We start from the raw sequence: 72,089 nt of genomic DNA, 5'->3' as shown, positions 1-72,089 counted from the left end.
ATGGCTGGGGAGACTGTAATACATCGCTCTTTACTAGAAAGTCTATATCGGACTACAAGTTCAAATCTCTACTAACATGGCCACATTTGAGGAGTCACCTGGACTATCTTCGCCCAGTTCTGATGTAATAAGACCATGGACCCTAAGACATCAGAGCAGATTTAGGCCAGGTCTGCTCTGCCATTCTATCATAGCTGAGTTTTTTTATTTCTCTCAACCCATTAGAGTCAGAGTAAAGTACAGCAGAGAAACGGGATCTTTGGCTCATCTAGTCCATGTCAAACCATTTAGACTGCCTACTCCCAATGACCGGCACCGGGGTCCCTACCCCTACCATCCATGTACCTATCCAAACTTCTCTGAAGTATTGAAATCAAGCTCGCGTGCACCACTTGTGCTGGCAGCTCATTCCACTCTCTCATGACCCCCTGAGTGAAGAAGTTTCCCCGCACGTTCCGCTTAAACTTTTCATCTTAACCCATGACTTTTGGTTGTGTCCCCCCCAACCTCAGTGGAAAAAGCCTGCTGGCATTTACTCTATCTATACCCCTCATTATTTTGTATACCTTCTATCAAATCTCCTCTCAATCTTCTACATTCCAAGGAATAAAGTCCTAACCTATTCAATAGTTCCATATAAATCAGGTCCTCCTGGCCCGACAACATCCTTGTAAATTTTCTCTGTACTCTTTCAACTTTATTTACATCTTTCCTATTAGAGGTGGCCAAAACTGCACACAATACCCCAAATTAGGCCTCACCAATGTCTTATACAACTTCAACATAACATCCCATCTCCTGTGCTCAATACATTGAGTTATGAAGTCCAATGTGCCAAAAAAGCTTTCTTTACAACCATATCAAACTGTGACGCCACTTTCAATGAATTATGGACCTGCCTCCCAGATCCCTTTGTTCTACTGCACTCCTCAGTGCCCTACCATTCTCTGTGTAAGACCTACCCTGGTTGGTCCTACCAAAATGCAACACCTCTCATTTGTCTACATTAAATTCCATCTGCCGCTTTTCAGTCTATTCTTCCATTTGGTCCAGATCCCATTGCAAGCCATGATAACCTTCCCTGCTGTCCACTACATCCCCAATCTTGGTGCCATCCACAAAATTCTGATCCAGTTAATCACATTATCATCCACAACGTTGATGCAGGTGACAAACAACAAAGCGCCCGGCACCAATCCCTGCAGGTCTGCAGTCAGAGAGGCCAACCATCTACTATCACTCTCTGACTTCTCCCAAAAAGCCAATATGTAATCCATTCTACTACCTCATCTTGAATGCCCGGCAACTGAACCTTCTTGACCAACCTTCCATGTGGGATCTCGTCAAATGCCTTGCTAAAGTCCATGTAGACAACATCCACTGCCTTGCCTTCATTAACTCTCCTGGTAACTTCCTCAAAAAATTCTATAAGTTGGTTAGACATGACCTAGCACACACAAAGCCATGCTGGCTATCCTTAATCAGTCCATGTCTATCCAAATACTTACATATCCGGTCCCATTCTTCTGCTTTCTGCTTTCTCCACATCAGCTTTTACGCCCTGATAAAGCTATCAATCTTCACCTTAAGTATACCCAATGACTTGGCCTGTACAGCTGTCTGTGGCAATGAACTCCACCCTCTGACCGAAGGGATCCCTGTTCGAAAGCAATGTCAATTCTGAAGCTGTACCCTTTGGTCCTAGAATCCTCTACTATAGGAAATATTCTCTCCACATTCACTCTATCTAGTTGATACATTTCAACGAAATCTCCCTTTGTTCTTCTAAACTCCAGCACGTACAAGATCAGAACTATCAAACACACTGTAGGTTAACTCTTTCATTCGTAGGAATGTTCTCGTGAACTTCCTCTTGATCCTCTCCAATGCCAGCATATCCTTTCTTAGTTAAGGGCCAAAACTGCTCACAATACTCCAAGTGTGGTCTGACCAATGCCTTATAAAGCTTCAGCATTACATCCTTGCTTTTGTATTCTAGTCCTCTCAAAATGAATGCTAAGATTGCTTTTGCCTTCCCTACCACTAACTCAAGCTGCAAATTAACTTTTAGGGAACCCTGCACAAGATCTCCCAAGTCCTTTTGCACCTTTGATTTTTGAATTTTACTCCCTGTTTAGAAAATAGTCTATGCCTTTATTCCTTCTACCAATGTGCATGATCATACACTTCCCTACACAATATTCCATCTGCCACTTCTTTGCCCATTCCAGTCTGTTCAAGTCCTTTTACAGACATCATGCTTCCTCAGCACCACCTGTTCCTCCACCTACCTTCATATCGTCAGCAAACTTGGCCACAAAGCCATCAGTTCCACTATGTATCAATTCCTTCATCCAAATAATAGATATACAGTATAACATGAAAGGAAGCGATCCCAACACCAACTCCTGCAGCACACCACTAGTCACCGGCAGCCTACCAGAAAAGACCTCCTTTATTCTCAGTTTTTGCTCCCTGCCAGTCAGCCAATCTTCTATCCATGCCCTACACCATTCCCGTAATAGTTATACTGTAACAAGTTTCTCATCCAGGGCTTGCTTTCCAGCTTTCTGACTGCCTCCCTATTCCGGATCCCTTTCCCAACCTATGTCACTGGCACCAATATGGATCATGACCTCCTGCTGTTTATCCTCCCTCTTCAGATTGCTGTGGACCAGATTCAAGACCCTGGCAGCTGGGAGGCAGCTTACCATCCAGGTGTCTCTTTCATATCCACAGAATCTGCTTTCTTCTGTAATTATGAAATCTCCTGTCACCACTGCAGTCCTCTCTACTTCCATCCTGAGCCACAGAGCCAGGATCAGTGCCAGAGACCCGATCGTTGCAGTCTTTGATCAACAGTGAAGTACTTCTCCCCCTTTTACCACTTCCTGCCACAGCTGAAAATTCTATACCCCAGGGCAGTCCTGTTTAAATTGCAACCCTGTCCTAGTGATGGCAACAATATGCAGTCATAGAGGTACAGCACAGAAACAGGCCATTCAGCCCCTTTCATCCATGCAGAAACCATTTAAGCTGCCTATTCCCAATTACCTGCACCGGGACCCTAGCCCTCCATACCCCTATCAACCATGTACCTCCAAACTTCTCTTAAGTGTTGAAATCAAACTCGCATGGACTTGTGCTGGCAGCTCATTTCACACTCTCACAACCCTCAGAGTGAAGAAGTTTCCCCTCATACTCCCCTTAAACTTTTCACCTTTCACCCTTAAACCATGACCTCTGGTTGCAGTCCCACCCAACCTCAATGGAAAAGCCAGCTCACATTTACCCTGTCTATACCTCTCATCATTATACCTCTATCGAATCTCCCGTCAATTTTCTACGTTCTAAAGAATACAGTCCTAACCCATTCAATCGTTCCTTATAGCTCAGGTCCTCCAGGCCCGGCAACATTCTTGTTTAATATCACGGACCATCAGTGCATATCCATGCCCCTCCCCTCGTAATAAGCAACACAAAATTGATCACCAATGTCATAGAGCATAACAACACAGTACAGGCCCTTCAGCCTACAATGCTGATCTTTTAACCTACTTTAAGATCAAACTAACCTTCCCTCCAGTTTTCTTTCATTCATGTGCCCACCCAAGAGTTTCTCAATGTCTCCTTACCAGCACTCCTGGTAGGGCGTTCCACACACTCACCATTCTGTGTAAAAAAACTTAACTCTAACATTCGCCGTGTAATTTTTTCCAAAAGCCTTAAAATGATGCCCTCCTGTATTTCGTTAAAAGGTTGGCACAACGTTGTGAACCGGAAGGCCTGTACTCTGCTGTAGTGTTCAATGTTCTTTTCCAGCATCTGCAGGCTCTTCCATCTCCGAGTTAGACCAAGCCTCTCTCAGCTGGATGAAAAAACTCGGGGTACGATTAGAAAGCAGGAGACAGATTCCCAGAGAGTCGGTCAATATTTTCCCTCATTTATCTTTATTGCATTGGTGTTTCTCAAAGGGCACAAACTGACGGCTACAAGTCCCACATTGTAACAATTGTTAAAACAGTCAAGCAGGGCACCGCCAAAAGCAGTGAGTTCTTTCTCCTTGAGTGGGTTTTTTCTTAAAGACAGTAGCCAGTGTGAAGGCGCGGGAAGCATCAGTGGCAGTGGAAGGCAGGCAGGGCACCACCAAACATGGTGATTTCTTTCCCCCTGCGTGGGGGTTTTTCTTATTTTTTGAACCATAAAAGAGAGAAATGGTCTAGCGGAGCAGCTGTCGTTGGAGTGGGGGCTAGAGTCAGAGTGGGAACTTACAGGCTTTGACTCAAGAGGCTTCGATGAGAAGAGTTTGAGGCCAAAGAAACAGGTAAGAAGGGTAGGTTTTTCCTTTCGTTATTGCTGATTTGGTCCTGGTTGCCCATAGTACAATGCAAGCAAGATGGTAGAATATGGCAATGGAATGCTCCTCCTGTAGAATGTGGGAATTCATAGAACCAAATTTCTTGGTGTTCACCTGGCAGAGAATCTCACCTGGTCCCTCAAAACCAGCTCCATAGCAAAGAAAGCCCAGTAGCATCTCTACTTTCTGCGAAGGCTGAGGAAAGTCCATCTCCCACCCTCCATCCTCATCACATTCTACAAGGGTTGTATTGAGAGCATCCTGAGCAGCTGCATCACTGCCTGGTTCGGAAATTGCACCATCTCAGATCACAAGACCCTACAGCGGATAGTGAGGTCAGCTGAGAAGATCATCGGGGTCTCTCTTCCCGCCATCATGGACATTTACACTACACGCTGCATCCGCAAAGCAAACAGCATTTTGAAGGACCCCACGCACCCCTCATACAAACTCTTCTCCCTCCTGCTGTCTGGGAAAAGGCACCAAAGCATTCAGGCTCTCATGACCAGACTATGTAACAGTTTCTTCCCCCAAGCTATCAGACTCCTCAATACCCAGCGCCTGGCCTGACCTTACTGCCCTATTGTCCTGTTTATTATTTATTGTAATGTCTGCACTGTTTTGTGCACTTTATGCAGTCCTGGCTAGGTCTGTAGTCTAGTGTAGTTTTTTTCTGTGTTGTTTCTTACATAGTTCAGTCTAGTTTTTGTACTGTGTCATGTAACACCATGATCCTGAAAAACGTTGTCTCATTTTTACTATGTACTGTACCAGCAGTTATGGTCAAAATGACAATAAAAGTGACTTGACTTAACTGGATGGTCTCACTGATGAGTACACCTGCGGGAAGTGCAGCCAACTCTGTTGAACTGAATTGAATTGAATTGAATTGACTTTATTTCTTACATCCTTCACATACACGAAAAGTAAAAATCTTTACGTTATGTCTCCATCTGAATGTTCAATGTGCAAATTATAGTAATTTGTAATAAACAGTATGTACAACAGGACAGTCAATGGAGCATAGAAATACAATTATATCAGCGTGAATTAATCAGTCTGATAGTCTGGTGGAAGAAGCTGTCCCAGAGCCTGTTGGTCCTGGCTTTTATGCTGTGGTACCATTTCCCGGATGGTAGCAGCTGGAATAAATTGTAGTTAGGGTGACTCGGGTCCCCAATGATCCTTCGGGCCCTTTTTACACACCTGTCTTTGTAAATGTCCTGAATAGTGGGAAGTTCATATTCACAGGTTTGCTGGGCTGTCCGCACCACTCGCTGCAGAGTCCTGCGACTGAGGGAGGTACAGTTCCCATACCAGGCAGTGATACAGCCAGTCAGGATGCTCTCAATTGTGCCCCTGTAGGAAGTCCTTAGGATATCGGGACTAATGCCGAACTTCTTCAACTATCTGAGGTGGAAGAGGTACTGTTGTGCTTTTTCACCGCACAGCCGGTATGTACAGATCAAGTGAGGTCCTCGGTGATGTGTATGCTGAGGAACTTAAAGCTGTTCACCCTCTCAACCCCAGATCCATTGCTGTCAATAGGGGTTAGCCTGTCTCCATTCCTCCTGTAGTCCACAGCCAGCTCCTTTGTTTTTGCGATATTGAGGGAGAGGTTGTTTTCTTGACACCACTGTGTCTGTAGGCTGCCTCATTATTACTTGAGATTAGGCCAATCAGTGTAGTATTGTCAGCAAATTCAATTAGCAGATTGGAGCTGTGGGTGGCGTCACAGTCATGGGTATACAGAGAGTAAAGGAAGGGGCTTAGGACACAGCCCTGAGGGGCACCTGTGTTGAGGGTCAGAGGGGTAGAGGTGAGGGAGCCCACTCTTAGCACCTGCCAGCAATCTGACAGGAAGTCCAGGATCCAGCTGCCCAAGGCAGGGTGAAGGCTGAGGTCTCTGAGCTTCTTGTCAAGCCTGGAGGGAATTATGGTGTTGAATGCTGAACTGTAATTCAAGAACAGCATTTTCACATAAGCATCCTTTTCTCCAGATGTGTAAGGACAGTGTGAAGAGCTGTACCTATTGTGTCATCTGTTGATCGGTTGTGTCAATAGGCGAATTGTAGGAGGTCCAATGTGGGTGGTAGCATACTGCAGATGTATTCCTTGACCAGCCTCTCAAAGCATTTGCTTATTATTGAGGTGAGTGCGACAGGACGCCAGTCATTCAGACACGTTACCTTGGTCTTTTTAGGTACAGGGACAATGTTTCGAAGCAGGAGGGCACTCTACACTGGGAGGGGGAGAGGTTAGAAATGTCAGTAAACACACCAGCCAGTTGTGCCGCACACATCCTGAGCAGCTGCCCTGGGATGCCGTCCAATCTCACAGCCTTGTGGCTGTCCACTCATTCCACCCCCTCTCTCCCCCACCCTCTCTCTCTTCCTCCTCTCTCTTCCCCCCCTTAATGGTAAGACTCTTGGCAGTGTGGAGGATCAGAGAGATCTTGGGGTCTGAGTCCATAGGACACTCAAAGCAGCTGCGCAGGTTAACAGTTTTGTTCAGAAGGTGTATTTTGTGTTGGACTTCATCAGGCACGGGATTGAGTTCAAGAGCCGAGAGGTAATGTTACAGCTATTTTAGACCTTGGTCAGACCTCACTTGGAGTATTGTGTTCAGTTCTGGTCACATCACTACAGGAAGGTTGTGGATACTATAGAGAGAGAACAGAGGAGATTTACAAGGATTGGAGAGCGTGCTTCATGAGAATAGGCTGAGTGAATTCGGCCTTTTCTCCTTGATGCGACAGAGGATGAGAGGTGACCTGATAGAGGTGTATAAGATGATGAGAGGCATGGATCGTGTGGATAGTCAGAGGCTTTTTCCCAGGGCTGAAATGGCTAACACGAGAGGGCACAGTTTTAAGGTGCTTGGAAATAGATATGGGGGGATGTCAGGGGTAAGTATTTCACACAGAGAGTGGTGGGTGTGTGGAATGGGCTGCCGGCGATGGTGGTGGAAGCAGATACGATAGGGTCTTTTAAGAGACTCTTAGATAGGTACATGGAGCTTAGAAAAATGGTGGACTACGTGGTAGGGTAAATCTAGGCAATTTCTAGAGTAGGTTACATGGTCAGCACAACATTGTGGGCCAAAGGGCCTGTAATGTGCCGTAGCTTTCTTTGTTCTATGATCTACGTTCTAAAATCTAGCGAGATTTTATTAGCTGGAAAGTCTTTTGGGACCTCCTGTGGTCATGGAGGATACTACATACTCCATTGGAAAGGATGTAAGTCATTGCATTAGCCAACTGTACAAAGGTTTTCCTGTTATAAATGATATAAATTTCCTGATATAAATCTACCCCCGTACTCCCGTGCTCTGCCATATTAATCCCCACTGTTACAGAACTTGTCCAACAATGAGCTGCAGACTCAAGGAGCGAAGGTGCTGTGCAGAAAACTTCCACTCAACATCTCTCTCAAGTGCATCAAGGTGGCAGGTAAACACTGCAATTCTACACTCTTATTTACTGTAACATCTGTGAATCCTTGGCCTCTCCTGGGATTAGAGGGGGAGGGAGGAGGGGGGAGAGAGGGGAAGAAGGAAGGGGTGAGAGAGGGGTGGGGGAGAGGGAAGAGGGAAGGGGTGAGAGAGGGGTGGGGGAGAGAGGGGAAGGGGGTGAGGGGGAGGGAGGAGGGGAGAGAGCGGGAGAGGGGGGAGAGGGAAGGGGTGAGAGGGGAGGGGGGAGAGAGGGGAAGGGGTGAGGGGGAGGGAGGAGGGGGAGAGCGGGGAAGAGGGAAGGGGTGAAAAACTATACACAATTAATGAAAAACTATACACAAAGACAGACAAACAACCAATATACAAAATAAGACAAACTGTGCAAATAATAAAAATAAGTGAATAAATAATACTGAGAACATGAGTTGTAGTGTCTAAAAATAAGTTTGTAGGTTCTGGAGTCAGTTCAGTGTTGAGGTGAGTGAAGTTACCCATATTGCTTCAGGAGCCTGATGGTTGAGGGGTAATAACTGTTCCTGAACCTCGTGCTGTGGGACCTAAAGCTACGGGATTGATGCACTATCAATAACTCCAAAAGACTGGAAGTAGAGTAAATACTGAAAGGCTTTTATGAGCAGTAAAACGGAGCACATCCATGCTGGATGACTGTGGGAGGAGCAGAGACACAATCACCTTTATCCAGGAGTCTGTGGGAGGAGCCACAGGAATAGTCAGCAGAGGGGCGTGTTCAGACAGATATAAATGGTTTACCACATGGATCTCCTTCCCGATGCCAGCAACAGGAGAAGAGCATGGCTGGGTGGCTGGGAGGGAGGAAAGGGGCCTATTTTGCTGTTGTTGCTGCTGCTTGTGTTGTTCTGCTGAGCATTGTGGGTTTGCTATGCTGGTGCCAGAATGTGGTAAGGCCCTCCCATCACATCCTTAGCTGGTAAAGGCAAACAAAGCATTTCACTTTATGTTTCAGTGTACACGTGATAAAGAAATTAATCTGAGTCTGAATCTACTTACTATACTGTCCACTGACAGCTGATCAGGCAGAACATTGGAGACTGGGAAAGTAGAAACTGTTAGGGTCACTAATACTCAGACCAGCCAGCAGATCTGTCTGTATTGTGGTTGATTCCAAACCTGCAGAGGAGTTCACTCCCACGTTACCACTTGTATTCTTACCAGAATACAATCTCCATCGTACAGGTGCACCACATGGCTGTGAGCTTAGCCTCCAGATCTACTCACTTTACACTTATGACTGTGAGGCCAAGCACAGCTCCAATGCCATATTTAAGTTTGCTGACGACACCACTGTCATTGGCTGAATCAATGTATAGGAGGGAGATTGAAAATCCACCTGAGTGGAGCCTCAACAACAACCTCTCACTCAATGTCAGCAAGACCAAGGAGCTGATTACTGATTCCTGGAGGCGGAAACTGGAGGCTCGTGAGGCAGTCCTCATCAGGGGATCAGTGGTGGAGAGGGTCAGTGTTATCGTTTCAGAGGACCTGTCCTGGGCCCAGCGCGCAAGTGCAGTTACAAAGAAAGCACGGCAACACCTCTACTTCCTTGGAAGCTTGCAAGGATTTGCCATGACATCTAAAACTTTGACAAACTTTGTCAAAACTTTGATTTAAAAAAAAGTAGTGGATACAGCCCGGTCCATCACGGGTAAAGCTCTCCCCATCATTGAGCACACCTACACAAAGTGTTGTCACAGGAAAGCAGCGTACATCATCGGGGCCCCCACCACCCAGGTCACGCTCTCTTCTTGCTGTTGCCATCAGGGAGGAGCCTCAGGACTCAGACCACCAGGTTCAGGAATAGTTGTAACCCCTCATCCATCAGGCTTTTGAACCTGTCTTCATTCAACTTCACTTGCCCCACCACCAAACTGTTCCAACAACCTATGGATGCACTTTCAAGGCCTCTTCATCTCATGTTCTTGTTACTTACCGATTATTTATTTATTATTATTATTTCTATTTTTTCCTTTGTATTTGCACAGTTTGTTGTATTTTGCACACTGATTGTTCACCCTGTTGGTGCAGTCTTTCATTGATTCTATTATAGTTATTGGAATTATTGAGTACGACTGTGAGAAAATGGATCTCAGGGTTATGTACGGTGACATACATGTACATTGATAATAAATTTACTTTGAACGTTTGAGTTAGATGTGTCATTGTTTAGGTCTTTTCCACACCAAACCTTGCTGTCCTCTCAGAATCGGAATCAGGTTTATTACCACGATAGCACATACAAAACTTAGCAGGTCAGGGTAGCATCCATGGACAGGAATAAACAGTCAATATTCTGGGGCTGACACCCTTCATCAGACTAGTTCTGATATAGAGTCAGGGCCTGAAACGACAACTGTTTATTCCTCTCCATCGATGCTGCCTGGCCTGCTGAGTTCCCCCAGCACTTTGTGAGTGTTCCAACGATAATCAATGGAATTTTCCACACCAAAAATTCCAGTGATAACAATTAACCTATAAAGTAGCCAGAATCAAGTGGTGTGAATCCTTCTACTGAAAACTAAGAAACTTCTAGAAAAATAGAGAAGAAACTGTACCGTAATTACTGGAAAATTCACTGGACAATTGCATGCATATCGATGATTAGATAAAAATACAAGCAAGCATTGGAAAGTTAAGGTACAAAAAAAAAACACTTCTATATCTCAATCCAACAGATGTTACCAAGCAGGGAGAGTGACGTGTGGGTAGGGACGGAGAGTATGGGAAAAGGAATAAAAGTGGGAGGAGTACAGGTGGATCAGAAGGAGAGAGGGGATAACATGGGAGGCAAGGGGATCTGAAATTGGGGAAAAAAAACAATGTTCAATCTAGGTCACTCACTGAGCTGAGCGCATTTACATAGAACATTGTCACAAGAAAGCAGCATCTATCATCAAGGACTGCACCCTTGGGAAAGAGGTACAGGTCGCACACCATCAGGTTCAGGAACAGTTATTACTCTTCAACCATCAGACTCCTGAACTAGTGTGGTTAACTTCATTCACCTGAACAATGAACTGATTCCACAATTTTCAGACTCACTTTCAAGGATCCTTTACAACTCATGTTCTCAGTATTTTTTTTATCTGCAGTAATTGTCTTCTTTTGCCCATTAGTTGTTTGTCAGTCTTTGTTTATGTGCACAGTAATTATTCATAAATTTGATTGTATTTCCTTATATTCCTGTAAATGGCAATAAGAAAATGAATCTCAAGGTAATATTTGGTAACAAACTTGTAAAGTACTTTGAAAATAAATTTGACTTTGACTTTAAATGAAGCCCCAGGGTAATTTCTACAATGTACCACCTTTATTCCTTTTATCTCCCTCTTTCAGGAAACAAGTTCACCAACAGTGATGCTGCGTTTTTTGACGAAGTTTTATCTGTAAGTAAAGAGGAAATCTTCCTATTTCCATTTGGGTTATTTTGGTTTGGTGACCGTATTGCATTCTTTCTCTGTAAGTGTTCAAGGATCAACTTTATTCACCCAGTGCATTTACATGGACATCTAGTGGCCATTTTATCAAGTACAGGATATACCTAGTAAAGTAGCCACTGAGAATATTTCTGTATGTATGTGGTCTTCTGCTGCTGAAGTCCATACACTTCAAGGTTCAATGTTTTGTGCGTTCAGAGATGCTCTTCTGCGCACCACTGTTGTAACACTTGGTTATTCGAGTTACTGTCGCCTTCCTGTCAGCTTGAACCAGTCTGGCCATTCTCCTCTGACCTCTCTGATTAACAAGGCATTTTCACCCACAGAATTGCTTCCTTTTGTCTTTCACATCATTCTCTGTAAACTCCAGAGACTGTTATGCGTGAAAATCCCAGATCTGTAATTTGAGATATTTAAACCAACAAACATTCCACAGTCAAAGTCACTTATATCACATTTCTTCCCTATTCTGATGTTTGGTCTGAACACCAAATGAACCTCTTGACCATGTCTGCATGCTTCTATGCATTGAGTTGCTGCCACATGATTGGCAAAGTAGACATTTGCAATAACGAGCGGTTGTATTAAGAATTAGGTACTAGACGGCATAGTTGTAGAAAGAGTTGAATGATTAATAGTTGACATCGTTTGCAATACGCGTTATCTTTAACCTGCCCTTTTCCCTTCATTAGTGTTCCTCGCATATAACTTCAACAACAAGACAGTAGCCAGATGTGCTTGATCAAAATCTGGGATGGAATGCTCTGATCAAAAAATATCAGTTTGTTTTGAGATGGGATTTGAAGCTACAAGCAGGAAGAAAGGGTCAATAGCTCTAGGGTAAACAATGAACCTTGCAAGTTTGTGGACCACTCGATATCATGAATGGATATCAAGGTTGGACTAATAAGATTCAAGACTCAAAATTGTTTATTGTCATTCATCAGCACACGAGTGTAAAGGAGGATAAAATATTGTTACTCTGATCCAATGCAGCATTTAAAAAATCTACATAAGGAACACAATCATTGAGCATGAACTTTACCTCTGCTCCTGCAAAACAACAAATTTCACGACATCAGTGATGATAAACCTGATTCGGCTTTTTAAAAAGCTCAGCAAAAGTCTTGAGCACGTGTAAAAAAAATTATGTAAAGCAATGATGCATTAAAAATAATGCAATTAAAAAGTTCTAAATTCCTATAATCAGATCATTATTTGGTGCGATCACACTTTGCCTTTAAAACTGTATAAATTCTCTTAGGTACACTGTTGAGCATTTTTATAAGAACATCAACTGGTAGGTTGTTGCAAGCATCTTCAGATTCAGATTAAGTTTATTGTCATTTAGAAACCACAAATGCAATGCAGTTAAAAAATGAGACAACTTTCCTCCAGAATGATATCACAAAAGCACATGACAAAACAGACTGAAGAACTTGTCGCAATTCTTCTGCAGACTGTGGCTATCTCGCTTGCTTCTGTCTTTCCAGGTGATCCCAGACAGTTTCAACGATGTTGAGCTCAGGGCTCTGTGGAGGCCATACCATCTGTTGCAGAACTCCTCGTTCTCCTTTTCACTGAAGGTAGTTCTTTATGACCTTGGCCATGTATTTGGTGTCACTGCTCTGTTGCAGAATGAAGTTGGGGCCAGTCAGATACCTCCCTGATGGTATTGCGTAATGGATGAGAATCTGTTTGTACTTCTCAGCATTGAGGATTCCATTAATTCTGACCAGATTACCAACTCCATTTTCAGAAATGTAGCCCCAAACCTGCAGGGAATCTCCACTGTTCTTCACTGTTGGCTGCAGACACTCATCCACGTCACATTCTCCAGTGCTTCAAAGGACAAATTATCTCCTGTTTGAGCTAAACATTCCAAAATCTTGACTCCTCAGTCCAAAATGCTTACTGCCATTGTTCAGCACCTAAGAAATTTGTGTTTTTGTGTGTAGGTGAGTCTCTTGGCTTGGTTTCCACTTCAAGGGAATGGCTTTTGGGCAGCAACTCTTCCAAGAAGACTACTTGTGATAAGACTTCTCCATACTGTAGAGATGTGTACTCGGGTTCCGGTGGTTTCTCTGAGATTAGAGCTGATAACTGCGCTGGACTTCTTCTGATTTAGAAGGGACATCAGTTTGATGTCTCCCTCGTCTTTTGCACTCAGTTTCAGTGGCCGACCACTATGTTTCTGTTCCTCAACTTTGCCTGTTTCTTTGTGCTTCTTCAGATGAGCTTGGACAACACATCTTGAAACTCCTGTCTGCCATGAAATTTCTACTTGGAATGACCATCTTGTGCCTTGTTGCTATCTCACTCTTGCCATGGTATAAAAATTGATGGTTTGAAGGTTAAACTATCACATCTGCCACGCCCTCACTTTTTAATTTGGTTGTCCTTTGTCAATTTTGATTGTTTCTTCAGCCGTTTCAATTAATCAGTTTAGTTCATTCAACTCACTAGCACCTGTTCGTTATCTTTGTTTAGTCACGCACTGGGCAATATACCTTCCCCTGGGCAGTTAATCTGATCAATCATTCTAGTTAACCCTTCCACCCCCTCTGTCTATTATCCCTGACACTGCATTGCACTGTAAGCACTTTAAGCAATTTATAATGCTACTTACAATGTAAATACAAGCTGGTATTTATGTACTTATACACATTTTATTCCATACCTGTACCTTAACCTCTGTTGGATCCATCAGTTTAATTCTTAGATTTGACTGCTTAACTGTTACTTTCTTCACAGTTTAACAGTTAATTATCTGCTTGTATTTTAAGTAATTCTTGTATGCATATAAGAGTTTAATATGCCTCTTGTGGCTATATAAAGTATAATTCTGTAAGCTCTGGAAGTTCTTGAATAAGAACTTGGCATTACAGTAGAGAAGCTGGGGTTACTCAATATGAGTCATACTATTCATACTAATATGCATTATCATAATTTATATCCTTTTTTACTGGTTTAAAGATGATTATAACTTATGAAACATCAAAAGGTACAGAATATATTCTTCAAAGTATTAATAAGATTATGTCATGGTTAGGCAGATTGATCGTGTGGATAGTCAGAGGCTTTTTCCCAGGGCTGAAATGGTTGCCGCAAGAGGACACAGGTTTAAGGTGCTGGGGAGTAGGTACAGAGGAGATGTCAAGGGTAAGTTTTTTACTCAGAGAGTGGTGAGTCTGTGGAATGGTCTGCCGGTAACAGTGGTGGAGGCGGATATGATAGGGTCTTTTAAGAGACTTCTGAATAGGTACGTGGAACTTAGAAAAATAGAGGGCTATAGGTAAGCCTAGTAACTTCTAAGGTAGGGATGTGTTTGGCACAAATTTGTGGGCCAAAGGCCTGTATTATGCTGTAGGTTTTCTGTGTTTCTATGTTACTGGCTTCTGCTCCTTTTTCCCTCACTCTATAAGCAATGAATAAAATGACTGTGAAGCAACAAGTTTTGTGCCTCTTTCCTGACTTCTGAAAGAATCTTGGACTTAAACTCTAGAATCCAACAAGTGCCATAGTTGGCAGGATTGCATGCAACAAAAGGGGTAAGAACTTCCTCGTATGTTCCAAATTGTCTGAGCAAAAACTTATTTCTGTCTTCTACGTCATCAGATAGGAGATGGGAGAGGGGAACTGCTAGGTTGCTATTTTAAAAATAGATCTTTAAAGAAGAAATGCAATATGACAGAGCCACATGCAAACTGATAGAGCATGTACACAAGCCAGTACGAAAAGTAAATTTGTATAAGCAGTGCAGCATGAATAAAAAGATAATAAATTCTTGTGAACCAGTAGAGTGTATAAGAAGACTTAAATACATGTTCGCTAGCAGAGCATGGGGAAAAAGAAATAAGTTCGGGTTGCAGGACAACTTATTAAAATTTTGGCTGCAAACTTAATATCTCAAGATTGCAGTCAAAATAATAAAAAGTACAAATGAATTAAGATTGAATCAAAACAATGGCCAAAGTTGCAAAACCAACTACAGGATCTCCAGTTACATGGGAACATACCGAGGGTTTGAGTTCCTACTTGAATAAAACATTCTGGTGTGCTAGGTTAATACGAGAATCTGGATGGAATGTTCCATCTAATGCAACGTGGCTCTTGGATGGTATTATGAAAGTTTGAGGTAAGATCCAGAAATAAGATTTAGAAATAAGACCTCATGGTCAGTTTGATCAAACGTGTGAGCAATTGAAAGAGTTAACAGGTCTAACAAAGTCTTTTACAATCGAAAGAAATATGAAACTTGTGACAAACTACAAAAACAGCATGAAAGAGACAGTAAGATTTCTAAAGTGCAAATCTGTGTAGTAACCAATAAAAAACAAAATAACAGCATGGTAATTTAATTGAAGTGCATTGTGCAGAGCTCAGAAGTGAACTGAAACAAAATGGAAAAGCACAACCGTGACTTCAAGTGACACTACTTCCGAAGCTCCACCTGAGAAATTGCAGCTCACATCGAATAACCTTCCTAAAGAAAACCACCATCTGAACTCCAGAAAATTATAGCCTATATCAGAGAGACCCCAGAGACAGCAACACCATTGGAACTCTGAGGAATTACAGGATGGGAATGATATGGAATCTACAGCAGTCTCCTAGCCACTCAAGTGAGGATAGCAGTGATGATGGAACATTAAGATTGACAGCTATGTCACAGATTGTTCCAATAAAGACCAAGGGAGCAGAGAAATGCAGAACTGAAGATAAACCCATTGTTAATCAATGTGTTGAAAAGCAAATGGCAGAACCATCCACTATTGCTCAACCACTCAACAATCTGCTGAAGGACAGTAGGTGCTCAGATAATGATGTGACTCTTACTGAAGAACAACTGAAAGTATTACAAACTTTAAAGGTTACACCATGTACTACCCCTGCATTAAGAATCCCTGATATAGGTAGACCATTCACCCTGCATGTCAACGAGAAACACATGATGGCAGCCTTAACTCAAGAACATGGACACCAATGTCATGTTGATTATTACTCTGCCAAAGATCTGATTCTATACATTGATGGCTCCTCAACAATTGAGAGGGGAATTCGAATGATTGTTTCTGAAACTGAAATGCTGGTATCAGGAAGCATGGCTCCCTGTACCTCCGTGCAACAGACAGAACTAAAAGCTTTGATTGAAGCCTGTAAGAAGGCAGAAGGAAGATCAGTTAATGTCTACACTGATTCTTAATCAGCTTTTGGAGTCATTCATGACTGTAAATTTCAGGAGACAGAAGATTTCTTATGGCTGTAGGAACCCCATTCAAGAATGGCCAACTAGTACAAAAACTCATGGATCTCATACAACTGCCGTCAAAAGTGGTTGTATTAAAACGTAAAAGCCACTCCAAAATGACAACAATAGAAAGCCATGGAAATGCATTCGTGAACGAAGTTGATAAAAGAAGTACCAAGAATATATGCAGTAAACCTGACAGCTGGAAATATGGAAACAAAGTTGAACTCCATATCTCAGACGAACATACAAGATCACCTGGCACAGCAAATGGACTCACTGGATTGCAAAAGATGATCAAAAGATTCTCCCAATGGTGGTGGAATTTATAGCTCAGGGCAGAAGCTTGACAAATGTTTGAAAGATGCATGAAATGCCAGAAAGCAAATCCTGGAGCAGTACCACAATTAAATGCTCCTGACCCACCTGGTCCAAGTGGACCACATTTCTTTACCGAAGTGTCGAAGATACTCAGACATGAAAGTGATAGTGGACAAGTTTTCAAGCTGTGTGGAAACTATTCCAGCAAAGAAAGCTACTGCCACACACACAGCAACATCTCTAATCAAGGACTATATTCCAGGATGGGGATTACTGTGTCACATTGACTCTGACTAAGGAACACATTTCACTGGAATAATGTTGACTGATGAACATTGAATGGTCTTTCCAATGTCCACATCATTCAGACTAAGTATCATGAGGAAGATGTACCATGGCCTACAGTTCTTCCTGTGGCCTTGTGGAGTATCTGAGTAACCCCATACAAAAAAACTAATCTATGTCCATTCAAGGAGGTAACTATGTCACTACCAGGGGCCCTCGATCTCAGAGAGGCTGATATACACGTTATGGCAGATAATTTTGTTAATTATTGTGTGAAATTAACTCAAGCTGTACAGTCTGCTTCTCAACAGGTTTCTGCCACTTGGAGTGTCCAACAGAAGGACAGAACCTGATTCTTGGTAGTGGGTCCTGATTAAGAAACTGCATAAGAAATCACTGGGAGTTCGATGGGAAAGTCCTTATCAAGTGCTGTTGATTACCAACTCAGGAGTGCAAGTAGAAGATGAAATTAAGTGGATACATGCCAGCCACTGCAAGCGAGCTACTGTGGTATCTATCCAACAAGGACAATAAGCTCTGTGGTTAGTGTGTTAGTAAACACTTATAATAAGCAAATGCTCTGAGAAGCTGGTCAAGGACTACATCTGCAGCATGCTACCACCCACATTGGACCCCCTACAATTCACCTACCGACACAACCAACTGACAGATGATGCAATAGCCACAGCTCTTCACACTGTCCTTACACATCTGGAGAAGAGGGATGCTTATGTGAAAATGCTGTTCTTGGACTACAGTTCAGCATTCAAAACCATAATTCCCTTCAGGCTCGACAAGAAGCTCAGAGACCTCGGCCTTCATCCTACCTTGTGTAGCTGGATCCTGCATTTCCTGTCGATTGCCGGCAGGGGTGGTAATAAGAGTGGGCTCCCTCACCTCTACCCCTTTGACCCTCAACACAGGTGCCCCTCAGGGCTGTGTCCTAAGCCCCCTCCTTTACTCCTTGTATACCCATGACTGTGTTGCCACCCACAGCTTCAATCTGCCAATTAAATTTGCTGACGACTACACTGATTAGCCTAATCTCAAATAATAATGAGGCAGCCTATGTCGTGGTTTCTCATGCCCCACAAACGACCAGGAGACGCAGAAGATTCTTCAAGAAGTATTAAACTTTAATTTGCAAATCAAAGCTGAGACAGTCATTGAGCTAGTCGCCGATTGCCCACCGATCCTTGTACATAGCATTTTTAATAGCAATCTCCTGGTTTAGTTGCATTAGCATATCCAATCGGTCTACAGTTGCGTATCACAAGTACATCCGCCACTATTGTTTCTACCCATTGACTTAATCATGTTCTAATCTACATCTCTTAGCTACCTCTCATTAACACCCCATTATCTTCTACATTCTTAAGATTTCATTCTCCTACTAAATTGGATACATGCATAGCAAATAGCAAGCTCAAAGCTGACTACATAGTTTTGGTTACACAGCAAACAATGCAACTTTTATACTCCAATACCTACAGAGAAGAAGTCAGCACCCTGACACAGTGGTGTCAAGGAAACAATCTCTCCCTCAATGTCGCAAAAATAAAGGAGCTAATTGTGGACTAGAGGAGGAATGAAGACAGGTTAGCCCCTATTGACATCAATGGATCTGGGATTGAGAGGGTGAACAGCTTTAAATTCCTTGGTAGACGCATCACTGAGGGTTTCACGTGGTCTGTACATACCGGCTGTGTGGTGAAAAAGGCATAACAACACCTCTTTCACTTCAGAAGCTTGGTGTGGGCCCCCCAAATCCTAAGAACTTTCTATAGAGCCATTGAGAGCATCCTGAGTGGCTGCATCACTGCCACTCAAGGGAACTGTACTTCCCTTGATCGCAGGACTCTTAGATAGATAGATACTTTATTCATCCCCATGGGGAAATTCAACTTTTTTTCCAATGTCCCATACACTTGTTGTAGCAAAACTAATTACATACAATACTTAACTCAGTAAAAAATATAATATGCATCTAAATCACTATCTCAAAAAGCATTAATAATAGCTTTTAAAAAGTTCTTAAGTCCTGGCGGTTGAATTGTAAAGCCTAATGGCATTGGGGAGTATTGACCTCTTCATCCTGTCTGAGGAGCATTGCATCGATAGTAACCTGTCGCTGAAACTGCTTCTCTGTCTCTGGATGGTGCTATGTAGAGGATGTTCAGAGTTTTCCATAATTGACCGTAGCCTACTCAGCGCCCTTCGCTCAGCTACCGATGTTAAACTCTCCAGTACTTTGCCCACGACAGAGCCCGCCTTCCTTACCAGCTTATTAAGACATGAGGCGTCCCTCTTCTTAATGCTTCCTCCCCAACACGCCACCACAAAGAAGAGGGCGCTCTCCACAACTGACCTATAGAACATCTTCAGCATCTCACTACAGACATTGAATACAGCCAACCTTCTAAGGAAGTACAGTCGACTCTGTGCCTTCCTGCACAAGGCATCTGTGTTGGCAGTCCAGTCTAGCTTCTCGTCTAACTGTACTCCCAGATACTTGTAGGTCTTAACCTGCTCCACACATTCTCCATTAATGATCACTGGCTCCATATGAGGCCTAGATCTCCTAAAGTCCACCACCATCTCCTTGGTCTTGGTGATATTGAGACGCAGGTAGTTTGAGTTGCACCATATCACAAAGTCCTGTATCAGTTTCCTATACTCCTCCTCCTGTCCATTCCTGACACTCCCCACTATGGCCGGGTCATCAGCGAACTTCTGCACATGGCAGGACTCCGAGTTATATTGGAAGTCTGATGTGTACAGGGTGAACAGGACCGGAGAGAGTACGGTTCCCTGCGGCGCTCCTGTGCTGCTGACCACCGTGTCAGACCTACAGTCTCCCAACCGCACATACTGAGGTCTATCTGTCAAGTAGTCCACTATCCAATCCACCATGTGAGAGTCTACTCCCATCTCCGTTAGTTTGTGCCTTAAGATCTTGGGCTCGATGGTGCAGAGAGTGGTGTGGATAGCCCAGCACATCTGTAGATATGAACTTCCCACTATTCAGGACAGTTCAAACACAGGTATGTAAAAAGGGCCCGAAGGATCATTTTGGACCTGAGTCACCCCAACCAGAAACTGTTCCAGCCACTACCATCCGGGAAACGGTACCGCAGCATTAAAGCCAGGACCAACAGGCTCTGGGACAGCTTCTTCTACCAGGCCATCAGACAGATTAATTCATGCTGTCACAACAGTATTTCTGTGTTATATTGACTATCCTGTTGTACATACCATTTATTATAAATTGCACATTGCACGTTTAGACAGAAACGTAATGTAAAGATTTTTACTCATTTATATGAAGGATATAAGTAACGAAGTCAATTCAATTCACTTGGTTGCAACGCCTGTGCTGCCGGGTTACAATGAGCAAATCACTAACCAGCCAGAAGAACTTCAAGCTAATCAACAACTACTGGACACTATGAAGTTCATTCTAATATTATTAGTTGTTGTTATATTTTTGACAATTTTCCACTACTCATAATGTGACAAATGAGGTGATTCATAGTGTATATTTGTGAGTATCATGTGAATTTGCTGATGCTGTTAATGACTCTAGCTGTTGGGTATGTCAATATATATCATAAACTTCAAAATATTCACCAATGCTAGGCATTCCTGCAGATCAAGAACAAACATGCACCCTCTTCATTAAATATCCAAGCAATGGTGATGTTGACATTATTCCTGTGATTCATTCTTCTCAAGAGAGATGTAAATATATGATCGTGCCCCCCCCCACATATTGTGTTAAACTGGATCATTCGTGTAAATATAACCAATTTGTTGAATTGTAATATGTTTCTGATTGTCCATGAAAATCCCAGAGTCGTTACCCCATTTACGACAACATAAAACATAATTGCATGAACTATTCCAGTTGGTCAGATGGAGCTTGTCAGCCATGGTTAGCAGTTCATCTAGGAGAATGAAAACTGATCTCAAATTTCAGCTGATTTGTGGCTATACCGACTCACAGGGAAGGTTTCAGGAGTAAACCAAGAGGAAAAATCCAAAGCTGGAGTTCCTAAGGCAGTCCTACATAGATTTTGATGCTGACTGATGACTCTTGCAAAGCTGCTGATGCCAGTCTCTTCCATTCCTTTGGATTCATCAGCTGCGTGGACAACAGCTTGCTCTTCATGTCGTACTGTCCTGGTTTGTGTGTCAGAGAGCAAGGAAGCAATATCCATGGTCGACCCTGACCAACGGAGGGCCTCATGTAATCAGCATGATTTAGAGAATATTATATCTGACCTTATTTACGTCTTATCCTGGGATCCTATAATGTTTGTGACAAAGCTATTAAAACTTTTCATGTGTTCTCTATAAAAAGCTACCTTTTGCTTGAGTTCAGAAGGTACTATTCCAGTAGGGCATAGTTCATGCAGTTACACTTTACATTATTGTAAATGAGGTAATGACTCTGGAATTTTCATGGACAATCAGAAAAATATTACAATTCAACAAATTGCTATCAAGTAATAAGAAATGATCTAAGTTCATGGAACAATACATGCCTTTTGTATGAAAATGGAAGATGAACCTTTCTTCCATGTAATTGGTTGGAATGTTTTTCCTGCCATGAGACATACACACACTCTTTACCTTTACCTCCCAAGTCTAGAAGTAAACCAGACATTTCAGAAAGAGATTATTTTGAACCAATTTTATTCCCATTTTATGAAGTTGCAATGAGTATAAGAGAGAAGCTGCTGTAGCCTTAGAAAGATAAGCAATGACATTACTGAAGCCGTTAGAAAAGTTATAATTGAAATGGTCACCATGCGTCAGATGACCTTTCAAAATCATATGGTATGAGACCTTCTCTTAGCAGTTAAGTGGGGAATATGAGCAGTTATAGGCCAGGAGTGTTGTACTTGACATATCTGAAGACATGAAGACATAACTAATTTGGCTGATCACATTCATAAAGAAGCAGCTAAAATACATCAATCTGAAGGATGGCATTTCTTTGAATGGATTAATTTAAGTCTCAGAAGCTGGGGTTAATATTCATACTAATGTGCTTTATCATATTTTACATTTTTTACTCGTTTAAATGCAATCATTAATGGTTCAAACTTACATAAGTGTACCTACTAATCTGCTTAACCATGACATAATCCTATGAATACTTTGAAGAATATATACCCTTTGATGTTTCATAGCATAAGTAGTTTTTAAATTATTTTATTCTTAGCACAGTTACCACAAGTTTTTCTGCCTCTGAAATTTCAGATGTAATGATTCTAAAGGATTGATTTAGAATCAAAGGGGATTGGTAGCTCTGACTGTTTAGTTCTTGAATTAGAATGTTTTAATGTTATATTCTTCTGCAGTTTGACAGTTATCTGCTTGTATTTTAAGCAGTTCTTATATGCATACAACAGTTTTAATTGCCTCTAGTGGCTATAGAAACTATAATTCTGTAAAGTTCTGAAAGTTTCTTTGTTCTGCATTACTTGAATAAGTGTTTTCTCATTAGTTAACTTGATATTGCAGTATTGAATGTGATTTCTGATTGATTGACTCTTATTTAGAAATTTGAATGGAATATTCCTTATTTTATGGATTTATAGCTAAGCACAAAGCAACTCCATCTTAGAATCTTAAGATTAATCTTCTTAGTATCTTAGTTTTGACTTTGAATATTCTGCTACTAGCTTCTACTCCTGTTTCTTTTGTTCTATAAGCACTTAATAAAATGACTGTGATTGTGTCTCTTACTTGATTTCTGAAAAAACCTTGAATTTAAACGCCAGAATCCAATACCACGCCAGAATCCAACGCCAGAATTTTGATATAATTCTTTATTTATAATTGCTTCTTATGCACATTGCACCAATACACCACAGCAGATTCCTGATCCAGTGCATGCAAATGTACAGTATATGGTGAATGAAGTTGATCCTTATGGTCTTATGAGTTATAGATTGGCACTTCTACCTCTTGTAAACAGGTTTTCCGTGTTATTCCTGGAGTTTAGTCAGGATCCACAGCCCATGATGCGATTGGTGAAGTCATTTGTGTCCTGATGAGTCTGTATAAGCCCAAAGGGCTGGAGACTGACTTTTATAATGGATGAAACCTCAGTGAAAGCTCAGGAGGTAGCAACATTCCTCACCTTCTTCAAATCTCTCATTAACAAGATGTTTTTGCCCAATGAACTGCCACTTACTGGATTTTTTTTTTGTTCATCGCACCATTCTCTGTAAATTCTGGAGTCTGTTGTGCATGAAAATCCCAGGAGATCAGCAGTTTCTGCAATACTCAAACCACCCTGTCTGTTACCACCAATTATTCCATGGTCTAAGTCGCTTAGATCATATTTCTTCCATTCTGATGTTTCGTCCAAACAGTAACTGAACTTCTTGACCATGCCTGCATGTTTTTATATACTGAGTTGTCATCACATAATCGGCTGGTTGGATATTTGCATTAACAAGCAGGTGTACAAATGTACCTATTAAAGTGGCCACCGAGTGTATTTTTTTAAAATGTATTGCACGGTTCTGCTGTTGTAAGAAAACATGTTTCATGATATACAGGGCCTATATAAAGTATTCACCCCTCTTTGGGAGTTTTCATGTTTTATTGTTTTACAACATTGAATTAAGACGATTTAATTTGGCTTTTTTTGACACTGATTAACATAAGAGGCTCCTTCACGTCAAAGTGAAAATAAATTTCTACAAATTGGTCTAAATTTATTACAGTTATTGAACACAAAATAATTGCATAATTACTCACCCCCTTCAAGTTAGTATTTAGTAGATGTCAGCATTACAGCCTTAAGTCTGTGTGATAGGTCTCTATCAGCTTTGCACATCTGGACATTGCAATTTTTCCTCATTCTTCTTTACAAAACTCTTCAAGCTCTGTCAGATTGCATGGGGATCATGACTGAACAGCTCTTTTCAAGTCCAGCCACAAATTCTCAATTGGATTGAGGTTTGGACTCTGACTTGGCTACTCCAAGACATTAACTTTGTTGCTTTTAAGTGTTATGAATGTGGAGCAAATCTGATGGGCAGAAGGGTCCCAAATCGCCAATGCCCGCCCCCCCCCCCTTTGAGAATCGCAAGATCGCTATTATTTTGGGTCTGAGACCCAGGAAATGAGAGAGATACACAGCATGCCAGGAAATGAGAGAGATACACATCATGTCAATAATGAGAGAGAGACACACAGAATACACAAGGTTTGGAATGTCTCCTGACATAAGTAGAATGGAACCACTGATTACTGCCATTGTCTCTTGGAGAAGGAATTGTGTATTGAGTACTGTACTATTCATTGAAACCCCTCAGGGGACAACCAGAGTAGTCTGGTTGAGGGATTGCATCATCCCAACCTGCTTGACATCTGAGACCCCGTGAGTGAGGATAAAAGAGGGTCTGGGGAACAACCCCTTGAGACGCACCAGGAGAAACGCTAGAAATCCAGTGACAGCGTTTTATAGCGAAAGCCGGTGGGAGCTCGTGTGCGTCCTCCCTTGCCTGGGGTGGCGGGCTCATCACGGAAGAACGGTTTAGCTAAAGGAGAGGTCACACGTGAACGGCCACGACAACGAGACACCTGACGGATCGAAATCATAAAGGAAAGTCGGCAAGTTTTTCTCTTTCTCTCTCTCTCTCCAACAATTGCAACCCAGCGACACCCAAACGACGGCAGCCTGTGTTAACTGCAGCAAACTTTATATTTCCATCAGACAATTCATTATCCCCTAGACAACGATAGAGCTTATTTCTTATTGATTATTATTATACCCGCACTTTTAGGTTTAGTATTGACGACGTATATTATCTGTATATTTGCATTTATATTATTTTTGTGTATTTTTGCTAATAAATACTGTTAAAAATAGTATCACCAGACTCCAACGGACGTCTCTATCTTTGCTGGTAAGTAACCCAGTTATGGGGTTCGTAACATAAGCAATTCCTGTGTAGCTTTGGCTTTATGCTTGAGGTCATTGTTTTGCTGTAAAACAAATCTTCTCTCAAGTCGCAGTTCTCTTGCAGACTGCATTAGGTTTTCCTCCAGGATTTCCCTGTATTTTGCTGCATTCATTTTACCCTCTGCCTTCACACTCAAGCCTTCCAGGGCCTGCTGCAGTGAAGCATCCCCACAGCATGATGCAGGCACCACCACGCATCATGGTAGGGATGGTGTGTTTTTGATGATGTGCGGCGTTTGGCTTATACCAAACATAGCATTTAGTCTGATGGCCAAAAAGCTCAATTTTGGTTTCTTCAGACCATAGAAACTTCTTCCAGCTGACTTCAGAGTCTCCCACATGCCTTCTTGCAAACTCTAGCCGAGATTTCATGTGAGTGCTTTTTCGACAGTGGCTTCTCTTTGCCTCTCTCCCATAAAGCTGTGACTGGTGAAGCACCAGTTGTTGTATGCAGTCTCTCCCATCCCAGCCACTGAAGCTTGTAACTCCTCCGAGTTGTCATAGGTCTCTTGGTGGCCTCCCTCACTAGTCCCCTTCTCACACGGTCAATCAGTTTCTGAGGATGGCCTGCTCTTGGCAGATTTACAGCTGTGCTATATTCTTTTCATGTCTTGATGATTGACTTAACTGCACTCAAAGGGATATTCAGTGACTTGGAAATGATCTTGTATCCATCTCTTGACTTGTGCTTTCCAATAACCTTTTCATGGAGTTGCTTGGAGAGTTCTTTTGTTTTCACGGTGTAGTTTCTGTCAGGATACTGACTCACCAGCAGTTGGACCTTCCAGATACAGGCGTATTTTTACTACAATCAATTGAAACACTTTGACTACACATGGTGATCTCCATTTAACTAATTATGTGACTTCTAACACCAATTGGCTGCACTAGTGATGAATTGGTGTGTTGTACTAAAAGGAGTGAGTACTTATGCAATTAATTAGTTTGTGTTTTATATTTGTAATTAATTTGGATCACTTTGTAGATATCTGTCTTCACTTTGACATGAAAGAGTTTTTTCTGTTGATCAGTGTAAAAGAACCTAAATTAAATCCACTGTGATTCATTGTTGTAAAACAATAAAACATGAAAACTTCGGGGGGGGGGGGGGTGAATACTTTTTATAGGCACTGTATGTCAACAGTATTAAAACCTGATCTGATTCAGATTCAGCAACTTTATAAGTTTGATGATAGTTTCAAAAATGTATTTTAAGTTATTTTGCTTAAATTTGCACCTGTAGATTAATTTCAGAATTTTGGAGCTGGATCTTAGCTACAATGAGTTTGGAAATAAAGGAGCAGAATCCTTGGGACACATGTTAGGTAAGCACTAACTTTACAGCTTTCATTTTGTGACTTAGCTTGCTCCTTCTTGAGTTCAAGAGCCATGAGGTAATGTTGTAGTTCTATAAAACTCAAGTTAAACCACACTGGCATTTGGAGTATTGTGAGCAGTTACAGACTTGTTAGCAAAGAAAGGATGTTCTAGCATCAGAGAGGGTCCAGAGGAAGTTTACAGTATGAGAGGAATCCCAGAAATGAAAAATTCATATACAAGGAGCGTTTGCTGGCTCTGGGCCTGTACTTACTGAAGAATGAGGTGGGGGACATCTCATTGAAACCTATAGAATATTGAAAAGCCTAGATAGCGTTTGTTTCCAATAGTGGAAACTATTGCTAGGACCACAGGGCACAACCTCAGAATGCAAGGATGTCCTTTTGGAACAGAGATAAAGAAAATTTCCTTCACCAGAAGAGGGTGGATCTGTGGAATTCATTGCCATAGATAGACATGGAAGCCAAGTCATTGGGCATATTTAAAAGGGATGTTGATGGGTTCTTGATTAATAAGGAGCTCAAAGGTTACAGGGAGAAGGCAGGTGAATGGGGTTGATCAGGATAATAAATCAGCCATGGTCAAATGGCAGAGCAGACTCGAAAGGCCTAACTCTGGTCCTATATCTTATGGTCACACTTGGAGTATTGTGTTCGGTTCATGTCACTTCATTATTGGAAGGAACTTAAGAGAGGGTGCAGAAAAGATTTATCAGGATGCAGCCTGGATTAATGAGCATGTTTTATGAGGATATGTTAGGTGAGCTCAGGCTTTTCTCTTTGCAGAGAAGGAGCATGAGAGTGGATTTGATCAAGGTTGAATAAGATAAATAGAACCATATATAGAGTGGACAGCCAGAGACTATCTCCCAGGGCGGAAATGGCTAATATGAGGGGGTATAATTTTAATATGACTGGAGGGAGGTATGGGGAGGATGCCAGAAGTAGTTTTTTTACAAACAGAGTAGTGGCTGTGTGGAACATGCTACCAGGGGTGGTGGCAGAAGCAGGTATATTAGGAACATTTAAGAAACTCCTAGTTAGGGACATGGATGCATTGAGAGCTATAGAGGAGGGAAGAGTTAGATTGATCTTGAAATAGGTTAAGATGTTGGCATAACATTGTGAGCCAAATGGCCTGTACTGTTGAATGTTCAATGCAATACAGACTTCTTTGCTGTAGATAAGAGGGTGAGGACAATATACACCTGTTCCACTCATCCAGTAGTCTAGGAGAGATCAACTAATCCCCTCTACACCCCATCCTCCTATTCCTCAGCCCTGAATTTCTTGCCTTTAGTCTGTGATAACTCATTCTAGTAAGTGGAATCATCCTTACATCAAGCAGCATCACAATTTTGTAATTTTCAAAATTATTCCTCCTTGATTTTTTGAACTTGAGTGGATACAAACCATATTCACATTTTTCCATTGCTCTGTAGTAATACAATATATTGTCTAGGGGCTCCTGTGAGTTTCACTGGGGAATGGGAACTGGGGTCCCGGTGAGTTTCAGTGGGGAATGGGAACTGGGGTCCCGGTGAGTTTCAATGGGGAATGGGAACTGGGGTCCCGGTGAGTTTCAGTGGGGAATGGGAACTGGGGTCCCGGTGAGTTTCAGTGGGGAATGGGAACTGGGGTCCCGGTGAGTTTCAGTGGGGAATGGGAACTGGGGTCCCGGTGAGTTTCAATGGGGAATGGGAACTGGGGTCCCGGTGAGTTTCAGTGGGGAATGGGAACTGGGGTCCCGGTGAGTTTCAGTGGGGAATGGGAACTGGGGTCCCGGTGAGTTTCCAGGGAGATTGGAAGTTTGGGTCCCAGTGAGTTTCAAGGGAGTGTGGGAATTGGGGTTCCCAGGGAGTTTGAAGGAAGATTGGGAACTGGGGTCTCAGTGAGTTTCAAGGGAGGGAAGCAACTGGGACTCCTGTCAGTTTGAGATGAGCACAGAAACTGGGGCTGCAGCGAACCATGCACCAAACCAGGGGGATTTCAAATAATCAAACAGCAGGTGATCAGACTTTTACTGGCATATCTTTTCATATGGAAGGAGCTAAAACCATGTATAATGTTCCAAGTGTGCATCACTACGTCTCCATAAAAAGATAGCAAGACCTTTTTGCTCCTGGACTCTCAAACTCTTGCAATGAAAGCTAATACTCCATTTTTCTTCTTATATACCTGGCGCTGAGTTGCGGTCTCCATTGAGGTTGTGGCTCAGACCTAGCTTGTATTTTTTTAAAGTCATGGGGCTTGTTTTGGGGACAGGGAGGTAAGGTAGGGGTTCAGGACAGGATTTTCTGGATGGGGATGTGGGGGAATTAGAAGACAGGCTGGAGTCTAAGCCTCTGCTTCGCATTTGAAGGCAAGTGGAAAGGGCCAGCAGACCAGCGAGGACGTTTGGGGTCCTGTCATCAGTGAAACTGGAGTTTGAGGCCTTGTTTTCAGGGTCCAATCATCAGCGAGTCCAGGGTTCAAGGCCTGGAATTTGGGTCCTCATCCAGAATCCCCATTAGTCATTATATATGAATCCTGGTGATACCAAAGATCAAAGTCTGAAAGTCGACTGATAGTCCAGATCAAAGCCCAAAGATCAGTTGAAAGTTCAGATCAAAGTCCAAGGGTCAATCAGAAGTCCAGATGTTGAGGTCCAATCACCAAGTCTGCAAATGTCTGGGTCTGCTGGGGAAGTTGGGGCCCAGTGTCTGTGAATCCATGAGATCGCTGGAGGCTGAAGACAGCCGTTAGAGCATGTGCGTCAGTGGGTGGGAGGGAGGAACAGGGCTATTTTCACTGTTGTTGCTTTGTTACCCGATATGTTTTGTTACTCTCTGTGTTGTTCTCCCAAGCATCCTGGGCACTTTACAATGGTGCTGAAATGTGTGGTGACACTTTTGGGCTGCACCTAGCACATCCTTGCCAAACAAACCATTTCACTGCATGCTTCCATGTACATGTGATAAATAAATTTGAATCTCAATTCCTTTTATTTCTTTTCATCTGAAGCAAACAATGAAAGTTTGGAAAGATTGAACCTGAGTTGGAACCAAATCCAAACACAGGGGGCAGTGGCCATAAGTGCAGGATTACGGGTAAGAACAGAAATTCCTTCCCTCGATACAGCTCATTTTGCTGTTTGACTCTATCTGATTGGGTGTCCATGGTATTTGACAATAATAATTAGATTTGTGCAGTTCTTGAGCATTCGAAGGTGGCTGTTGAGACCAAGATGTGAGCGACACAAAAAGTGCATGGAAATTACCCTGGATCTGGTAGAGAAGCCACTGCTCTAGATTTCCCTCTTTAAAATGATGTGAACTGCTGGAAGAAACCTGTGTTTTTTAGTGGAAAAGCCGGTGCACTGGAGCAGTTCCGCTCTCTCGACCTCGGAAGTCCGGGTTCAGTGGGACGAGTAGTCGTCACAACTGGGCTCTTCCTTGGTTACAGTGGATGACCATGATTTTTTCTGTGCCTTGTCATGCCCTTCGCTCTCCCCAAAATGTTGCAGAATTACCTTTCTGGCTGCTGGATATCACGGTCGATCTGATCCACCCAGTCCGACAGAGCTGACTTTGCATGTTAGGACAGGCATGTTCCTTCTAACAACTTAAACACAATTATCGTATCTGCCTCCACTGCCACCCCTCACAAGCTGCTCCGGGAACCCTCTGCTCGCCGTGTAAATAATCTTGCCCCACGCATCCCTTTTAAATAATCCTTCTCTCACCTAAAATGCATGTCCTCACATAATTGACATTTCTATCCTTGGAAAGAATGATTCTGACTAACTTAACTTGGAAGGCAGGGAGCCTTGACATTTTACAAGCTGTCTAAGAAATTCACTCTGCTGATTCTGAACAAAAAGTACCAAAAAGGAAAGATTTCAGGGTGCGATTAATGGACAGCTTTTTAACAGTGTACTATATTCTCAATGAGCTGAATGGTCTCCTTCTGTGCTATTCCCTTCATTCGAGGTAAAGTGATATCTTCAAATCTTCATTCATCTTGGTTGCTGTCCCTGCATGCTTCAAATCAGCCACCATCGTCCCTGTACCAAAGATCTTCTGCACCTTCAGAACTAAATAACTATCACGCGGTGGGACTGATGCTAGTCACCAGGAAAAGTGCTTTGAACGGCACATAACAAAAACTCCATTCCTGCCACTTACCAACAGAACCGCTCATGCACCTGGTCCGAACACACCTAGAAAACAAGGACACTTGTGTCAGAGAGCAGTTTCTGGATTTTGGTTCAGCATTCAACACTACTCTCCCACAGACCTTGTTGAATAAACTATTTCTTGGTCTAAATACCCCACTGTGCAACTGGGTGTTGGACTTCCTAACCAGCAGGCCTCAGGCAGTCAGGTTGCACTCCCACCACCCCCCCCCCCCACCCCTGATCATTCCTCATCACGGGTGCCCCACAGGGCTGTGTGCTCTGCTCATTGCTATGCACACTGCTCACACTCTGTACGCCTGAACACTTGAGTAATCACATTGTCAAGTTTGGCAATGACACGATAGCAGTGGGGCTCGTCACTAACAATAGGACAGCCTACAGAGAGGAGGTGGAAGAGCTCGAGGCCTGGTGCCAGACAAATACCTCTTCTTCTATGTCAACAAGACAAAGGAGATGGTTATTGACTTCACTCACAGCCCTTTTTACATTGGTGGCACAGCAGTGGAAATTTTCAGGAGTTTCAAACTCCTCAAGATTCAAGATTCAAAAACTTTATTGTCTTTCCAACCATACATCAGCTCTGCAGGGCAGAATGAGACAGCGTTTCCCAGGGGCAAATGCAATCATAACATAACAAACACAACAATAAATAGTAAACACAACAGTAAATAGTACAACACAACAGCCATAGGTCAGTTAAAATCAAGTTATAAGTGTCCAGTGCGAGTTAAAAGTGTCCAAAGCAGAGTCAGGTAGTGCAGCTATTTAGCAGTCTGACTGCCTGTGGGAGGAAGTTGTTTAGTAGCCTTGTGGTTTTTGTTTTGATGCTCCTGGAATGTTTGCCTGATGGCAGAAGAACAGTTCATGGAGAGGGTGTGAAGGGTCTTTAATGATGTACCATGTCTTCTGGAAGCATCCACTTTGAAAGAGGTCTTGAACAGAAGGTAGGGAGACCCCAATAACCTTCTCTGCTCCCCTAACCACCCTCTGCAAGGCTTTTTTGTCGGCAGCACTGCAGCTGGATTACCAGGTAGTGATGCAAAAGGTCAGCACACTCTCAACCACGCCTCTGTAGAATGTAGTTAAGATGTTAGTGGGAAGTGATGCTTGTTTAAGTTTCCTCAGAAAGAGTAATCTTTGCTTGGCCCATTTCACAATCCCAGTGGTGTTCCTGGACCAGGTGAGATTGTCTGAGATCTGCACCCCAAGGAACTTGATGGTTTCCACTCTCTCCACTGTGGAGCCGCTGATGCTGAGGGGTCTGAGCAGTGGGAGTGAGTGCACATCTCACACAACTTCTCATGGTCCCAGAGCACATCCTACACAATCAGGAAAGCTAACCAACACCTTTACTTTCGAGGAGGTTGAAGAGAGCTGGACTATGTACTGTATCTCTACACTTTCGTCATTCTACAGGTGTGCAGTGGAGAGCTGATCACTGCATGATATGGAAAATGCACTGGAGTGGACAGGAAGGCTCTAAAATTAGGCAGTCAAAACTGCCCAATGCATCACCTATGTGCTATCAAGGAATATATATAGAAAGGAGCTGGTTTAAGATGGCACTACCCTAATGTGCAGACAACAGCTTACTGCAATTCAACAGGCAAGAAAGTCAACTTAGAACATTACTAATAACACCTTTTCTGAAGTAAATTGTGGTAAACTATCACCACAAACAATGAAGAAGCAAGTGGAGGCAAAGCTGATTCAAAGGATGGGCTGTGCGGGTGCATCGCAAAGCCGAGGGGTAACGGGTTCAAGACAGGGTTGCAGACGGAGTTGGTATCGTTGTAACATTGAGATGAGTTGATGTGGAAGAGTTTCGATGGCCATCCACCTAACCCGGGTGCGAGGTTGGATCACTTCAAGCCCCAAGCGTGTTGCTGTGCCAGGATCCGGGTCCTAGAGTGAGGCGTGAACCAGTGCTTGGGTAATTTAAACACCGCTCCAGATTGACTGGAAGCACCAAGGCTGTGAACTGCTCTGGTGGCTGTTGTCTCTGCAAGTTTCACCGTGTTTTTGGCCCGCTAATATGATGAACTGAGATCAAGGCTCGGACCTGCTCCGACTGCTCTAGGGAGCAGATCTAAGGACCAATCTGGTTCAGAATGCTGTCATTTGCTTTGATTGTTTGCATGATGTGTGTGTGTGTGTTTCCCTCTTTCTCAGCGCAGTGGTTATGGTCTTTCCTTTTTAAATTGGGTTCTTTGGGTTTCTTGCTTTGTGGCTGCCTGCAAGCGAACAAATCTCAACATGCATAATTTATATATTCTTTGATAATAAATGTACTTTGAATCTTTGAAAAGGGCCAATAACATTATGAAGGATCCCACCCATCCTGCTCATGCACAGTTTGTCCCACTCCCATCAGGGAGGAGGCTACAAAGCATCCACGCCAGAACCACCCGACTGAAAATCAGTTACTTTCCCCAAGCAGGAGGGCTAATCAACACCCCCACCCCCACCACTTTATCATTTCCTGTCAGTCACTTTATGTATAGACACACCTGTGCCTAGTGGTTATTGTGTTTTTTATTATTATTATTGTGTTCTTGATCTTATTGGGTATTTTCTGTGCTGCGTCAGAGCAACATTTTGTTCATCTTTTTCACTTGTGTCCTGGAAATGAGAAGGACCAGCTAACCAGTGCTTTTACAGGCTTGCTCAGTGGCGCAGCAAGTCGAGGTGCTGCCTGTCAGTGCTGGTGACCAGAGTTCAACCCTGGCTGGAACTGGCCCCTTCTCCCTGTGAGTGTGTGGGATTCCTCCACGTGCCCTGGTTCCTCTGCTTCCCAAAGAAGCATAGGTTGGTGGGTCAGTGGGATGCTGTAAATTGCTCTGAGTGTGTAGGTGAGTGGTAGAATCTGAGGGATGTGGGGAGAATAAAAACATGGGATTAGTGTTGATGGGTGCTTGATGGTCAATGTGGACTGAAGGGTCTGCTTATGTGCTGTGAGACTCTGTAAGAACTAGTTACGATTGGAATTGGAATTAGTTTATTATTACCACATGTACCAAGGTACAGTGAAAAGCTTGTTTTGCATACTGTTCATACAGATCAAATCATTACACAGTGCATTGGGTAGAACAAGGTAAAACAATAACAGAGTGCAGAATAAAGTGTGACAGTTACAGAGAAAGTGCAGTGCAAGTAAACAATAAGGTGCAAGATCATCAAAGGTTTCAAAGGTACGTTTAATGTCAGAGAAATGTATACAAGATACATTCTGATGAGGCCAAACTTCGGTTGGAGGAACAACATCTCATATATCATCTGGGTAGTCTCCAGCCCCTTGGTATGAACATCGAATTCTCCAACTTCTGGTAATTCCCTCCCTCTATCTTCCCCATCCCACCTCTACTCTGTCTCGTCTTCTAGCTGCCTATCACCTCTCATGACTCTGCCTTCTTCTACTACCCATAGTGCTTTCCCCTTAGATTCCTTCTTCACCTCTCCTGCCTATCCCCTCCCCCACCCCTTGATCTTTCCTCTGATTTGTTTTCCACCCTCTCCCCACCTTCTTTATAGGGCCCCTGCCCTCTCCTTCTTTAGTCCTGACGAAGGGTTTCGACACGAAACGTTGACTACTTCTTTCAACGGATGCTGCCCAACCTGCTGAGTTCATCCAGCTTTTTTGTACGTCTTGATTTGACCACAGCATCTGCAGTGCACTTTGTGAGATACATCCTGAAATGCTTTTACTTCACAACCATCCACGAAAACAGAAGAGTACCCCAAAGAATGAATGACAGTTCAATGTTAGAACCACAAAGTGCCCCCCAACTCTCCCCCTCCCCGCGCGTAAGCAGCAGCAAACAACAATCCCCCCTTCCGCCACCGGCAAAAAAAGGCATGACCGTTCTGGTTTCCTCCCACATTCCAAAAACATACAACTAGGGTTAGCGAGTTGTGAGCATGCTATGTTGGCCCCAGAAGTGTGGTGGGACTTGTGTGCTGCCTCCAGCACGATCCTCGGGCTGCTTGGCTGTGGATGCAAAATGACAAATTCCACTGTATGTTTTGATGTTTCAATGTACATGTGATCAATAAAACCTATATTTATTTTTATCAATGGAGTTCCAAGTCAGCACAGTAATTATTGTCATGTGTTTATTATCATTATCTGACCAAATTCTGTCTGCCATTTCCACACAGTTTCAGCATGTCTTCTGTCTTTAGATCAATATCACCTTGAAGGTCCTTGATCTTTCCTGTAATGGGTTTGGAAATGAAGGTGCGTTGGCCATAGGAGAGACTCTGAAGTACAACAACACCCTCCTGGAGCTCAACCTCAGCACCAACCACATCAACAACGAAGGGGTTTCCAATCTGTGCAAAGGACTGGATGTCAACGACAATGTGAAGTTTTTGTATGTATGTGTCACCTTGAGTAATGCTCATTGCCAGTCCAAGAAACAATGACGTTCATCACATAACTCCTTTAACATTGGTAGTTTGAAGGGAAATCATTGGTAGTGTAGTGGTTAGCGGTGATCCCCAATCTGGGGTCAATTCCTGCTGCTATCTGTCAGGAGTTTGTACACTTACCCCATAGCTGCTTGGGTTTCCCCTGGGTGAAGAGTTTCCTCCCACATTCTGAAGACTAACAGGTTAGGATTTGTAAGTTGTGGGCAAGTGATGTTGGCGCCAGAAGTAAAAACACTCGTGAGCTGCCCCCACCACCCCCTTAGACTGCACTGGTCATTGACACATTTCAGAGTTTGCTTTGAGGTTTTGATGTGCATATGACAAACAAAGAAAATACTTAAGCTAATCTTTAAAAAACAAACATAAACTCTGAACAGAACTCTGAAGCTGTACCTCCAAAACCTTGGACAAAAAGGTAGGATTTATAGAGTACCTTAAAGGAGAAATGATGGGAAAGAAAAAAAATAGACGACAGACCAGTACAGCACAAGAACAGGCTTTTCAGCCCATAATGTCTGTGCTGACTAACATACCAAGCTAAACTAAATCCACCTTCCTTCCATTCCCTTCTTGTTCATGTGTCTGTCTAAATTCTTCTTAAAAGTTAAGATCTTCCTCTGGCATTACCTACTACACCCTTTGTTTAAAAAAAACTTGCCTTGTAAGACTCCTTTTAACTTTCCCCCTCTGCATTAAACCTATGCCTTCTAGTATTTGATATTTCCACCTTGGGAACTGACTCTCCACCCTATCTTTGTCTCTCATCATTCTATAAACTTCTCTCATGTTGCCCTCTCAGAGAAAAACCATCCAAGTTTGTCCAACCTCTCCTTATAGCAGAGGCTCCCAACCTGGGGTCCTTGGGGCCCCTTGCTTAATGGTATTAGTCCATAGCATTAAAAAAAAGGGTTGTGAACCCCTGCCTTATAGCTAATACTCTCCAAGACAGGCAGCATCCTAGTGAAGCTCTTCTGCACCCTTTTCAAAGCCTCTACATCCTTCCTAAAATGGGGAGATAGAACTGAAAGGATAGAAGGAAACCTGTAAAAGGAAGGGTGAAGTAATCGAGTCAATCCATTTACCCATATTATTTGTGCAAGCATTATTTAACACTGTTCACAACCTTCTGAAGAATGAGGTCTAAGATGAGGGTCACAATCTCAGAATGAGAGGTTGGCAATTTAGGACAAAGTTGAGGGGAAATTTCTTCATTTCAGATTTAGATTTATTTATCACTTGCAGTGAAATGTGTCATTTGCATTAATAACCAATACACCTAAGGATGTGCTGGCGGCAGCCCACAATTGCCACCACACATCCTGGTGCCAACATAAGATGTCTGCAGTGTTCAGCGTAACAAGCAGCAACAAAAACACACTCAGCAAAACAAGCCTCTCTCCCAGCCTTCAACCATCTCATAGAACTTAGGACATAAAACATAATAGCACAGTACAGGCCCTTTGGCCCATGATGTTGTGGACTTCCCATCGTGGAGCAGCTGTAAGAGGTTCAGTCATTGTTCATGCACAACAAGAGCAGCCAGAGGGAAGGATTAGATTGATCTTAGAGGTTAAAAGGTCAGCACAACATTGTGCGCAGAAGTTCAGGAGTATTCTATAAGATTGTTGGTGGCCTGTCTAAGTGGGAGACTGAGAAAAGGGCTTGTTGTTTTGTTTTGTTATTGCTGTTGCTTATGTCTTTTTTCACTGTACACTGTGGGCATGCTACGTTGGTGCCAGATTGTGTGGTGACACTTGCGAGCTGATCCCAGCACATCCATGGGTGAAATAGAGACCATAGGTTTAAGGAGAAAGATGAAATATTTAAGGTGAACCTGAAGGGAAATTTCTTCTCTCAGAAGGTGGTGCAAATGTCAAATAAGCTGCCAGCAGAAGTGATTGGATGCAGATTCAATTGTAATTAATAGAAGCTTGGATAGGAAGGGTTTGGAAGGATAGGGTCTGGGTGCATGTAGGTGGGACGAGGCAGGTCAGGATGGCATGGACCAGATGAATCAAGGGGGCTGTTTCTGTGCTGTTAGCTCTATCATGACTATGATAAGATTCTGAACATTAAGAGAATCTTGGGAATTGGTGTTAAGGAAGTAAAATGGTGCCACAATAGATCAGCCATGTTCTTGATGAATGGTGGAGTGAGCACAAAGGACCACATAGTCCTCTTCTGATCCTAATTCTTCCCTTTTTATGTAGACATTGGTCTTCAACAGTGTCTTAAGTCAACTGAAAGGTTAGTGATAATGTTGAGATATAAGAGATGACATATGCTGGAATCTACAGCAAGAAATCTTAAAGATTAGCTTTGTTACATGCCCATTGAAACATACAATGAAATGTGTCATGTATCAATGATCAATACAGTCTGAGGTTATACTGGGGGCAGCCCTCAACTATCACTATGCTTCTGATGCCAATATAACATGCCTACAACTCAGTAATCCTAACCCGTATGTCTTTGGTGTATGGGAGGAAATCAGAATGCCCAGAGGAAACCCACATAGTCATGGGAAGAACATACTACTCCTTACAGACAGTGGCAGGAATAGAATCATGATCTTCCAGTCGATGGTGCTGTAAAGTGCTACACTAACTGCTGTGCTCCATGGAACTCAGTAGTTTGAGCAGCATCTATGGAGAGAAAAGAATTGTTGACATTGTGGGTTGAGACCATGCTTCAGGACTGAGAGTGAATGGGGGAGATGGCCGGTATAAAGAGTTGGGGGGGGGGGAGAGAGAGGAGAGGAGGCTACTGGTGAATGGCAGAGTGAAAGGGTTGTGGGTGTGTGAGGGATGTTGAAGGACTATGTGCAGATCATTTCAGGTAGGATAGGATCAATCCGGGGGGGAGGGGCACAGGACAGAGATGTAGTAGATGGAAGCAGACAACTAAAAAGAAAATGGAATAAGAAATCAGAAGCAGTTTTAGTATCACTAATAAATGTGAAATTTGTTATTTTGCAATAGCAGTGCAGTACATAAAAAGCTACATATATATATACAAACATACAATACATATACACACACATATATACATACAAACAAGTGCAAAAAGAGAACAAGGCATCTCTCTTTTCAGAGAGGAGTAATAATATTGAACTTTTTCAGTGTTTTTTAAAGTAAATTTTAAACCTATCCTTTGACTGCCTTATTTGGTATTGTTGGAGGAAATTATATTATTTTGGAGACACACGATATGCATATTTTGGCCTTTATTTCTCTTATAGCCAGGAGGGCATTGTTGCTTAAGTGGAAGGATTCCACTCTGCCTACTCATGCTCATTGGTTACATGATGTAATGTCTTGCTTAAATTTAGAGAAGATTCACTGTTCAATTTCTGAACCTAGACAAGATTTTTTAACATTGTGGGGACTTTTCTTGAATTACTTACAAAATCTTTGATTTGCTATTAAGCACAGATGTTGGCTAATAATATGTTTTACTATATGTTAAGGATTTTTTCCTTTTTTTTAACCAGACAGCTGTTTTTTGTTTCTGGTAGTGGGTTTAGTTTTTTTTTTGTGTAATAAAATTACTTCTTTTCAATTTTATGTTTAAATTCAATCTATATGGATATGGGGTAATTACACCACATCTGTGATTTCAATATATTGTAATTGATGCATAATACATATCTTATATATTATATATTTTACTGTACCCTGTATTCTTTTATGTAAGAAATTAATAAAAAATATTGAAAAAGAAAAGAATTCCCTTCACTAGGAAGTTTAGGTCAATGGAAGAATAGGGGGGATAGGTTTCTACTAGGCAAAGGAATTGGAATAGATTAATCATGATCCATTCCTGCTCCTGATTCTGATGGTCTCATATTGTCTGAAAGGGCCATTATCATTTAGACTCCCTTCTGACTCTCCTTTACTATTACAGCTGAATAACAATCCTATAACTGTGGAAGGTGCCCTTCGTCTTTTGGAGGTCATGCAAAAGAATGACAAGACAAACCTGGAAACAATCAGCATTCAAGTGAGTCTCACTCTTTATTTAGAACATAGAACAGTACAGTACAGTGCAGGCCCTTCAGTCCATTTAACCTCCTCTAAGATCAATCTAATACTTCCTTCCCACATATCTCTCTATTTGTCTTTCATCCACGTGCCTATCTAAGAGTCTTTTAAATGTCCATTAGGACCATTTCCCTCTATGCTTTGTCTATTAAAGTGTCTAAATATATTTTAAATACAGACTGTATCTGATTCCATTAACTCCTCTAGCAGCACGTCACAGATATCAACCGCTCTTTGTGTCAAAAAACATATCACTCAGATCTCCAGTGTGGAGGGAAAATCACCAACCGATCATGAGGCTGGATCAATGATATCTATTGTAGGGACAGCAACAGGCCATTCATACCATCCATCTGTACTAACACAGTGGCACAACTAAGACAGTCACTGTTTGAAGAACCAGAGACGCAAGCCTGATCTGACTTCGGGCATTGCCTGTATGGAGTTTGCATATTCTCCCTGTGGATTTTCCCCAGAGCCTCCATTTTCAACATAGAACATAGAACTTGGGCTTAGGTGATGTCACTGAACTTGAGTTTAGCATTAGTGATCAAGGATGATTTTTTTCCTCCAATCGTGCCCCAAGGGCACTGAACACAGTTCTGCTCATAAGCAAGAATACCCAGAGGCAGCAGAAATAGTATATAGGAACCATGCTTGTCACTGTGCATAACAGAACAACTTGGGCAGAATCTGGTGGAGAGGAATAGAGATACTATCAGATCAGTGACCTTGGAACATCATCTGAGAAATGGAGTGAATTATTCCCAGTAGTAGAAATCTGAAGGAAAAATGCTGGCGGAATGCTTGTACATTCCAGAAGTGTTCCCTTTAAAGATTAAAAATTAGCTTTACTTGTCACATATACATTGAAGAATTCAGTGAAATGCATTGTTTACATCAATAACCAACACAGTATGCCAACTCTTGCCTAACATACTTTTTTTCCTTTGCAGAATGTACTGGTGAATGAAAAGTTCATGGAACTGCTAAAGGCAATTACTGATAATCATCCACAGTTTCAAATTGAAATTAGAGGGGTTGGTGGCTTTGTGTCAGGGGGGAGAATCCACAGACTTGATCCAATGAAAGTGATCCAGGTAAGAAAACCCACAAACATAAAGCATTATGAACATGGTTAATTCAGTGTAATGAAGTTTAGAGAAACTTGCATGTAGTGTCTTTCATGTTCTCACCTTGTCTGTGACCTGGCACTGTTACAATGAGGCCCAATGTAAACTTGAGGAACACCACCTCATTTCTCATCTGGGCATATAACAACTTTCAGGATTTCATTTCAAATTCAACTTCAGGTAACTATTTTTTCTTTATTTTGTATAGAACTGGTGGGTTGTACTGTAGCTCATCAACCTTGATATTGGCAGTTCTTTTCTCTCTCCGTATTATGGTCTCACCCCCCTGGGCATTTTCTATAGCACTGCATTTCACAGCCTTTGTGTTACAACTGCCCACAATTTAAGGCTTTTATTTCTGTCTGTTCTAACTGCCCTTTTTTTTACAGCTTTTGCATTCTTTTTTCCATGTTTGTTTTCTCAGATAACCATCAACAACTTATCCCCAGGACAATCCTGGCTTTATCCTCTCAAGACATATCTCCTTTGTCCAAGCCATATTACACCCTCTCCAGAACCTAAAACAAATGTTTTCATTCTTCTTGCTCTAACAAAGTCTTTGTCCTGAAATATTGTTTCTCCCTCCACAATTAGTCTGATCTGTTGACCTTTTCTAGCATTATCTACTTATATCTCAGATTCTCAGTGTTATGCCTGCGCCCCAACTCTGAGGGGTCGAAGGGTATAAAGTAGCCTCCTCCTTTTTGAGAATCGCAAGATCGCTATTAATTCAGGTCAGGAGACCCAGGAAATGAGAGAGAGAGACGCAGAATCCACAGGGGGTTTGGAATGTCCTGGCCCTTCAACAATACAAAGCCACGGGAACCGGCCATTGTCTCTTGGAGACGGAATTGTGTATTGAGCACTATGCTATTCATCGGCGTCCTCAAGGAATGAGCAACGTGGGCTGGTTGGGGGGGGTGGCATCCTCCCAACCTGATTGACATCTGAGACCCCGTGAGTACGGATAAAAGAGGGTCTGGGGAACAACCCCTTTTAGACGCACCAGGAGAAACGATAGAAATCCCGTGACAGCGTAATAGCGACAGCCGGTGGAAAGCCCACGTGCGTCCTTTTCCATTTGCCTCGGAATTGGTGGGGCTGACCACGGAAGACGGCTTAGCTAAAAGGAAAAGGACACCGATGACATTTCGAAGGATCGACATCATAGAAAGGAAAACGGGCAAGTTCTAAACCCTGTCTCTCTCTCCAGCCAAAAGCTGCAGCTTGAATGAACTAAAGTGACTTTTATATTTCCATCGGACAATACATTATCCCCTAGACAACGATAGAGTTATTTCTTATTGATTATTGTTATACCCGTGCTTTTAGATTTAGTATTGATGACATATATTATCTGTATGTTTGCATTGATATTATTTTTGTGTATTTTTATCAATAAATACTTAAAAATAGTACCATCAGACTTCAACGGTCCTCTCTATCTTTGCTGGTAAGTGACCCAGTTACGGGATGCGTGACATCAGAATGAGTCCAAATGCTTCACAGCTAATAAGTTACCGCTGAAGTATACTCATATTACTTGGTAGGCAAATATGTCAGCCAACATCTGAATAACCAACTTTGCTTAGTCATTTATACAATAGCTTATGAAAATGGCAACTCAAGTGGGGGTGGCATGGCATGGTAGCATAACACATTAACAGCACCAGTGACCTGGGTTCCACTCCTGCCACTGTAAGGAGTTTGTACATTCTCCTCGTGACTGTGTGAGTTTCAGGTGCTCTGTCTTCCTCCCACTTCCCAAAGACATAGGGATTGGTAGGTTAATTGGGCAACAAGGGTCTGTTACTATGCAGTATCTCGAAATTCTCTAAAAATAAAGTGGATAGAGCAGTAAAGAAAGAAAGCGTATATCATGCTTGCACACATCAGTTGGGGTATTATTATTGATGTCAGGAGGTCACATTGCAGCTATACAAAACTTTGTGTGCAATTCTGGTCACCACACTACAGGTCCTGGAGACTTTGGAGAGGGTGCAAAAGTATACTAGGATGTTGCCTGGATGAGAGAGTATCTGCTCTAAGGACAAGTTCAGGAATAGTTATTAGCCTACAACAATCAGGCTCCTTAAGTGGTGTGGATAACATTACTCTCCAGAACTCTGCTGATTCTACAACCTACAGACTCACTTTCAAGGACTCTACAATTCATGTTCTCAGTATTATTCTGTTTTTATTTGCACAATTTGTCTTCCTTTGCAGATTGGTCGCTTGTCAGACTTTATTTATATATAGTTTTTCATAAATCCTATTGTATTCTTTTCATTTCCTGTAAATACCTGCAGGAAAATAGATCTCAAAGTAGTATATGGTGACATATATGTACTATGATAATAAATTTACTTTGACTTTGATATTACACCATGAGTGCTAATACTTTAACAAATACACTTACATAGGATAGAGCAATAAATTAAGTTGTCCCTGACTGTTGTGTGATTGTTTTCTGGCAGAATTATCTTGACAAGCGCAAACTTCGCCTCTCGGATTTCTTCCGGAACATGGACAAAGCAGGAAATATGAGCGTGCCTGTGTCTGACTTCCGAAGAGCTTTACAGGTTGGGAGCTGGTGGTGGTGGCGTTAGTGGGGGGGGATGTCTTTGCATAAAGATGCTGCTGAAATTGTACATATCGGAGAACTGTAACAATGGGAATTTCACAATCTGTCCAAGTGGGAGGGGGATAGCATTAATAAGTCTGTCTCAAAGTATGCCATGCCATTCACCAACCATCATTAAACCCTCCCACTTCCTCATCTCCTTTACTGAAATTTCAAGTTTATTTGTCATGTGTACATTGAAACATATAGTGAAATGTGTCACTTTCACCAACAACCAACACACTTGTGGGTGTGCTGTGGCAGCCAGCAAGTGTTGCCACACATTTCAGTGCCAACTAGCATGCTCACAATGCTTGGCAGAACAACAGTGAACACAACAAGCAGCAAAACAAGTCCCATTCTTCCCTCCCAGCCATGCACATACACAGAACTTCAACCACAGATCTCCAGCCTCCAGCAGAATCCAAGGTTTTGTTAGATTATGGACTGGAAGGGCACTACTGCTATAATCCTCACCAAGAGTGTAAATGTTAGCAGGACTGCTTATTGAAAAGTCTGAATTCCGTTGAGCCTTACTGCTTGTTTCTGGAACTTCTCCCACCAGCAATTCAACATTCCGTTGGACCTCATCCAGGTTGAGGAACTTATCAACAAGCTTGATAAGGAAAACACAGGAGCAATTGACTACAGGTAGGAAGTTGAACAATGAAGTATTAACCATGTGGAGAATGTTTTCTCTTCTACCTTGGAATTCAGAGTGACTCCCCCAGAGGGATTTTATAGCACATGACTATTACATCGAAATAGCTTTTCTACCTTTTTCTCAAAATACCCTGTTTTTGATTCATTTCTGACCTGTTGTAAGACAGAGTCATAGAGTACTGCAACACAGAAACAGACCCTTTGGCTCAGTTAGTCCACACCAAACTGTTATTTAGCCTGGTCCCATCAACCTGCACCCAGACCATGGTCCTCCATACACCACCCCCCATCCATGTACTTATCCAAATCTCTCTTAAATGGTGCAATCAAACCCACTTCTGCTGGCAGCTTGTCCCACACTCTGAGTGAAGTTATCCTTAAATATACCACCTTTCACCCTTAACCTTTGACCTCTAGTTCTAGCCTCACCCAATCTTAGTGGAAAACCTGCTTGCATTTACCCTATCTATACCCCTCATTATTTTGTATACCTCTATCAAATCTCCCTTCATTCTCCGACACACCAGGAAATAAAATCCTAACATATTCAGTCTATCCCTATAATTCAGGTCCTCAAGTCCTGGTAACATACTTATAAATTTTCTCTGTACTCATTCAGTCTTCTTTATATCGTATGGTGCCAGCATAGCATGCCCACAATGTTCAGAAGAACAACATGGAACACAACAAGAAGTGACCTTACAAGTTTTGAGTTTCTAATGCTATCTCTTACTTTTTCCGCAACATGTACCCTGTATTTACCAATGTATTGTATATATACAGTATTTTATATTTCCACAGTATAAGCATTCTTTATTTGAAATTTATTAAGTATAAATACAGATTTGTAAGGTAACCACTTTTAGAAATATGGTTAAGTCTTAAAAAATTCAAGAGATCAAGCATAGGCCACCAAGTTCAAGTTCAATTGTTATTCAACCATCTATGAATACAGCCAAATAAATTAGTACTTCTCTGGGGCTGAGGTGCAAAACACAGTATCAACAGTCATACACCACACAAAGCACATATAAGATATCATGTCCTTTGATCCAACAGGTCCATGCCAACCAAGATTCCCATCTAAGTTAGTCGATTTCCCCACGTTTGGCCTATATCCCTCAAAACCTTATCTATCCATGTACCTGTCCATGTGCATTTTAGATATTGTCGTGGTTTTAGTATTAACATTTATGGTCCCAGGTTGTCCTTGATTTTATACCTCCATCCCTAATAGTTACAGGCCATATGGTGAAGATTGGGATTTCAGCCTAGCTATGACAGAAAGAAGTGCAAGACCCATTGAAAGCAGAAAAATGCAGATGCTAGAAATATAAAATAAAAACTGAAATTACTGGAAATACTCAGATGGGCAGGCAGAATCTGTGGAGAGAGAATTAGACAATACATTTTAACCAATTACATTTCATCAAGATTGAAGGAATGGCATGTTGTTTAGAAGGTAATTTGTTGGTTGGGCACAATATATATTTCTTAGGGAATACATAGAAAAAGCAAAACAACCTGTAATTATGCCAAAGATTAAGTTTCTTAATTAGTTCAACAAGAAAATACTGATGGAAAATTACTGACTGACTGATGAAAGGCAGCATGCTAAACATCTTTAAAGGTTCTGCAGATGCTGGAAATCCAGGGCAAATGTTTTTGAGTAACACAGTAGATCAGGCAGCATCTATGGGGAGATATAGCCTGACCTGCTGAGTTTCTTGAGCATTTTGTGTGTGTTACTAATCATCTTTTCCTCCTCCCTTTCCGGTTGTGATGCTGCTTTCAATGAACCATGCACTGAATTCCCATGTTCCTGTTCCATTACTCTCCCAAGTGCCCTACCGTTTGTAGTATAGCTCCCTTGTTCACCTGTATCTCCACACACTTATCTACAAACCCCATTTCCAGAAAAGTTGGGATATTTTCCAAAATGCAATAAAAACAAAAATCTGTCATATGTTAACTCATGTGAACCCTTATTTAACTGACAACAGTACAAAGAAAAGATTTTCGATAGTTTTACTCACCAACTTAATTGTATTTTATAAATATACACAAATTTAGAATTTGATGGCTGCAACACACTCAACAAAAGTTGGGACAGAGTTAAAATAAGATTGAAAAGTGCACAGAATGTTCAAGTAACACCGGTTTGGAAGACTCCACATTAAGCAGGCTAATTGGTAGCATGTGAGGTATCATGACTGGGTATAAAAGTAGCGTCCATCAAAGGCTCAGTCGTTGCAAGCAAGGATGGGTCGTGGCTCACCCCTTTGTGCCAAAATTTGTGAGAGAATTGTTAGTCAGTTCAAAAGGAACATTTCCCAACGCAAGATTGCAGAGAATTTAGGTCTTTCAACATCTACAGTACATAATATTGTGAAAAGATTCAGAGAATTCAGAGACATCTCAGTGCGTAAAGGGCAAGGTCGGAAACCACTGTTGAATGCGCGTGATCTTCGAGCCCTCAGGCGGCACTGCCTAAGAAACCGTCATGCTACTGTGACAATTATAGCCACCTGGGCTCGGGAGTACTTCGGAAAACCATTGTCACTTAACACAGTCCGTCGCTGCATCCAGAAATGCAACTGGAAACTGTATAACGCAAGGAGGAAGCCATACATCAACTCTATGCAGAAACGCCGGCGAGTTCTCTGGGCCCGAGCTCATCTCAGATGGACCAAAAGACTGTGGAACCGTGTGCTGTGGTCAGATGAGTCCACATTTCAGCTAGTTTTCGGAAAAAACGGGTGTCAAGTTCTCTGTGCCAAAGATGAAAATGACCATCCTGATTGTTACCAGCGAAAGGTGCAAAAGCCAGCATCTGTGATGGTATGGGGGTGCATCAGTGCCCACGGCATGGGTGAGTTGCATGTATGTGAAGGTACCATTGACTCTGAGGTGTATATTAGGATTTTCAAGAGACATATGTTGCCATTAAGGCGATGTCTCTTCCCGGGACGTCCATGCTTATTTCAGCAGGACAATGCCAGACCACATTCTGCACGGGCTACAACAGCGTGGCTTTGTAGACACACAGTGCGTGTGCTTGACTGGCCTGCTGCCAGTCCAGATCTATCTCCTATTGAAAATGTATGGCGCATCATGAAGAGGAGAATCAGACAACGGAGACCATGGACTGTTGAGCAGCTGAAGTCTTATATCAAGCAAGAATGGACAAAATTTCCAATTGTAAATCTACAACAATTAGTATCCTCAGTTCTAAAATGATTAAAAAGTGTCATTAAAAGGAAAGGTGATGTAACACAATGGTAAACATGCCTCTGTCCCAACTTTTGTTGAGTGTGTTGCAGCCATCAAATTCTAAATTTGTGTATATTTACAAAATACAATTAAGTTGGTGAGTAAAACTATTGAAAATCTTTTCTTTGTACTTTTGTCAGTTAAATAAAGGTTCATGTGAATTAACATATCACAGATTTTTGTTTTTTATTGCATTTTGGAAAATATCCCAACTTTTCTGGAAATGGGGTTTGTATATTGAAATCAATTTGCTACTTCTCAGTTCACATCTCTAACTGCTCTAGATGTTCTCCTTTGATTTTTCCTTTCTTCTTCCCTGCATCTTAATTTAGTATTCCTCCAACGTTCCCCATTATGATGAAAGGCCATTGATGTGAAATGTTAACTAACTCCCACACCATAGATGCTGCCAGACCTTCTGAGCATTTCTAATGACTTACTTATGGTTGTGTAGTGGTTAGTGCAACAATTTGCAGAGCCAGCTGTAAGATCAGGGTTCAATTCCCAGAATTCTCATGTGGGATTCCTCTGGATGCTCTGGTTTTCTCCCACATTCCAAAGTGTCACAAGATAGTTAGTAAGTTGTGGGCATGGAAGAAAGATGACACTTGTGAGCTGCCCCCAGCACAATCGACAGACTGTGTTGGTCATTGACACAAACAACACATTTTATTGTATGTTTAAATGTGCATCTGACAAATAAATAAAGTTAATCTATTTAGTTTGGGGAAATTTCTGCTCAAACGATATTGGTTGTTGTACATGCATTCTGACAAATTCAGGTGAATGTTGGCAACTGTATTCTGACAACTTTGGGTGTACAGAGGGTGGTGAGATTGAGATTTTTAATAAAGGAAACTGATTTACATTATCTTCACCGTAAAATGCTTCTTATTTCTTTTCAAACTAGCTTCAGTCTGCCTCAAGAAGCATAGCTTTTGTTAAGTCAGGACATAAGTGCCAGAGATAAAGCCAACTAGTGCAAAAAAAAATGGAGAGAAGATGAGGTTAACAACAAAATGTATGTTGTGTTAAAATTCTTACAACTAGCTACAGTATTTTACTTTACTATTAAAAATAAATATTAAATTATTTTTTGCATATTCTTTCAGAGATTTGAAGATAAGACAATTTATCCATAATCTTAGATACTCAATGGCTATATATTCCACGGCAGTAGTGTTGTCTGTAGTTTCTCCAAAGTACGAGCACACAATTATCCATCCCTGAAATACCTTTTTGAAATTATACTGTATAAACTTGCTAGTGGTCCATTCTATGTGAAGAAAAATAAAACTCTCAGAGAGAGATGACACACTCACACTGATAATTATTAGCTAGAGAATTCTTCATAATGCGTTGTGGTCTGGGTGAAGGGGCAGACAACACATAACACAAATACAAAACAAACTTATAGTGATTTTGGAGGCTTATACTATAATGGTAACCCATGAGGTAGATATAACATGGTAACAGCACAGGTAGATGCAAGTTGGCCCAATATGAGCCTACTGACTCTCCACCAGAGCAACTACTTCTATTGGTTGATGGAATCTGGAATTAGAGGGGAAAAATGCTTCCACTAAAGTATCCAAAACTAAATAACAATAATAATGATAATAAGTACTTTATTGATCCTGAGTGGGAAATTCTTTCATTACAGTAGCATTTAAAAACACACTTAGCTAATACTAATGTACAATATAATATTTACAATAATATTGTACCAATGTGAAATAATAATGTACAAAATAATAGAGCAGACAATTGTGTATTCTCCTGTCGCACAGAGATGAACTGTTGTATATGCTTATTGCATTTGGTAGGAAAGATTTTCTGTAATGATCCCTGTGACAGGGGAGCTGAATGAGTCTGTTCAAAAGGGTGTTCCGCTGCTTATTCGGATCATGGAGAGGATGTGCCTGATTGTCCATAATCATCTGTTCTTATTAAAAAGTTCACACCTCCATTAAGGTCTTGAAAGAGTTAAATTAACATGGCTGGTAAATTGCTGAGTACAACCTTCGATGTTGCTGACTTTATCCCAGCATGAAAATAGATAATACCAGAAGGCATAGTTTTAAGGTGATTGGAGGAAAGATATTGGGAGGGTGGTGTGAGAGGAAGTTTTTTAAAAAATGGTGAGTGTGCAGAACATGTTGCTGGAGGTGGTGGTGGAGGCAGATACATTAAGGATATTTAAGAGACTCTTAGATAGGCACATGAATGAAACAAAAATGGAGGGCTATGTGGGAGGGAGAGTAGAATAGGTTGAAAAGAGCAAACTGGCACCTCTTGTTCCTCTGTTTCTGGGAGACAATGTCACATGAAACGAAAGTAAGACAATCTGCCCCAGCAATCTTCCACAATATTCCCAGATGCTTTTTGATGCAGAGTCTGGTGAGAGAATTACCATTAGACCTCAGAGGCTGGAGCTTTGCCTGCCTAATACTTTCAAACATGAAGGGTAATAAGACAAGTTCAGAAACTCAGCTCTTGAACTCCCACATTTGCTCTCCAGAGCCATTTTATTTGGATTTTCTGTGTCACCAGGAATTAACTGCTAATCTCCAAGACTTTATTGTGGGCAATTCACAGAAGAAATATCACAGGGATATTCTCCTTTGAAGAAGAATTTCTTCTAATTACTTGGCAGCATTTGAGAAGGGAAAAGGTTGTTTGACAAAGTCAGGAACAATTCAGGCAGATAATCCAAAGTCTATTCATTTTCTGATTGGTAAATGGAAGGTAGGTATCTGACTTGTGTTGGAAGCATGGGGGGGGGGGGGAGCACTTAGAACTTGAAGATGAGACCTCTGGACTGGTTCATCTGTAGTGCTTGAGGTCATTTTTCCATTGTTGGTGATTTAATCTACGGTGTTTGATGTCGACCTTTCTAATGCTGAAGGGCTCAGTCATGGTGTTCTTCAGTCTGTATGTTCCTTCACTAGATTATAGACTCACCATTTCCACCCACAGTCAATTTTTAAATGTTAGCTGCAATTAATGTTTTAAACTGTTTAAAAAAATAATTCCTCTTCTTTTGGCCTTGTTTTCCTTACTTCTTTTTTAACCTCTTTGACCCTCTCCCATCTACCCAATTCTGAGCTGAGCAGGAATCTGGTTAACACCAGGAAGCAGATGATTCAGGAGCACAGGGAGCAACTCCGCAGGGAAGACAGCAGGCAGAGGAAGGAGAAACAGAAGGTGCAGCGGGTGCTGATGACGTTCAGAAATGTAATAAAGGCTGTCACCCCCCATGGCTCTACTGTCATTTCATCAAGTCAGGTTAAGCTGCCAGACATCCATCCACTCAAAACCTCTAGCTCCCAGCATTCAAGCTCCACACCGTTAAGTTCATGGCACCATGTGGTGGTCTCAAATAGCAGTCGGCACTCAATGCCAACTCTGAACAGTGTTCAGGTACACCAGCAGTTCAGCCATTCCAGGAAAAAACCATTTGTTCCCACTGCCAGGGTGGGATCTTCCCCTGCAACGCACTCAACTTTCCAGCCCAAATCACGTGTGCATTCTCTGTCATGTCCAAGTATGATCTCCAATATAGAGAGAATTCCTGCAGCTGGGTCTAGCCCAGCTACTTCCTTTCACATCATACAAGCAGCACCGCTGAGGGAGATAAAGACTAAAAGATAGTGATGGTGAAACCTGTCGGATAGGAATCCATCCTAAATTGTCTGACTTCAGTGAGATCAGATCTCACAGCAGTGTATGATGCATAATTTCTTATCAAATTGCATTTTCAGACAGAATCAGGCATCACCCATCAAGTTGCTCTGCCTTTCAATCACAGCTGATTTTTTTCAACCCCATTCTCCCGCTTTCTTCTCCTAACTTTGACTCCCTTACGATTCAAGAACCTCTTCCACCTATCTCTTCCCAGGTTCTTACTTATCCCCATCCCAGTCCACCGACTTCCCTCCTCACCTGGATTACCTATCAACCATCAGCTTTTACTCTTTCCCCTTTCCCCACCTTCTTCTGGTTTGTGGCCCTTTCCTTTCCAGTCCTGATGATGTAGCCCAAAATGTAGACTTTTTATTCCCCTCAATTAATGCTACCTGACCAGCTGAGTTCCTCCAGCATTTTGTGTGTGTTACTCTTGATATCCAGCATCTGCCGAAACTTTTGTGTTTAAGAACCTATTTGTCTCTGCCTTAATTACACATGACTTGACCTCCATAGCCCTCTTTGGCAACAAATTCCAAGGATTCACCACCCTCTAGCTGAAAAATAACTTCTTCATCATAGTTTTAAAAGTACATCCCTTTATTCTAAGGCTGTGCCCTCAAATCCTAGACTCTCATGTCCATTCTATCGAGGCCTTTCAGTACCAAATAAATTTCAATGAGATCCCTTACTCCTTTCCAATTCTTCTGAACTCCATCAAGTAGAGTCAGAGTCATTAGTCATTCCTTATACAGTATGTTAGGGCTTGCATTTGTAGAATTATTCTTGTGAACCTCCTCGGGACCCTCTTCAGGCTCACATCCTTCCTTACAAATAGGGGACAAAATTATGCACATTATTCAGATTCATTTATTACATATACATTTGAAACATACTGTGAAATGCACCATTTGCATTAACCAACCTAGGGATGTGCTGGGGCAGTTTGCAAGTGTCACCACACATTCAGGTGCCAACATAGCATGCCCACAGTGCTCAGCAGAACAACACAGAACACAACAGCAAAACAAGCCCTTTCCTTCCTCCCACCCACCCAACAGTCCTCCAACCCCTAGGACAGACCACCTAGCCTCCAGTAGACACAGACCCTATGCTGCGTTGCTCAGCAAGCTAGTCCTATCCGCTCATAGCCCCGCCAAAACTCTCCTGTTCATGTACCTGTCTTCATAGCTTTTAAAAGTTGCTGACAGGCCCACCACAATCACAATTTCCGGCAGCTCATTTCAAGTATGCACCATCCTTTGCATGAAGAAGCTGTCCCCAAATGTCCCTTTTAAACCTGTCACCTTTGATCTTAAAATCATGGGCATGGCAGTGTCTGTGATCAGTGATTGGGTCTCACAAACAAGAGAAAATCTGTTGATGCTAGAAGTCTGAGCAACACACACAAAATGCTGAGTTCATCTGAAGTTTTGTGACTGATTGTGGTTCGATTCTCAGCGTTGTCTCTAGAGTTTGAATATTCTCTTCATAACAATGTGGGTTTCCTCTGGGAGGTTTGGTTTCATCCCGCATTCCAAACGTGTATGGTTAGTGTTTGTGTTAGTGAGTTGTGTGCATTCAATGTTAGTGTCAGAAGTGTGGCGACACATATGGGTTCTCCCCATCACAATCCTGTGGTCATTGACACAAACTGGCACATTTCACTGTATGTTTCAATGTACGTATGACAAATATTCCTAATCTATCTTTGCCCTTTTGTTATTAGCACCCCCTTCCTGTGTAAAAGACTATGTGCTTTCACCCAGTCCATGTTCCTCATGATCTTATGTACCTCTATCAGTTCACCCCTCAACCTTGTATGGTCCAGGGAATAAAGTCCTAGTCAACAAACCTTTCCATGTAAATCAGGTCTCCAAGTCCAGGTAACACCTTGGTAAATCTTTTCTGCACTTGTTCTAGTGAGAATTTATGTGTAACAAAATTTATGTGAATTAATACTCATTATTGTAATGAATTCATGAACAAAACCAAAAGGGAATCCAGAATAGGTGTAAACAGCAATGGGAGAATTATTACTGGCATTGCTTGTCCATAATTTTTGAACAATGTATTGCACTGTACTGCTGTTGCAAAACAACAAATTTCATCATGTATATCAGTGATTATACAACTGATTCCAATTTTAGAAAAAAAAAATGACAATAGATACAATTTATAATTGGTTAACCTAGCACTGAGAGTAGAGGTTTGTAAAGTACCCATCATGAAGATGGGACATTGTCTTATGACCTTCAGTGGAAAAGTGAAGAAAACTGATGTCAGGTCAAAGTGGGTTGGGACAATCAAAATGGAAGCTCAGGGTTGCACACTTTCAATGGAGGGAAAAGGTTTTACCATTATTGTGATATGAAACCATAAGTGTTTGAGTGTTCTTTGGAAAATACATGTTCCAGTACGTAGGCTGTTATCTTCAATAAACTGCTTAAAATTCTTCATGTACTCTTCCCTGGTTTACACCTCTTGCTCAACATGTCATTGCTTCATCTTCCCTGCTATACATATGCTAGTTTTCATTCAGAGTAAGGTAGTGGTACAATTGGTGGTACAAGGGACAGCACAGTAGTGAAGCAGTTGGTGTAACACTATTATAGCGCCAGCGACAAGGGTTTAAATCCCGCAAGTCTCCCTGTGTCCATGTGGGTTTTCTCTGGGTGTTGCAGTTTCCTCTCAAATTCCAATGGCATAAGGTTAGTTGGTTAATTGGTCACATGGCTGGAATTGAGTGGCATGTGGTCATTGGGCTAGAGGGGCCAATTACTATGTTGTACCTTGAGAATAAAATAGACAAATAATCCAAGCTCTGCAGTGAAAATCCAGAGATGTGAATTGAAATTTTGGCAGCTGTATTAGAATTTGCATAATTGGAATATTTAAAGGAATAAACAGAGGGCTGACCAATGAAGGGTCTTGGCCTGAAAGGTCAACTGTTTATTCTTCTCCATACATGCTATGCAGCCTGCTAAATTCCTCCGGCATTTTGTACACGATGAACAAGATTGTAATGATGGACACTACCCCCTGCACACATCCTGAGCCAGTATTCTGAGTGGATGAGTTGGAAAATGGAGTGATATTTTGTTTAAGGCAAAGGCAACTTAAATTGTAATTAGAGATGGCAGAGGAACTGAATGTGTATTTTGCATCAGTCTTCACAGTGGAAGACATCTGCAGTATACTGAATGTTCTAGAGTGTCAAGGAAGTGAAGTACGTGCAGTGAAAATTATGACTGAGAAGGTGCTCAGAAAGCTTAATGGTTTGAGGGTGGATAAATTTCCTAGACCTGATGGAATGCACCCTTGGGTTCTGATGGAAGTAGCTGGAGAGATTGTGGAAGCATTAACAATGATCTTTCAAGAATCGATAAGATTCTGGCATTGTACCGAATGACTGGAAAAGTGCAAATGTTACTCCGCTGTTTAAGGGTGAGAGGCAGAAGAAAGGAAACTATAGACCTGTTAGTCCAATATCAGTGGTTGGAATCGATAGTTAGGGCTGAGATTACGGAGTACCTGGAGGCACATGACAAGATAGGCCAAATCCAGCATGGTTTCCTGAAAGGAAAATCCTGCTTCACTAACCTACTGCAATTTTTTGAGGAAATTACAAGCAGGGTAGACAAAGGAGATGCAGTAGATGTGGTGTACTTGGATCTTCAGAAAGCCTTTGACAAGGTGCAGCACATGAGGCTGCTTAAGATCCCATGTAATTACAGGGGAGTTACTACCATGGGTAGAGCATTGGCTGATCGATAGAAAACAGAGAGTGGGAATAAAGGGATCCTGTTCTGGCTGGCTGCTGGTTACCAGTGGAGTTCCGCAGGGGTCGGTGTTGGGACCACTGCTTTTTACAATGTTATGGACAATGGGATTAATGGACTTGTGGCGAAATTTGCCAATGAGACAAAGATAGGTGGAAGAGTGGGTAGTGCTGAGGAAACAGAGAGCCTGCAGAAAGACTTAGATCGTTTAGGGGAATGGGCAAAGAAGTGGCAAATGAAATACAATGTTGGAAAATGTATGGTCATGTACTTTGGTGGAAGAAGTATTATTTGGATGGGGAGAGAATTCAAAATGCAGAGATGCAAAGGGACTTGGGAGTCCTTGTGCGGGATACCCTAAAGATTAACCTCCAGGTTGAGTCAGTGGTGAAGAAGGTGAATGCAATGTTGGCATTCGTTTTAAAGGTATAGAATATAAGAGTAGTGATGTAATGTTGGGGCTCTATAAGGTACTCATGAGACCACACTTGGAGTAGTGTGTGTAGTTTTGGGCTCCTTATTTTAGAAAAGATATACTGACATTGGAAACGGTTCAGAGAAGATTCACAAGAATGATTCCAGGAATGAAAGGGTTCCATATGAGGAATGTTTGGCAGCTCTTGGGCTGTATTCCTTGGAGTTCAGAATGAGGGGGGATCTCATAGAAACATTATGAATGTTAAAAGGCCTGAACAGATTAGATATGGCAAAGTTATTTCCCATGGCAGGGAAGTCTAGGACAACAGGGCATGACTTCAGGGTTGAAGGACATCCATTTAGAACAGAGATGTGGAGAAATTACTTTAGTCAGAGGGTGGTAAATCTGTGGAATTTGTTGCCACGAGCGGCTATGGAGGCCAAGTCATTGGGTGCATTTAAGGGGAGAGATAGATAGGTTCTTAATTAGCCAGGGCATCAAAGGGTATAGGGAGAAGGCAGGGGAGTGGGGATGATTGGAAAAATTGGATCAGCCCATGATTGAATGGTGGAGCAGACTCAATGGTCTGAATGGCTTACTATATCTTATAGTAAGACCTATATCTTAAGGTCTTAAATTTGCATTGAAATTTCATTCATTTAGGAATGTTAACTCTGTTTCTCTATGCACAGATACTGTTTGTCCCAAGTATTTCCAGCATTTCCTTGCTTTATTTCATTTCATGTTTCCCAAATCAGTATTTTATTTTTGTTTTTGCACTTATTGTTATTTATTATCATTAAAGCACAAGGTGCTTCACAGAAAAAATGGCCATCACAGTAAATGCAAGAGAAAACCAATTTTAAGTCAGACCTAACAAGAGCTTCTTGGATATGGGAGCAGTATTTTAGTGCTGATCAGATTCAATTTTTGTAACTCAGTGCCGTTGTCTTTCACAAGATGATGATCAGTGAATGAAAGGAACACACAACTTTTCTCCCTCATTTACTAGAACAGGCCCTCCCCAGGTTATGAAGTATTTGGGAAACTGATAGATATCCTCCAGCATTTTATGTGTGTTGTAATGGATTTGCCAGCTACTCTGGGCCTGCAGATAGCTACTACCAACCTGGGAACTTGGCTTGGATCCACATTTCTTACACATGATCTATCTGGGTTACAAACAATGACAGGAATAGAACCCTGTTATAATTTGTATATGCTTTTCTGATAAGAAAGTCACAGCAAAATAACAATGTCCCAATGATGAGTACGAGATTCTGCAGATGCTCGAAATCAAGAGTAATACACACAAAATGCTGGAGGAACTCAGCAAGTCAGGCAGCATTGATGGAGAGGAATAAACATTTGATGTTTCAGGCAAAGACCCTTCATTAGGATAAGTCCCAGTGATGGTAGTCAGTGTTAAAATACATATGGAGTCTCAGAGATAAGAAACTATATAGTGTTTACTGCCTTATCACAGAAGAAATTGAAGTGAAGGAGGAGGAAAGATGTAGCTGGGAATAGCAGATGACGCATCCCCAAGGCCGCTAGGTCATCTGACATCATGCATGATAAATGTCAATTCAGCGAGATTGGATTTATAAAGGAGATTTAAAGCTTGAAATTCAGTCAGAACTTTTTGAAATTGATGCTAGCAGAACAGATGAGGATGAATCAGTGAATATATTTCGGATCTTCAGTAAAGTCAATGGAAGAGATTTGCCGGCTACTGCACGGGCTGCAGTTAATTTCTACCACTTGGTAACTTGGTTTGAGTCCACAATTCTGATTTATGAACTGTCCTGATTAAAGCTAAATCCCTATTAAGGCTTACACCATTTAAACTCAGAATGACATTCATCCCAAATCTCTTATTTTTGATGATATATGTGGTACTATCTGCATGAGCTGCCATGATAAACCTGGGAGATAAGACTTACTCATTGATGTGGTTCATGAATCCATTGCAAATTCACACACTCCTGGGCAATGTACATGACAATTGCCTTGCTTCCACAAAGCATGATGCAGTACACTACTAGCATGTTGCTCCAACTATTCCACTGTCTGAACAGTTCTGGAAGAGCTCTGCATCATTTAGCAAAGCATGCCTTGAGAGTCATGGTAGTTTGCTCTTCACTGCGTTGTTTCATCATCATGAGGGCTAAGTTAAACAGTCAGTACCAGGGGACCAGGAGGCTGTTATGAAGGGAGGAGCCCAAATTAGCTAGTTATATTTAATTTCCACTATCTGGTATTCTGCTATCGTGCTGACTCAGCGTGTGATTCACTGGGTAGTGTTTGTCATCTCCCTTCTGACTCACTGAGCAACACATACATAGTGCTAGAGGAACTTAGTAAGTCAGGCAGCATCTATGGAGGGAAATAAACAGTCAATGTTTTGGACCAAGACTCTTCATTAGGACTGGAAAGGAAGGGGCTGAAGCCAGAATAAGATGGGGGGAGGGGAAGGAATACAAACAGGCAAGTGAGGGGGATGAATGAGTGGGAGGGGTAAAAGCTGAAGGAATCTAATAGGAAAGCACAGTGGACCATGTTAGAAAGGGAAGATGGAGGGGCATTAAAGGGAGGAGAAGGGGAGAAAGGTAAGTCATATTGGGGAATGGAAAGAAAGAAGGGGGAGTGGAGAAAAATTGCTGGAAATCTGAAAAGTTCATATTCATGCCATCAGGTTGGAGGCTACCCTCCCTCGCCTCAGTTCAGGGCCTCAAACAATCCTTCCATGTGAGGTGACACTTCACCTTCAATTCTGTCGGGGTCATCTTCTGTGTCCCGTGCTCCCAGTGAAGCCTCCTCTACATCGGAGAGACCAGCCACAGACTGCTTCATCCAACACCTTTGCTCTGTCTGCTACTCAACACAAGATTTCCCGGTGGCCACCCATTTCTATTCAACGTCTCATTCCCATTTTGACATGTCTATCCATGGCCTCCTCTAGTGCCACAATGAGTCCAAACTCAGGTTGGGGAGGACGACAATGCTTCATATAACATTTGAGTAGCTTCTAGCCTGGTGCATGAGCATCAATTTCTCCTTCAGGTATTTTTGTTTTCTTTTCCCCTCCACCTTCCATCTTCTATTCCCCACTCTGACCTCAATTTCTCCAACTTCTGGTAATATCTCCTCAATCCCTCCTTCATTCTTTTCCCATTTCCCATCTTACCCCTTCTCTTTTCCTTGTCACCTCACTCTGGTTCCCCTCTTCCTATGGTCCACTGCCCCCTCCTATCAGATTCCTGCATCTTCAGCCCTTCAACTCTTCCCCCTATCCTCTCCCAGCTTCTCACTTCACCACATGGTGTTCTGAGGGAGGATATGAACATTACATATCTTTTGGAGGCCAAGGTCAGAACATTTTTCATGGTGAATCCTTAGAAAGCATCAGAGCCTGATGGTAGGGCAGTGAAAACCTGTGCCAACCAACTGGCAGGAGTGTTCAAGGATATCTTCAATCTCTCACTGTTGCAGTCTGAAGCTCCCACCTGCTTCAAAAGGGCGATATTCATACTAGTGCCCAAGAAGAGCAGGACGAGCTGCCTTAAAGACTTTCACACATTTGCACTCACATCTACTGTGCTTAAGTGCTTTGAGAGGCTGGTCATAGCCAGAATCAATTCCTGTCTAAGCAAGGGCATGGGACCACTGCAATTTGCCTATCACCGGAATAGGTCTACAGCTGATGCAATCTCACTGTCTCTCCACTCAGCCTTGGATCACCAGGACTATAGCAATTCCTGTGAGGCTGCTGTTTATTGACTATAGCTCACTGTCATACCCCCAACACTATTTCTAAGCTCCAAAACCTGAGCCTCTGTAGCTCTGTAGCTCTGTAGCCTTGACTTCTCTAGTGCCTTTAACACCATCCAGCCCAAGATCTTAAAGCACAAACTAACGGAGATGGGAGTAGACTCTTACATGGTGGATTGGATAGTGGACTACTTGACAGATAGACCTCAGTATGTGCGGTTGGGAGACTGTAGGTCTGACACAGTGGTCAGCAGCACAGGAGCGCCACAGGGAACCGTACTCTCTCCGGTCCTGTTCACCCTGTACACATCTGACTTCCAATATAACTCGGAGTCCTGCCATGTGCAGAAGTTCGCTGATGACACGGCCATAGTGGGGTGTGTCAGGAATGGACAGGAGGAGGAGTATAGGAAACTGATACAGGACTTTGTGATATGGTGCAACTCAAACTACCTGCGTCTCAATGTCACCAAGACCAAGGAGATGGTGGTGGACTTTAGGAGATCTAGGACTCATATGGAGCCAGTGATCATTAATGGAGAGTGTGTGGAGCAGGTTAAGACCTACAAGTATCTGGGAGTACAGTTGGACGAGAAGCTAGACTGGACTGCCAACACAGATGCCTTGTGCAGGAAGGCACAGAGTCGACTGTACTTCCTTAGAAGGTTGGCGTCATTCAATGTCTGCAGTGAGATGCTGAAGATGTTCTATAGGTCAGTTGTTGAGAGCGCCCTCTTCTTTGTGGTGGCGTGTTGGGGAGGAAGCATTAAGAAGAAGGACGCCTCACGTCTTAATAAGCTGATAAGGAAGGCGGGCTCTGTCGTGGGCAAAGCACTGGAGAGTTTAACATCGGTAGCTGAGCGAAGGGCGCTGAGTAGGCTACGGTCAATTATGGAAAACCCTGAACATCCTCTACATAGCACCATCCAGAGACAGAGAAGCAGTTTCAGCGACAGGTTACTGTCGATGCAATGCTCCTCAGACAGGATGAAGAGGTCAATACTCCCCAATGCCATTAGGCTTTACAATTCAACTGCCAGGACTTAAGAACTTTTTAAAGCTATTATTAATGCTTTTTGAGCTAGTGATTTAGATGCATATCATATTATTACTGAGTTAAGTACTGTATTGTATGTAATGAGTTTTTGCTACAACAAGTGTATGGGACATTGGAAAAAAAATGTTGAATTTCCCCATGGGGATGAATAAAGTATCTATCTATCTATCTATCTATCTAGCTCTCTCTGCAACTGGTTCCTTAACTTCCTTATCAGATCAGTCACTGTGGATCAGAAATCACATCTCCTCCGCACTGACAATCAATACTGGCGCACCTCAAGGATGCGTGCTTAGCCCTCTGCTCTACTCTCTACACCCACAACTGTGTGGTTAAGCACAATTCAAAGAACATCTATAAATTTGCTGAAGATATAACTATTGTTGGCAGAATTTCAGATGGTGACAAGGTGTATAGGAGTGATATAGATCAGCTGGTTGAGTGATGTATCAACAACAACCTTGCATTCAGTATCAGTTAGACTAAGGAATTAATTGTAGACTTCAGGAAGAGGAAGTTGAGGGGCCATGCACCAGTCCTCATCGAGAGATCTGTAGTGGAAAGATTGAGCAGTTTCAGTTCCTGGGTGTCAACATCTCTGAAGATCTATCCTGAGCACAACATATCGATGCAATTACAAGGAAGACACGATAGCTGCTATATTTCATGAGGAGTTTGAGGAGACTTTGTATATTACCAGACTCTTGCAAATTTCTAGAGATTCTGAGCAGAGCATTTTAACTGGTTGCATCACTCTGGTATGGAGGGGCCCCTGCATAGGATTGGAAAAAGCTGCAAATGTTGCTAACTTAATTAGCTCCATCATGGACACCAGCATCGAGGACATCTTCTGAAGGTGATGTATCACCCAGGACATGCCTTCTTCTCATTACTGCCATTAAGGAGTAAGGACAGGAGTTTGAAGCTACACATTCAACGTTTTAGAATCAGCTTCTTTCCCACCATCAGATTTCTGAATGGACAATGAACCCACGTCCTTTACCTCACTATGTTTTATTCTTTTTTTTGACATTTAATTTTTATATATTTTTAAAATTGTAATTTATAGTTTTTGATTTTATTATTGTGTCTTGCAATTTACTGTCTACGCAATACAACAAATGGCAGTGATATTAAATTGGATTCTGATATGTTCTGACTGATGGTGATGGTTTGTGTTTGAGCAGCAGAGGTGAGTTGAATTGATCAGTGCCTGAGGCTGTGGTGCAGCTTAAGGAAGCAACACTTTTGCAGAAAAAAAACTATTGACACAGAACATCGGTGGGTACTTAGTGAAGTTTTGAGCCACTTGATCCAGGTCCCATCGGGAAGTCACCTGTAAATACCGATAAGTACAGGTAGATGGAGAAAAGGATCAAGGTAAGAATAAAAGAGGGAATAAATTCCAGTCCGACTGGGAAAATAAGAAGGGGATTAGGACAGATGGGATGGCTCCCTTGGAAGCAAGCATGAACCAAATGGGCTCAATAATCTCTCATGATGTAAAAAGAAATTTATACTCCTCTCACCAACTTCTTGGACCAAGTATCTAGCAAAATATTAAACCACTTTATTTGTAGCTTGATATTGATTTTGGTTGATAATACAACTGTAAAGTGCTTTGGATATTTGGTACATTACACATAGAATTTAAGTGCAAATTGCTATTGATGTGTCTGGATATTTGATGAAGTATGCTTCGGGTGTTAGAAATGAACAATAATACAGTAATAACTATGTTTTAAACAGACCATGCTTCCAAAGGTTTGGTGGCCAAGTTTGTGTGAATACTAAAGGCAGAAGTTAATGTTTCCTGATATTCAGGGCATCAAAGGATATGGCGAGAAGGCAGGTATATGGGGTTGAGTGGGATCTGGGACCAGCCACGATGGAATGGTGGAGCACACTTGATGGGCTGAAGGCCTAATTCTGTTCCTATGTCTTATGGTCTTGACTATTAAACCTTTCTGAGCTTCTCCCCCAGAGCTCTCTGTGCTTTCCCCACAGGCTGGGTTGATCCCTGTGCTCCTTTGACGCAGCTGCAAGTCAAAGAACATAGAACAATACATCACAGAACAGGCCCAGAATGTTGTGCCGACCTTCTAACCAACTCCAAGATCAATCTAACCTTTCCTTCCTACATTGCCCTCCATTTTTCTATCATCCATATGCCTATCCAAGAGTTTCTTAAATGCCCCTAATGTATTTGCCTCTACCATCATCCCTGGAAGGGAATTCTTCACACCTACCACTCTGTTTAAAAACCTTACTTCTGACACATATTAGACACATATACTTTCCTCCAATCAACTTAAAATTATATCCCCTCATATTAGCCATTTCTGCCTGGGGAAGAGCCCTTAAAGGTCAAGTGACCCCAAGTAAAAAAAAAATCAAAAAGAGGAAGGGGACAAGGTATGAGAGTAATATAACCACATAACAATTTCATCATGGAAACAGGCCATCTCGGCCCTTCTGGTCCGTGCCGAACACTTACTCTCACCTAATCCCACTGACCTGCACTCAGCCCATAACCCTCCATTCCTTTCCTGTAAATATACCTATCCAATTTTGCTTTAAATGACAATATCGAACCTGCCTCTACCACTTCTACTGGAAGCTCATTCCACACAGCTACCACTCTGTGAGTAAAGAAATTCCCCCTCATGTTACCCTTAAACTTTTGCCCCCTAAATCTCAACTCATGACCCCTTGTTTGATTCTCCCCTACTTTCATGGACAAAGCCTATCTATGTGAACTCTATCTACCCCCCTCATAATTTTAAATACCTCTATCAAGTCCCCCCTCAACCTTCTACGCTCCAAAGAATAAAGACCTAACTTGTTCAATCTTTCCCTGTAACTTAGGTGCTGAAACCCAGGTAACATTCTAGTAAATCTTCTCTGTACTCTCTCTATTTTGTTGACATCTTTCCTATAATTCGGTGACCAGAACTGTACACAATACTCCAAATTCGGCCTTACCAATGCCTTGTACAATTTTAACATTACATCCCAACTCCAATACTCAATGCTCTCAATGCCAACATACCAAAAGCTTTCTTCACCACTCTATCCACATGAGGTTCCACCTTCAGGGAACTATGCACCATTATTCCTAGATCACTCTGTTCTACTGCATTCTTCAATGCCCTACCATTTACCATGTATGTCCTATTTGGATTATTCCTACCAAAATGTAGCACCTCACACTTATCAGTATTAAACTCCATCTGCCAGTGCTCAGCCCACTCTTCTAACTGGCCTAAATCCCTCTGCAAACTTTGAAACCTACTTCATTATCCACAACGCCACCTACCTTAGTATCATCTGCATACTTACTAATCCAATTTACCACCCCATCATCCAGATCATTAATGTATATGACAAACAACATTGGACCCAGTACAGATCCCTGAGGCACACTACCAGTCACTGGCCTCCAACCTGACAAACAGTTATCCACCACTACTCTCTGGCATCTCCCATCCAGCCACTGTTGAATCCATTTTTGAACCTTATGTGATAAATAATATAAAAACAGGCAGTAAGAGTGCTACAGGTATGTAAAAAATGATCTCAGGAGTCTCTATCACAAAAGCAATGCCATTATTCAAGAAAGGAGGGAGTCAGAGAAGAGAAAATTATCAGCTTCTGTCACTGGGAAAATGTTGGAGGAATCGGCTATTGAGGACACTTAGGGAATTTTAAGTAAACTTATATATAGCCAACATGCTTTTATGAAGAGGAAATCACTTTTGATGACTCTGCTAGAGTTCTTTGAAGAAGTAATAGATAAGATCATTGTTGGATACAATGCATCTTAATTCCAAAAGGCAATTGATAATGTGCTTTGAATGGTTATTGCACGAGATTACAGTGCATGGAGTTGGGACTTGCAGGGATAAGGGACTGGCTAGCTAAACAAATACAAATTGTTAGAATTTTTAGACTGGCAGTCAGTGGAGCCACAGACATTAGTGATGGGGCCTCAACTATTTATTATGTGTGCTGTAACTTGAATGAAGGGAGCAAGGGTACTAAAGCTAAATTTGCTGAAACAAAGATAGGTGGCTTAGCAAGGTGTGTGAAAGACATGAAGAGCCCTCCTTATAGGTTAAACAAACTGCCAAATAGTTGACAGGTAGAGTATAATGCAGAAAAAAAAGTGACTACTCTGGAAGGAAGAACAGAACAGCAATGTATTATTTAAATGATTAAGACTATGACATACAGCAGTATCAAGGGATCTGGGGTCTCAACTGTATAGAACACAAAATATCCACATTTTGATAGTTTAATTAATTAGAAGGTGAATGAAATATTAGCACATTACTATGAGTATTGACTGTAAAAGTATTTTATAGAACATTGACCATGCCCAAAGTATTACCTGCATTTTTGGTTTCCAGAGTTGTACAGCTCAGATAACAGGTCCTTTCGCCTAACTCAACCACACTGACCAAGGTGCCTACCCACGCTAATTTCATTTGCCCATATTAGACACATATCCCTCTGCTTCTTTCCTATCCAAGTACCTATTCTAATGTTTTTAATGCTGTAATTATACCAGCCATTACCACTCCTCTTGCCAGCTCGTTTTATGTAACTACAACCCTCTATATGAAAATCTTGCCATTGAGAATCTCCCACTGTGTATAGTATACACAGTGAATTTACCAATTGCATGTAATGCACAGCTCTGGTGTTCTTTCCCACATACGATTACTTGTCCACTTAGTATTCTTCTTCCTTGTTCATCTCTCACCCAACCTGGTTCCACTGGCCAGTCATCTCATCCCCATCTGGTTCCACTACTAACCTCTGTCCCACCCACCCCCCTCCGCCTGGTTCCATTTGCAGCATAGTCAAGGCATATGTTCAGTACAAGCAACATACAAAACAAATAACTGTGTGTGTTACTTTGCACATTTAAGCTCCCTTTGGCATCTAATTAGTCACTGTTCATGCTTCACCATTGTACGGAAAAATAGCTTGATAGTTGTAATTTCGTTCCAATATTATTCTTGTAAACGTTATTAATACTTTATCTTGTGGAAACTGTGCAGTGATTTAACCAGTTTCCACAAACCTAATAATTTACACAACTTTGAATGAGAAAAAAAATCAGTGCACAGGTCCTAAATGGATTCAGGATTACTTTTCATTCATGATTACCTCTCCGAAGTGACAATAGATGGTTGCCTCTCTGCTGGAGGCCTGTGACCAGTGATGTGCCACAGGGATTGGTGCTGGGTCCATTGTTATTTGTCATCTACATCAATGATCTGGATGATAACGTGATAAACTAGATCAGTAAGTTTGATAGGTCATTGTTCCTGTTGTATCTTTGCACCATAAAAAAATTATAAAATAGATCAGCCATGATTGAATGGCAGACTCGATGGGCTGAATGGCCAAATTCTGTAGGTCTTACAGTCTTAGTTGTTGAAAACTGTATTATTTCTTTAAATATCAGCCACTAAATCAGAATCAAGTTTATATGTTGTGAAATGTGTTGTTTTGCAGCAGGAGTACAGTGCAAGACAAAAATTACTAAGCTACAAAAATACATAAATTGTGCAAAAATGAATTATGAGGTAGTGTTAATGGGTTTATTGACCATCCAGAAACCTGAAGGCAGAGGGCAAGAAGCATGTCCCGGATGGTGAGGGTCCCCTCCCTTCCTTCTGTAATATTGTACATCTTTTAATGTGGTTTCCCTATCAACCACAGCCAACCCAACCCTTGTGTTTTTATAGTTTCCTTTGTTTAGATTGAATTACACATTTCAAACATAAAGTAATGAAAAATTCTATATTATTGTATTCTTATATACATACATATCTATCCAGAAACCCATCTGACAGATACAGAATGATTAGTATTTCTGTACAGTTACAGAATCATTAATTTATACAGTCACTCATGACCTGGCTCTGGATAGTCATTCAGTGGCTCGGATTCAGATAATTACACTGTGGTCTGTCTCCAAACCAATCACCCAGTGATCCAGCTCTCAACAGTCACTCAGAGGTCTGGTACCACAAATCATTGAGATACAACACAGATTCAGGCCTTTCAACCCACCATCACACTGGCCACCCATCAGCAATTTACACAAAACTGACATTTTAAAAATTCTCCCTACATTTTCAACTCCTTCCCCCAGATTCTACCATTCAGCTAGACTAGGAGGGATTTACAATGGCTAATGTATGGTGGCAAGCTAGCTTTGCAGTTAGTGTGACGCTATTACAATGCCAGCAATCCAAGTTCAATTCCGCTGCTGTCTACAAGGAGTTTATATTGTCTCACCATGCCTGCATGGGTTTCCTCCGGGTGCTCCAGCTTCCTCCCACATTCCAAAGACGTACAGCCTTTGGAATACTCTGCACTTCACCTTCCTCTTCGCTGAGTTCTCCAATGATGAAGTCAGGCTCCCACGTGAATATTATTGAGAAGTCAACAGATCAGGCAGCATCAATGGAGAGCTATAAACAGTTGGCATTTCAGACTGACACCCTTCATAGGCCAGTTCTGGTGAAGGATCTTGGTCTGAAATGTCAACCATTTATTCCTCTTTATGCTGTCTGACCTTATGAGTTCCTCCAGCCTTTTGTGTGTGTTGCTGAACCTCTTATATTATACAGAAGTATTCACTTAGGATCTCACTTATAACTTCTGACTTAATAAGCATACTGCCCCTTTAGGGGCCCTACACTTTTAACCTCAACATACTTCTATCTTGGATTTACCTGTCTGCTAATAATATTTTGTTATTCCTCTTTGCTCTTCTAATATGCATCCTAGCATGCAGATGTCAATGCACAAGATTAGTAAAAGCTGTATTGGGTTGTGGAGTCAGCCAGCTCCACCACGGGCACTTGTCTCCCCACCATCAAGGACATCTGCAAAGGGCAATGCCTCAGGGCGGCAGCTTCCATCACTAAGTAGCCTCACCACCCAAGATATGTCCCCCTTCTCACTAATGCCACCAAGGACGAGTTTCTGGGGCCTGAAGGCACACGCATTTTAGGATCAGATTTCTGAATGATCCAAAAACTCATGAACACAACCTCTCTATTTTCCTCTCTTTTGGTTCTACTTGTTTATACGAGTTTGTAATTTATAGTATTGCATTGTGCTACTGCCCCAAAACAGATTTCACGCAATACATCAGTGAAAATAAACCTGATTCTTTTTAAATTTAGAGTATCATGGTAGTGCAGTGGCAGAGTTCAATTCCTGCCACTGCCTGTAAGGAGTTTGTACATTCTCCCTGAGGCCATGAGGGTTTCCTCTGGGTGCTCTGGTTTCCTCCCACTTTCCAAAGATGTAGAGTTTAGTAGGTAACATGGGTGTAATTAGGCAGAGCGGGTTCATTGGGCTAAAAGGGCCTGTTACCACACTGAATCCCTAAATAACAAATAAATAATAACTACATCTCCCAACAATTTTTACTCCATTGATGACCATTTCTCTTAATGTTCCCCACATATCCAGTGTTCACTGTACTTTTTACCCTTATCTCTAAACAATGTCTGTAGTGAGATGCTGAAGATGTTCTATAGGTCAGTTGTGGAGAGCGCCCTCTTCTTTGTGGTGGCGTGTTGGGGAGGAAGCATTAAGAAGAGGGACGCCTCACGTCTTAATAAGCTGGTAAGGAAGGCGGGCTCTGTCGTGGGCAAAGTACTGGAGAGTTTAACATCGGTAGCTGAGCGAAGGGCACTGAGTAGGCTACGGTCAATTATGGAAAACTCTGAACATCCTCTACATAGCACCATCCAGAGACAGAGAAGCAGTTTCAGCGACAGGTTACTATCGATGCAATGCTCCTCAGACAGGATGAAGAGGTCAATACTCCCCAATGCCATTAGGCTTTACAATTCTACCGCCAGGACTTAAGAACTTTTTAAAAGCTATTATTAATGCTTTTTGAGACGGTGATTTAGATGCATATCATATTTTTTTTTACTGAGTTAAGTATTGTATGTAATTAGTTTTGCTACAACAAGTGTATGGGACATTGGAAAAAAAGTTGAATTTCCCCATGGGGATGAATAAAGTATCTATCTATCTATTATTTCTCCTTTGAATTCTTCCCACTGCACATACATAGACTTACCTTCAAATAGAAGCACCAAGTCTACCTTTATCAGGTCCTGTCTTATTTTAATCTGAAATTAATCTTCCACCTCAAATTTTGAGATATTTATTCCTGGTACATTAATATCTTTTTACATAACCGCTTTGACGCAGAAGGAGCTTAGGTCACTATCTCAAAATGCTTCCTCACCCACACTCATTCCACCTGACCAGTTAGATTCCCTAAGACAAGGTCCAACAATGTCACTTCCCCAGCTGGCTTATCTACATACTGATTCCAAAAGCTCCCTGGACATACCTCACTCGTTAACTTAGATCTGAAAGGTCTCAATGGTCTAGTCCCAGTGGTAATTCTATTAGACTCTTGGCGGTCCGTTCATGGTCGTCATTCAGTTGTCTCTTTATCTAGTTCAAGATGGTCACAGTGATTCGATCCAAATAATTATTCAATGGTCTGGCCTCACTGGTCACTCCATCCTGTATCAGACAGAGCAGGACTGAGAGACCAATGAGACCGGATCCAGGCGGTTTGTGGTCCATCTCCGGAGGGTAACTCTATGGTCCTGTCGAGGTGATCACTCGTTAGCCCAGCACCTATGGTCATTCGGTTATCCATCTTCGGACGGTTACTCGGCAACTTGGCTCGTCTGGTCACTCAATGGACCGGCTCCGGAAGGTCATTCGGTAGCCCGGCTCTCCGGTCACTCAGTGGTCCAGCTTCTGATATGACTGGGTAACCGGGCCTTGTAGTCCGACTCCAGACGGTCAATCGGTAACGCGGCCCCTGAAGCCCGGCTCCGGCCGGTCAGTCAGTCGGTCAGCTCCGGACAGTTACTCGGTAGTTCAGCCCTGTACCCCGCTTCCGGACAGCCTCGGTTGCCGCGGCAGCGCGGCGCGGCGCGAGCTCGCTCTGGGCGGGAGGCGGCCCGTGCTGCGCGCGCCGCCCCGCGCGGGAGACCCCGTGCTGCCAGTCGGGGAGGCGGCAAGATGGCGGCTGCAGGCTGAGCCAGGCGGGCGGGGGGAGGGACGAAGGCCAAGTGGAGTCCGCGCGGCCGCGAAGGGGAACGAATAAATACCGGAGCCCGGCCGCCGCAGCGGGCTAAAACTGTTGGAAGAAGAAGAAGCGGTGGCGCGATGAGGGTTTAACACGAGGAAGCGCCCGTGAGGAGGCTGCGGGCCGGCAGCGGGAAGCGCTTTGTCCGGCCCCCCTGTCAGCGGGGGCCCGTGGCTTGGTCTCGGGCCTAGTCTTTGGGAGAATGAGCGCCGTCTGAGGCGATTTATTTTCCTCTGCCATCTTCACTGGGTCGTGACTCTTATTGTTTGTTCGAAGCGGGGAGATCGGCGGCCGATCGCCTCCTCCTGCCGCGCTGCGCCGCGGCCATGGCGGACACCCGGCGGCGGGTGAAGGTGTACACGCTCAACGAGGATCGGCAGTGGGACGATCGTGGTACCGGGCACGTCTCGTCCAGCTATGTGGAGCGCCTGAAGGGAATGTCGCTGTTGGTACGGGCCGAGTCTGACGGTAAGAACCCGGGGGATCATTGACCTGATGAAGCTGGGGGCAAAGGCCTTGGCCGTGCAGCAATACTGGGCAGTGTTACAGGTAGTCTGTCGTACTCATCAGACAATTTTTACAGTATTTATACACACCACATTCACCCACGTTCATCTTTTGAGATCCTGCCCTCTCTCATCCCAAACTAGAACGAAGTTGCTTGTTAAGAACCTCTTCTTATTTATCGATTTATTTATATATGTTTTTGTTGTCTTGGCTGTACATTGCTAATCAGATTCGATAGTGGTGCTCTACGATCAGTGGATGAAGGATAATTCAGTCAATGATAATCTGCAGGGTTATTTATTATTCACTCAAAGTTGCTAGATGTGAACTGGGATGAGTTCTGATGTACTTTGAAAGTTATATTCAAAGGTGATGGTTGTATTTTAGAGGAATGACATGTAAATTTGTAAACCTCTTGATACATTTTTATTTGCCAGTATTTGTTTAATTTTACTTAGAGAGAAAAGGGATATTGTTTTGAGAATATTCTGTCTAAATATGTGTTTAAAACTAATCATGTAACCCTAGAGCAACACACACAAAATGCTGGAAGTCACCATCTATGGAGAATATTGAACTGACTTTATTACTTACTACATCATTCAAACACATGAGCAGTAAAAATAAATAGTCGACGTTTGTGCTAAGACCCTTCATCATCTAACACCTGTTTTTAGCACTTTTTATAGTGATTGATACTCTGTTACTGTTTGAGTAGGGTGAGATGGTCCAGATCCACTAGAAATATTGGTCCAAGGTGGGTTGTTGGTTAGTTGTTTCCCATTTACTCAGATATTAACCAAGTTAGGGTGTCAGAGTGACACAGAATTTACTGCTGCTGTTTTATAGCTTCAAGAACTCATCCTGACCTCAGATGCTATCCTTACTGTGTTTATTATTCTCCCTTGGCCATAAATATTTTCCTCAGGTGCTTTCCTTTCCTCCTACATCCCAAAGCCTGCCTGTTTTATCTTCTGTAAATTATGTGTTGGTGTAGGTAAATGGACATGTGGGCAAGAATAAATTGTGGGATTACAAAGGAAATAAAAAGCAGCAAATGGGATTGATGGGATTCCATCTATGGCAAGTAGGAATGGACCCAATGGACTGAATGGCTTCTCATATGACACAGAAACAAACACACAAGAATTCTATGCTATGTTAAAAAAAATTAGAGATGCAACACTGTAACAGGCCATTCCAACCCAAAAAGCCCGCGTTGCCCAAATGTACATATTTGACCCGATTAATCCATATGCCTTTGGAATATGGGAGGGAACGGGAGTACTTGGAGGCTGGTGCCGTAATGTGTGGTGACACTTATGGGCTGCCCCCTGCACATCCCTAGGTGTGTGTTGGTTGTTAATGCAAATGATGCATTCCACTATATGTTTGATGAATTAATTCATCAAATATGCATTTGATGAATTAATCTGAAAATGGAATTAAAAGGAAAATGTTGGAATACTCAGCTGGTCAGCAAAAATTTGGAGATAGAGAGAGAGACAAGAGACTGTGGATGCTGTATGTAGGGCAACGAACAATTGACTAGAGGAACTCAGCAGTCAGGCAGCATCTGTGGGAGGAAAAAAGTTGTCGATGTTAAATATCAAAGCCCTGCACCAGGTCCTATGCAGGGTTTTGACCCGAAACATTTGAGATTCCTTTCTTCCCACAGACGCTGCTTGACTCACTGAGTTCCTCCAATAAACTGTGGAAAAGAGAATTAGCAGTTCAGTTCTGATGAACTGCTATCCATTTTAAAAATTGAGTCGTTTTCTTGCCAAGGATGCAGTCTGACCAAGTGTCAAAGTCACTGAAATGGGCCATTTAGCCCTCCCTGTCCATGCAAACCATTTCATTCATTTACACTAATCTCATTAAAAAGCGCTTGGTACAAACCATTCTATGTCTTGGAGATTTAACTGCTTGTTCAGGTGCTTCCTAAGTGTTCCACCAGACTCTGCATTCGAAACTTCAACTGTGGGTGTAAAACTTTCTTCCTTGTATGTTTAAACATTTTACTCCATATTGTAAATCGATGCTGTCTGGTTTAGAGACATTCCTGTAATGGGGAAAATGTTGAATACTCTGCCTATGTCTCATAATTTTGTACTTGAATGTGAGGTTTCCCCTTTGGCTGCTCCGCTTCAGGCTGATCATAGTCAATTCAGCCTCTCATAATTGAGATATTTCATCCCGGCCAACATCCAGATGTATCTCGTCTGTGCTATCTCCAAAGTAATCACATCCTTTCCATACTGGAGTAACCAACCTGCACAATATTGCAAATGTGACTTCTCTGTTCTAAGATTCTGTGTCCCAGTTAATGAAGGAGAACATACATTTTTTAACCACCTTGTCTACTGTGCTGCCACATTCAGGAGCAGAGATTCTTCTGTTCAGTAGATTTCAGATTAATTTATATATCACATGTACATTGAAACATACACGTCCAGTAGCACTTACATCCACTGTGATGAAGTGCTTTGAGGGGTTGGCGATGAAACATTTCAACTCCTGCATGAGAAGTGACTTGGATCCACTTCAGTTTGCCGACTGTCACAACAGGTCAACAGCAGTTGCCATTTCATTGGCTCTTAACTCAATCTTGAAACATCTGGACAGCAAAGATGCTTAGAACACATGGTCTTCATTGAATACAGCACAGCATTCAATACTATCATCCCCTCAAAACTTATCAATAAGCTTCAAGTTCTAGGCCTTAATACCTCGTGCAACTGGATCCTCAATTTCTTCACTTGCAGGCCTCAGTCAGTTTGGATTGGCAACTGCATCTTCTCCACAATCTTCCTCAGCACAGATGCGTCACAAGGCTGTGTGCTTAGCCCCCTGCTCTGCTTGCTTTATACTTATGTCCTGGGTCT

General features: G+C 42.2%; 2 protein-coding genes across 5 annotated transcripts in view; both read left to right on the top strand.

Moving 5' to 3' along the window:
- Positions 1 to 21,952: 21,952 nt before the first annotated feature.
- lrrc74a (leucine rich repeat containing 74A) lies at positions 21,953 to 50,467 on the top strand. Its single transcript, XM_073037612.1, has 9 exons — positions 21,953 to 21,982; positions 26,374 to 26,455; positions 29,471 to 29,556; positions 34,830 to 35,024; positions 38,985 to 39,080; positions 40,078 to 40,221; positions 42,732 to 42,836; positions 43,443 to 43,528; positions 49,930 to 50,467. Exons 1-9 carry the CDS (start codon positions 21,953 to 21,955, stop codon positions 50,465 to 50,467), a joined length of 1,362 nt encoding a protein of 453 aa, XP_072893713.1.
- Positions 50,468 to 68,587: 18,120 nt separating this feature from the next.
- The window catches only part of LOC140724794 (serine/threonine-protein phosphatase 4 regulatory subunit 3), a 130,519-nt gene continuing 127,017 nt past the window's right edge, over positions 68,588 to 72,089 (top strand). For 3 of the 4 annotated variants that reach the window (XM_073039412.1, XM_073039410.1, XM_073039409.1), the window contains exon 1: positions 68,589 to 69,162. In XM_073039412.1, the coding sequence (XP_072895513.1) occupies positions 69,021 to 69,162 (142 nt within the window). In that variant the 5' untranslated portion in view covers positions 68,589 to 69,020. Of the gene's footprint in view, positions 69,163 to 72,089 lie in introns of all 4 variants that reach the window. The other variant, XR_012098189.1, reaches the window with a different exon arrangement.

This window comes from Hemitrygon akajei, chromosome 3 (assembly GCF_048418815.1).
Source record: "Hemitrygon akajei chromosome 3, sHemAka1.3, whole genome shotgun sequence".
In the NCBI taxonomy this organism is placed as follows: domain Eukaryota; kingdom Metazoa; phylum Chordata; class Chondrichthyes; order Myliobatiformes; family Dasyatidae; genus Hemitrygon; species Hemitrygon akajei.
This window is presented reverse-complemented; position numbering and strand designations above follow the sequence as displayed.

Bases quoted from the DNA above. Each gene is read 5' to 3' on its own strand.
- lrrc74a (XM_073037612.1), top strand. From the start codon at position 21,953: ATGCGTCAGATGACCTTTCAAAATCATATG. The intron at 40,222-42,731 runs GTAAGAAAACCC...GTTTTCTGGCAG, and splicing joins ATCCAATGAAAGTGATCCAG to AATTATCTTGACAAGCGCAA. The intron at 43,529-49,929 runs GTAGGAAGTTGA...TGAGCTGAGCAG, and splicing joins ACAGGAGCAATTGACTACAG to GAATCTGGTTAACACCAGGA.